We start from the raw sequence: 51832 nt of genomic DNA on the forward strand, positions 1-51832 counted from the left end.
TTTTCCCGGGAAATAACAGAACACTGCGCTCCAAGTTGCGAGTTCTGGGCTTTTTCCTCCCTGTTGAATCCACTGGGTCTTCAATCAGCTCACTAGGAGCCAGGCATCTGGCTGGGTTCCAGGAGCGCCCGTCCGAGGAACACCTCTGCTAGACTTGAGTTGCCGTAATACACACAGCAGAACTCTGCCCAGGGATGACATCCTGGAGCTGAGGGGATTCAAATACACAGGCCTCCCTTCCTCCGGAGGGCAGGCACGGTGGCGAGCTCAAAGAGGCAGGCGTCTGAGAATATGTTTGAAAAGATGAAAATAACTGTCATAACATTTTCACTACCATCAAGGATTAGATTACACCTATCTAAACAAAAGACAAAGCAGGTGAGAAAGGTACCACACACTGACCAGATTTCATTTTACCTCCAATTTGTTTTGTGCTATCCTTAGTAATTCATCAAATCACAGCATGCCAATCCTGCTCTATTATGACCTGTGTATCTACGTCTAGCTTAAAAAACAAAAAACAAAAGGGAAAAAGTAAGTGCACACAAAGTCTTGAGTTGTGGAGATAACAGCAGAAGACAAGCAAAGTCTGTGAGATCCGCAATACAAGCACACAGATATTCTCCTCCCCTTGAATTCTTAAACCGGCACTTCAAACAGGCATGCATAAAAACAGACAATTACTCTTTTGTTTATCCAAGACAATCAAGAGATAAATGTTCTTTGGTTTTTGATGATTTTGTGAGAAAAGTTAAGCTTCTTAGCTCACGTAAAATGTACGAGTTTGGCTTTTCCTGTCAGTCACAGTAACTGAGGACTCACAGTATCACATACACAAACCCAGAAGACACGCTCTTACCAAGTAAACACGCTATGAACAGATCCCTAACATAGTTACATACCCAAATAACTTCTTACTAATATTTCACAAGGAATAGCATTTTATTATCATAATCACAAAATCATAATTTCTGTACAGGAATGTATAAGTGAACAGTAATCAATGCATTGATAATTCACTTCAGAAAGAGGGTAAACTTGCTACAGAACATACTGTAAAGAAAAAATATTGTAAAATGTTCTTGCCTTGCAGGGCACTTTTCAGTGCAAGTATTTAAGACACAATAGTGTTCAATTCAGCAAAGTATTGCGGAATGTCATGCCACAGTCCACTTCACTCAGAGGGTCAGGACATGCAGCTTGTAGTAAAATGTCAGAGTATATATATAAAAAACCACATGTCATTAATAAAATATAGAGTGGCTTATTTAGATGGTTTTAAATGATTTCGGTCACTGGAGCGCACGTCCAAGCTGGTCTCAGCAGGCAGCGGCTTCCTGCTAGGCAATGGCTTTGGCTTCAGGCAGGAATGCCTCCCAGTATTTTATCAGCTGTGAATGGCAAGAAAAAGACAACACGTTCTGATGATATTTTCTGTCATATGTATACATATTTCTTATATACCATTTAGAACAATCTAGTGTTAAGTGACAATGATTAAAACTTAGTCTGTTTTCTAAAACACTTTGTATTAGCACAGAATAATCATTCAAGGTGAGCACCAGGTTCTAAAAAAGATTTTAACCTCCTTATCGGAAACCTGTCATATTCATACACTATTCTTTTTGGTAAACATTTGCTTTATTTATTTGAAAGGCAGAGTTAGCGAGAGCAAGCAAGTGGCAGACATGGAGAGCTCCGTGGTCTGCTAGCTCAGACCCACCAGCTGCGCTGTTTCCAGCTGGGCCAGGCTGAGTCCTCAGCCCCCCCCCGAAGCCTGCCGCGTGGCTGCAGCACTCAGGCCGTCCTCCAGCTGGGCCAGGCTGAGTCCTCAGCGCCCCCGAAGCCTGCCACGTGGGTGCAGCACTCAGGCCGTCCTCCAGCTGGGCCAGGCTGAGTCCTCAGCTCCCCCGAAGCCTGCCACGTGGGTGCAGCACTCAGGCCGTCCTCCAGCTGCATTCCAAGGCGCATTAGCAGGGAGCTGAACTGGAAGCAGCGGGACTTGAACTTGCACTCCCATATAAGATACTGAGTGGTAGTTGCCAAACCCGTCCTCAAACAAGATTCCCCATCTCTGTCACTCTGCTTTGAAGTAGATGAAAAACACCCACTAGAAATAGATAATTCTACACTAAAAATATTAACTTAAATAATGTTCCTCCAACATAAAGTGATATTCATCTCCTATTTAAGAGGAATTCAGCCTTTATGGCATGGCTAGCCAAGGACAGGATATACGCAGAAAGGAAAGAAAACGCTGGGGCAGCACTGTGCTGCCACGGGTTAAGCTGCCTCTTGAGCCACGAGGTCCCCCGGCAAGCACAGACCTGAGGGGCAGCTGTCCTGCTTGCTGTCCACCTCCTGCGATGTGCCTGGGAAAGCAGGGGAGGGTGACCCAAGCACCCGGGCCCGCACCGGCACCTGAGAGACCCGGCTGACGTCCAGGACCCTGACTCCAGCCTGTCCTAGCGCTGGCAGGCACAGGCTGTTAGGCAGCAAACCAACAGATGGACCTCTTTGTGTCTCCCCTTTTTATGGCCCTTTGCCTTACAAATAAATCTTTAAATATAACTTGAACATAATATGAACACATCTAAAAAGCAAAACCTACCATATTTTACATGGACAAGGTTCTACACTCACATATTTACAATTGGAGGGAAAAATTATCCTATTGTAGAAATTAAATGATTTGATCTGTCACTCAAATTCCCATAAAAAAGTAGTAGAAATGGGGCCCAGTGTCAAAGCCAAGCAGCTAAAGTTCTCGCCTTGCATGTGCCGGGATCCAGATCCCATAAGGGAATCTGTTCTAATCCTGGATGCTCCACTTCCCATCCAGCTCCCTGCTTGTGGCCTGGGAAAGCAGTTGAGGAAGGCTTGAAGCTTTGGGACCCTGCACCTGCGTGGGAGAATCGAAGGAGGCTCCTGGCTTCTGTTTCGGATCGGCTCAGCTCCGGCCGCTGCAGCTATTTGGGGAGTGAATCATCGGACGGATCTTCTCTGTCTCTCCTCCTGTCTGTATAGGTGACTTTCCAATAAAAAAAAAAAAATCTCAAAAAAAGAAAGGTTTAAAAAAAAACAGAAAAGAAACATTCTACTTCATTGATGTTTATGATTGGATCATTAAAAGATTTTTCTCTAGTTAGGAACACAAATACCATTTGGAATAATCAACCACCAACAACCTCAAACAAAATAAAAACAGTGACTTAAAAAAATTAAACTGTGCTTTTCATTTGAGCACTAATACAGAAGAGAACAACTCTCTTAGAAAATCTACTCAAATATGTGATCAACCAGGAAGCAACACAGAAAAAGAGAAAAGTTGTCTGAGATTTCACATGACCTAAAACTGCAATGGTTAAAGCTGAAAAAAGGCAAAAAGGATTTGAAACCATTTCCAAACACTTCAACTCGTATTTTGTCCTCTGCCTTCACTAGTTTCCCTAAATTTTTTATTCTTCACTGAGTTTAAAAGCTCATTTGTCACTGTATTTAAAGTAGAATAGAACACCAAAACCGATTTCTCACAATTTGTGACTTATGATAAAAACTTAGCTTTACCTGCTGCTGTGTTTGTACTAATGATTCTAAGTACTTGATGATAACAGCTTTAAAATCCTTTACTCGTTCTTTCTGTTGGAGTGCAAAATATGACAAAACACTTCATTAGCAAAAAACCTCAATTTTATCACAAAATTACAACAAAATATCATGTTAAGAAAACAGCAAAATTGTAATACATGCCTCAAATCTTCCTACTTCTTTTCGAATTGTTTTAGAGATCTGTTCAAAATCTCTTTCTCCTTGTTGAACTTTTGCTTCCCACTAATGCAAACAAAAGGAAGAAACATTTTAATCTTGGTTCTAGAAAAGCTCAATACAAAGTCTAATTAGAATCATTCAGACTTGTAGCTCACTTTCCAGTACTAGAAATTCATGATGGCCTAATTTTCATTAGTATTTCAAACAGAATTACTGCAAATCCCAGTACTTGCTGAAACACAACAATTATGAGGAAAGACTTTGAGTATAAAGTTCACCAAAACAAATCAGTGTAGTTTTCTTTTTTATATAGTTCATTATTTTAGAATGTAGCAACATTACTAAGAACACATGTTCATCACAATTTATATGGAAATAAACGTATTTTTAAAAATTATATGACATATATTTTAAAAAATACTTCTGCAATGGTAAAATGAATGACTAAGGTAAAAACAAAGCTAATTGTGGCCTGTTGAGGAAAAAACACAAGTTTTGTGGCTAAGTTCAGTACCAACGGAATAAAATATTTTAATCAGTGGCCAAAATAACTGAAGGTTTGACGGTTTAAGCAAAGAGGTGATATTTTTCCCACTGTAGAACCAAAACACTGGGTAAATACTCCTCCCAGAGCAGCTACAGTTATTTTTAGTAATGTAAAGATTGTCCTACCTCTTCAATTTCCTTATTGAAGCATGGCAAAAAAAGTGTATAAATTATAATAAACTTACACCGATGTACCACAGTACTATATACAGTATGTATCTACGGGGAAATGTGACCCAGCCAGCTGAGCTTAGGTTAAGTCTAGTTCTAAGACTCTTTCAGATATAAATATATACTCATTTGCAACCAAATCCGCCATCTAAGTACAACGAGCACTGATGACCACGGGGTTAATTTTAGATTTGTTCCTCGGATGCTTCTTCTATCCCTGTCAGGGTCATGGGGAGGTAACAGAAGGGTTTGCACATTTCAATGAGGATTAAAATGTTAAGATAAGTCTAATACAGTTCATTAAAGCATGGAAAAGAAGCTAAATACTGAATGGCTCAGAAAAAAACTTATGAAAAATTTGATAAAGCATTTAGTAATCACCTCTCTTATTTCATTTTTAGCTTGTTGTATTTTATCAGGTTTGTTAGCAACCATCATTTTGGCCTCAGTTTCACGTTTTTTGAGCAAAGTAATCTGAGCATCTTCCCATTTTTGCCAGCACTTCATTCGATGGTCAAACACACCCTACAAGTGAATGATAAAATGTCATCACATACAAGTGACTGTAAAACACTTGCATTACTCTAAGAATCCTGTAATGCTGGAAACAACAAAAGTGAATATTGAAATACCATTTTAACATACTGAATAGTGAAAATAAGCATGTTGATATTAAGTAAAATGAATTTTCATTTTAGCTAGCTTAAAACAAACAACCCTGACAATGCAAATGAGAGCTAAGAATAAAAAATCTCGCACAAGGCAGTTTTCACTATGTCTTAGGGTTAAATGTGGTCCTAATAAGGCAATGCTTTGTAAAAAACATCTTTAATGCGAAAATACGTTTCTTATGTGAACTTTCGAGGTTTTCCTACTAAACAATATCAAAAAACAAACAAAACCAGGAAAAAAAACTCACATTAGGAACCAAAGTAACAATCTGGTGGGAGAGAGTTAAGGTTAAAAAAGGTAAAACAGGGCCCGGCGGCGTGGCCTAGCGGCTAAAGTCCTCGCCTTGAACACCCCGGGATCCCATATGGGCGCCGGTTCTAATCCCGGCAGCTCCACTTCCCATCCAGCTCTCTGCTTGTGGCCTGGGAAAGCAGCTGAGGACGGCCCAAAGCTTTGGGACCCTGCACCCATATGGGAGACCTGGAGGAGGTTCCAGGTTCCCAGCTTCGGATCGGCGCAGCACTGGCCGTTGCGGCTCACTTGGGGAGTGAGATGGAAGATCTTCCTCTCTGTCTCTCCTCCCCTCTGTATATCTGGCTTTCCAATAAAAATGAATAAATCTTTGAAAAAAAAAAAAAAAAGGTAAAACAACTGAAAAGCAAAGGTGGGGCCAGCGCCGCCCACAGCACAGCAAGTTGAGCTTCCACCTGTGGTGCCGGTGTCCCATACAGGTGCGGGTTCAAGCTCTGGCCACTTCACTTCCAGCCCAGCTCCCTGTTAGTGACCTGGGAAACAAGCAGCGGGTCCCTGAACTCAGGGGAAGATCCAGAAGAAGCTCCTGGCCCATAGCCTGGGGTCAGCCCAAAGCTGGCCATCAAGGAAATTCTGCACTTCAAGTAAAAATGGAAACGAAAGAAGGACGGAAGGAGGAAAGAGAGAGACAGAGAAATAAAATGACAAGAAGGAAGGAAGGAAGGATGGATGGATGGAAGGGCGGGGGAAGGGAGAGGGAAAAAAAAGAGAAAGGAGAGAGAAAGGAAAAAGGAAAGAAAGAAAAGGCAACATGATACAAAATGAAAAAAATACCAGCATTAGAAAAGATAAAGGTCAAGTACCTATGACCGTGTTGTCTAGTGTGGAATCGCAAAAGAAGAAACAGATAGAAAGAAACAAGCAGAACAAACCACTAAATCCACAGCTTCTGTCTGAGACCAACAAGAAGAAAAGACCCATGCAGAGATCTCTAACAACGGCGTCCTGAAGTCCACTCAGCCCTTCCCTAAGCATGTCAAGACACTGAGCTCATTCTGCAGACACTTAAACATCTTAACAGTTGTCTATGACTGAGGCCAGAGGGACAAAGCACTTCTTTCTACAGAAGCAAAATTTACATTTGGAGGCTATCTGAACTTTTCACATAAAGGTATGACCTTTTAAACTACAAGTGAATTTGTTTAAAACAAAGAACCAAAGAAAACTAAAATCCACAACAAGCCCAGCCATCATCCTCTCCGCAATTCCACAGCTCCTTTGGGCAGCTGACCTAGTCTGGGTCTCAGCAGAAAACCAACCCAAAGAGCCTCCTTCACGGCAAGGTATAATCTGACCAGGCCTCGCGGATGCTTGTAATAAACAATCATTAATTTACTACTTCCCAAAGTGGCTTCAACAATACATGTAAATTGACATTAACTGTTTCTGTGAATGTAGGAGACTCTGAACTACTACAGGCTTTACTTCTTCTTACCCCTCAACAGTTCTGAGCTTTTAGAATGACCTCTGAATTTCCAAAACAAGAATGCTGTATCTAACATCTGTTAAACTTAGTGGTACATCTTTTTTGTACCACTACTCTGGGGAAAATATTCTGGGGAACATGAACAGAACTGTAATTTCATAGAACATAAGATACAGGAAATGGTTTACACAGTAGGAGGGAAACTTTTCAAAGGATCAACACAGGCAATCCATCCCTTCCTGATCTCTTTCCCAGGTAAGTACTTCTCACCAGGTACACAGCCCAACACATCCTTTTACCGGGCTATCCTTTCAAACATGTACTTATGTACTTCAAAGCAGACCTACGGAAAGGGGGAGACATGCTGGTTTACTCCCCCAAATGGCCACAACAGCCAGGAGCTTCAATCACATGGATACGAGCCCCAGGTACTTGGGCCATTCTCTGCTGCTTTCCCAGGGACCTCAGCAGGAAGCTGACTTGGAAGTGGAGCACTAGGACATGAACTGGTGTCTATATTGGATGCCAGCACTGCAGGCAGCAGTATAACGTGTCACGCACAATGTAGGCTCTTGAGCTACACTTTTTTAGATGTTTCCCTTTTCTTCTTTAAAAGATTTATTTATTTTACTTGAAAGGTGGAGTAAGAGAAGAGGCAGCGGAACAGAAAAAGACAGAGACCTATTTGCTGGTTCACCCCCCAAACTGCTACAGTGGCTGGAGCTGAGCTGGTCTGAATCCATGAGCCAGGAGCTGCTTCTGAGTCTCCCACATGTGTGCAGGGCCCAAGGCTCTGCGCCACCCTCCACTTTCCCAGGCCACTAGCAGGAAGTTGGGATTACAAGTGCAGCATCCAAGACGCCAACCAGCACCCATTTGGGATCAGCACCCACATGGCATGTCTTCAGTGCAGGTGGAGCTGTAACGTGCCCCACCACAACCTCAGCCCCGAAATTAAGTTTCTTGTATCAGCTCTTGAAATTAAACCCATGTAATATAAAAGCAGGACCCAGCCTCCTGTCTGACTTCCTTAGCTGTTGGTGTCCTCGTCTGCCACTTATCAAAGAATTCACTAACTTACGGGAGTGATCTGCCTAGCCCTACAAGGTTCTAATTACTGGGCTCAAGGAATCATTTGCTTCTTTAATAGACAAGATTCTTGACAGCCAGTGTTGTCCTGCAGTGATCTGGGCGAGATGTTACCCGTAACCCCCAGACCAACTGCAGCCCACATGGTCAACACAAACAGCAGGGCCTCACTGACCAAGCAAAGGCAGTCATGCGTTCCACTCACCAACTAGGAATTTGGACACATGCTGATCAAATCTCTCAGTCTCAAGCTCAACCTACAAGAACCCTTACCCCTAACTCCTTGGGGAGCCTAGGAATTAAGTGATGGTTGTCCAGCTCCTGGCTCTGTGACAAATCCCTAGGTTCTTCCACCACCCTGATGTCAGTGACTGGCTCTCTGTGGGTCAGGCAAGCAGAGCCAGTTTCGGGGTTATACCACAAAGCCTTCAACCACCTTGGAGTGTTGTTCAGCAGCATTCTTCTGCTAGCAAGGCAGCTGAGAGTAGTGGGGAAAGAGTAGGGATCTTTCAATGTAAACTGATTTCTGGAGATCATAAATTGCCGATAGGTAAGAAAGCATACAGTGATGACTGCTACCTGTATTAACATGTCTAACTGGGGAAAAAACAACCGAAAAACAGTAATCACCACAGGTAGAGGAAGTGTCAGTAAAGAGAGGCAAATGTGCATCTGACTTAATCAAATCTAAGGAGACACCTTTAGCAAGTGTTAACCACTCTGTCGTCACTGTTCTCCTGAGGACAGAATCATCATTAGATACGCAATGTATCAAAGTTTTCAGTGCAGATAAAAACTACTGATCACAGACATTAGCTGAAAGAAACTGCATAGGAAAGCAAGGAACAAAAACCTATTAGTGTTGCAGTGTTTGAATTCAATGTAAACAGTAAACAGTTCTCCCTTCTCTGAGTAACACTCAATTCAGTTTACCTGTGTGAATTTTGGAGGCATTTGTAGATTCTAGTTTTCATTTGGATTATCCTCCCAATTACGCATAAGTTAGACTATTTAGACACTACCCTGAGATAGCACGCTTTATGGTCTGTCTCTGCCAGTGACTGCACACTGAGTACACACAGGTCTGATCACAACCCAGACACACTCAGGCACCAAAACACACATCCCTGGCAACATCGCTGCTGCTTCCCACACAGTTCTACTGTGTCTGGTAGTTTGTGACAGGGCCAGAATAAGCCAACAAATGTCCTCAGTTTATTGAAAATCTGTATATAGAAATCCACTAAAATTCTTACTGCTTTCTATCTTAGTTTTCCTCAGATTTCAAGATCAAAACATGAATTCTGTATGTAATAGCAACGAATGTCACAGTGGAAGAAAATGTTAAGACAAGAAAATGCTTGTCTTGAAGCTATTTGATATGTGTTAGTACAGGACTTACACACTTCTATGCATTTAAATACATGCCTAATAGGAAAGCAGACTGCTGAAAGCCAAGCACTCCAGGGAGAAGCATGCAAAGGGGGCTTGCCTTCACCGCGGCCACCAGGCGGATGTAGTCGCTGAGCAGTTCTGAGAGCATGTAGAAGTCGGCGCACGCCTGCTCCTGGTGTAACTGGTCGATCTTCTCCTCCACCTCGGCCAGCTGGGACAGAGCCCTCGACAAAGCGGTGTGATCCTCAGAATTACCCAACATGGCGGCACTTTTAGCAAACGCAGCTGTGTTGGCCGAAAGTTCTGAAATAGCAAAGCATTCACTTTCAGTATTCACTAGCCAAATTTTAAAATGCCCCACTCATTTTTCAACTTTCTCTTAAAATGTTATCTATTCATAATAAATATGAGACAATTAATCGCGAAAATGCCTGGGGGCATAAATGCCACAAGCTCTACTGGAAACTAGAAGAACCACTGTATTCCCAGGGGATGAACCATACCTAGAGGACTAACGTAATACTCTGGGCCTTTCTCTCCAACAAAGAGATTCCTCCTTTCTCTATACATTTCTTAAAAAGACAACATGTTTTTCATAGGAGACGTGCTCTGGACACTCAGAGCTGATTTAGACACTATGTTCTTGGGCCTTAAATGTTTGGCAGGGAAAGCCATGGGACTGCTAATGAAAACACTGTCAGCCGAAGAAAAGCAAAGTACACAGATCTCAGCCTGGTTTTCTCTGTTCTGCAACAAGGCTTAGTAGGACAGCAGAATTTGTCACATTTTGCGCATGACCGTTTTAGATATTTCACAGAGAAAGCAGCTGGCCAGAGGCTGATACTGCATATAGCCCAGAATCTGCTCTGTTGTTCTCATTAGATTATAAAGCTCTACAAAACACCCAGAGTTCACTCCCTCCTTAAGACATGCAGAATACCAGTGGCACAAGCTGCTCCAAACCACTTTCAGGGTAAATGCATTAGCAGGCTTCTGTTAATAACCTTAATGAAACTTATTGCCAGTAATGCCACATACTAACTTGTCAAATATTTTGGAAAACTGATACTAAATGTTTTTGCTTCTTTAGAAATAAAGCATTCATCTTTTTTGGATGAATTTTTACCAACACCATGATTTTGAAACACCATGGTTTGAAAACAAAGAAAATGCCTTAAACGGCTTTCCAAGAAATAGCGTTACAAGACAACTACATTTAAGAAAATATTTAAGTATCACCTTTTGAATCCGCTGGTTTTTTAAAAATCATAGTTGCTTACAAATAAGACATCTTTATCCAGAGCAGCCAGGCAACAACAGATTAATTCCAAATTCAAAAATCGTATTAGCTTAGGGCTTTCTACCTCTGAAGTAGATGTCAGATCAAAATCAAACAAAACTTTAAACAATGAAGTTGAAACAGAAAATAGTCTCTTAACTATGCTACTACTGCTGCTCTCTCTCTTCTGCAATAACTTCAGAGTAACTTGTCCAGTAAAATTTAAACAAAATCACGAGCTTTAATGGAGCCAATTCATGGAAGAAACGTGGCACACAACCTTTTCTGTGACAGACCAAGGCTTCAACACTGGCGTGAAGCTTCCTAAGTTGCTGATCCAGATTCTCAAACTGCTGCTGCTTTTCTTCAAACCACTAAGAGAGAAAAAAAAGAAAAGAAAAGAAAAGAAAAAGAAAAATGGAGCTAATTTAGGAAGAACAAACCATTGTAAATTAGGTCACCAAAGAAAGCTATACTCTTTATTTCAAAGCAACAAAGTAACCATGTATAACCACAGTGGTCAGCTGATGTGCCTGAGAACTACACACTCAATAAGCAAATTAATATCCTATTTTCTACTTGTACAGCTTTAAAATGCAATTGTTGGGCTCATTATTCAAGTCGAGAAACCAGCCCTTACTGCATCCGATTCGTTCATCTTGATGGTCATCTTGTTGACAGCGTCGGCGGCCTTGGTCACCATCCTCAATATTCCTGCCCCACTCAGAGCCTGGGTATTAACTGCTCGCGGCAGCTGGAATTGAATGACAAATAAGGGCAAACAAACCGGTTAAAACCCTGGAGGTTTAACTGGGCACAAAAGAGACTCCCACTTCCCCCAAAATAAAAGAAAAAAAGAAAAAAAAAGGAGGCTTTATTTTCTTCACTCTCATACATTTCAATAGTGAGATCTAATTTCTCACATACACTACTTGTACATTCTCAAAGGAAAACTTAAAAAATAGACTTTCCATTTGCTTTTCTTCTGCACGTTTACATTTAGATGGAACAAACGCCATTTGTCACAGTATATTAAGAAATTGCCTAGCACTCTAACAGTGGCCACCTGTTTGGTAGCAGAAATAAACCATTTATAAGGAAAGAAAGTCCCAAGAAAAATCTTACACCCAGTTAACAACTATGTGGCTTCGAGTTTTTAAGAAATTCTGGCACTCTAATACAGTTTTAAAATTTGTAACTCATTTTAGAAGGAGAGAGAGCGCAAGTGAGTGAGTGGATTCCTGGATGCTGGTCACTCCGCAGACAGCGGTCACAGCTAGGACTGGAGGGACGATGCCAGGAAGGGGAACTCAGTGCAGCGCCCCCCTGGCCTCGGCCCGCTTACGGGAGCCAGCAGGGCTGCCTCTCCAGGTCTAGAAGCCGCCGTCTGGAGCCAGAGGCGAGTTGTGAAACCAACCACTCCTACGTGGGATGTGTTCATCTTGTTCAGCTTTTTAAAGAGTTTAAGCAATAACAATTAAAACTTTTCTTAGGACCTCAAAATGTCCTGAGTATCTCAAATACGAAGAGAGCTGTAATTTAGCCCTTGTTAAGTCACAGGTTTGTGTTTCAGAACCTTAACTGATCATGCACACATCTTTCTGTTCCTTGTTTGATCTGAAAGGGGGGAAGACACTCTCTTCCTCCCATCCACCGGTTTTTGAAGCTCTGTGAGCCCAAATGCCACCTTATGGCTGTCATCTATTCTCTGCCCTTCCCTGAGCTCCAGTCTACCACTGGATTCTAAAACAGAAACAAATATACATTTATATGCAACTATAAATACAGAAACATACATATATTCCACATACTTACATATGTAATCTATGCTTTATAGAGCATAGGTGTATATAAATTTATACAGATATAAATCTATATTGGATATATGTGTAACATACATGTAAAATATGTATATATGAATATGTGTGTATATACACATATAAATTCATTTGAAACGTAGAACATTATGGTGAGAGAGAGCGGAGAAAAAAAAAAGAGACTGTGCATGCTTGCATTCTCAGGTTCACTCCCCAAATGGCCACAATTGCTAAAGCTTAAAAGTTCAGGAGCCAGGAGCTTCTGTGGAGCCCCCCGTGAGTGCGGGTGCCGCCCTCTGCTGCCTTCCCAGCACACGAGTGGGGAGCTGGATCAGAAGCGTCAAGTGGTACCTTAACTACTCTTCCAAATGTCCTCTCCGTACTCCCGTCCTCTGAAAGGAAGTCTGAGTAGACTTATTTAAATACGACGTCCAAGCAACAAGTAAAGGGTGTTCAAAATGCAGCAATAAACCATACATTTCATCAGATGCTAAAGTTTTAGGAACAAATGGATTATTCTGCAAATATCAACATGAAAAAGGCAATCTGCTAGTAATTTAGTGAAGGAATCAAAATAAAAGGCCAAAAACACATCTTAAAATCCCTGCTAAATTCCATGTATTAATGTAACTACTCACTGAATAATCATTCTCATAGGAAGTATTGCAATGATAAACATAAAATAATAAAAACATTTACATACAAAAATTAAATTGAAAATAATACCTCTGAACTTTCCAAGAATTGTCTTAAATCAGGATCCTGCAGCAATGTCGGGTGTTTCACTGTTCTCTGAAGATACCTATTTAAGAGTAAAACTAGTTATTAGTTTATGTTAAACTGTATTTCAACAGATTAAAAACAAAAATACACACTATAGTTTAAAAAATCATAAAATAGACTTCCAAAGTGCTTTATGCACGATATTCATCTAACAGTATATTAAAAAAAGAAAACCTGATTCATATTCAAGAGTTCATGCAGTTCCACAAGAAACAAGCTTGCTTTAATATGACCGAACCCTTTGTTTACGAAATTCAGCTTACTATAGGCCTCTTCTATCACTCTATAGTATACTAATTTTGACAAATGCTATTTTAGAAATAGCAACACCCATTGGTTCGCGTGGAAGACAGGGCTGGAAACAGAACTGACCCAGCAATTGCTACCACCAGCATATGCATAAGCTGATTGGGGTAAGACTGTGCTGGACCCTGTCCTGGCATGCACACCCAAGAATCAGGTCTGGGATCACTTCAGACGAAGTTCCTTTGGGGATTCCCCCCCAATCGAACTGCTGGAGTCAGAACCCCAACCATGAAGAGAAGTGCAGGTTCCGTGCTCTGACCATGAAGTGCATGTGTCAAAGCTGAGCCTCCTCGAGGCTCAGATGGAGCAGTGGACAGCACATCCAGGTGCACATGGAGGATAGGGCAGACCATAGGAACCAGCAGAGGACATCTGGTACCTCAACAGAGGACAGAGAACAGAACAAACCAATCAACTACCCCAGCCAAGTGCTGGCAGTGAAAATCTGGGAAAATGGACTCTAAGGTGGACCATGTCAGCCAGTGGATTCTGGAGAGATTTCATCGTGCCTGGAATGGTGAGACTGGTGGCAATTCAGAACTGTTGAACTATCAAAACCACTGGAGCAGGACCCTTGAGCATGCCCCACATCAGGGACCCTGGAACGGGGTGGGAGGTTGGGTGGGGCTTCTCCCTTTATCTCCTCCCTTACCCCAGATACAAAAAAAAAAGACAGAGAGAGAGAGAGAGAGAGAGAGAGAGAGAGAATGAATGAATGAATGAATGAATGAATGAATGGGGGAAACAATGGTCTTGCTACTTTCCTTTAGCCCTTGACCCTTTATGCCCAAATCAACTATGTAGAGATTATCAAAACAAGATAATAACAATAAAATATTAAGAATTATATGAAAAAAAGAAAAAGTAAGTTTCCTTCATTCTTATGAGTTACAGGAATCAAAGATAAAGTGCCTGTGTACACACACATGCAAACAAAAATGCACAAATGAAAGCAGTCTTCAAACAATTCCTGGAAAACACATTTTATGAGCAACAACACATGAATTTCATAATCATTTTTCCAGTGAAATCAAGTTTTTGTTTTTAAATTTCTAAAAAAGGTGTAAATAATTTGTTTCTTTGAAAGGCAGAGTTGCCATGACAAAGCAAAATAAAGAGATCTTCCATGTGCTGGTTCACTCCCCAAATGGCCACAACAGCCTGGGCTGGGCCAGGCTTCCCACAACAGTGCAGGGCCCAGATCTCACGGACATTAGCAGGAAGCCAGGACAGAAGTGGAACGGCCTGGCCTGAACTGCTGCTCACATGGAATGCTGGCATTACAGGTGGTGGCTTAGCATACAAAGCTACAGCACAGGCCTTCAATGTTTCTTTTAATTCAACTTTTCTATAAACTTATGGAAGTTCACTTGTTAAAATTAAGCTAGCAATGACAAAAATGATTTAAAAACAAAGACTATATTAATGCACAGCATATTACTATGTCAAAATATCTATATATATATGAGAGAGAGAAATTAAGATAAGAAGTTTGCAGGTAAAAAAAAAATAGAAAAAATAGTAAGATTGTATAAAAGAACGTGCGGAAAGAGGTACAAAGACCCCTGAGGGAACACACAAACGCAGTGACTAGACCCTGCAAGACGTGCTCAGGGCTGTTTTTCCGATTTGCTCCAAGTAAAGGCTTGTGATGACAAAAGAATCACGGAAGGCTTTCAAGCATCTAGGACTGACAGTAACACACATGCAAACAGTGTCGGCTTAGAACTCAGCTGTAAGTGCTGATAATGAGGGAATGCAAAAGCAGACTCTGGGTACCGAGCGACATCCAGCAATCATTACTGAGCACTGTCCACCTGTCAGGTACTGTGAACTGGAATACACGAGTGAGCCAAAGAGACCAAGACCCCCTTCGCTGGCACAGCTTGGGTCAATTATGCACAGCAAGTGCTACAGAAAACAAGGACAGAGCCACAGGGCAAAAAGCACCGAGTACCCAAGTGATGGTCAGTAGCAATTTTAAAGATTTAAATTTAATTTACTTGAAAGGCAAAGTTAGAGAAACACAGGGAAAGAGAGACAGACAGTTCTTCCATCTGCTGCTTCACTTGGCAAATGGGGTCAATGGTTGGGGCTGTGCCAGGCCAAAGCTGGAACCTGGAGCTTCTTCCAGGTCTCCCAAGTGGACACATGGGCTCAAATACTGAGGGCCTCTTCCGTCGCTTTTCTAGGTACATGAGCAGGGAGCTGGAATGGAAATAGAGCAGCCTAGTCTTGAACCAGTACCCATACAGGATGCTGGTATCACAAGTGACACCCAGTTGGTGACAATTTAAATACTGTAAGGCAGAATGGCACCAGTGCTTAGAACAGGCTGTCGTGTTAAGGTGACACACGAAGTCAACTTGGAAGAAACGAGGAGCTAGCCATGCAGGTACGTGGGGACAAGGTATTCTAGACAGAGGATGAGGCAGGGGATATTTTAAGGCTGGAACATGCCAGAGGAGTGTGAGAAGCAGGTCAGTGTGGCCTCAGAGCAGCAGCAGAAGCCATCCGGAAAAGGAGAGTCAACAGATAGGAATGATGCCATGCAGAGCATCATGCTAAGGACCTGACCTCTGTGAGTGAACTGAGCAGAAAGAACGACTGGATTGTTGTCCTACAAGGATAACTAGCTGATACTCAGAGGGAGGGAGCGCCAAGGAGAAAGGGAGAGGGCTGGCAGAGATAGAGTGAGGGCCGGCATACAGAGTGAGGGGAAGCAGTGTGCAAAGAGAGGGCTGGCACAGACAGTGAGGGGACCAGCATGGGAGGGCAGCACAGAGTGGAGACTGGCATAGAGACAGAGGGCTGGCGTGGTGGTGTAGAAGGTTAATCTGCTGGTAGCACTGGCATCCCACACGGGTGCTGGTCTGCATTCTGGCTGCTGTACTTTTGATCCAGCTCCCTGTTAATGGCCTGAAAGCAGTGGAGGAAGGCCCAGGTCTTTGGGACACTGCACTTGCTTGGGAGACCTGGAGGAAGCTCTTGGCTCTAAAGCTTTTGACGTGAACAGCTCTGGTCACTGAGGCCTTTTGGGGAGCAAACCAGCCGATGGAAGATCTTTCTCTCTGTAAAATCTATCAAAGAGAGAGAAAGAGACAGAGACACACAAAGAGAAAGGTGTTAACCATGAAGACAGGGAGGCCAATTAGGTTGCTGCTGCAGTAAAGAAGGGTCCTATGGACTAACTGGCATTCACGAGACTTAACGTAAGGCAAAAAGCTTGTTGGACAAATTAAATCACCTTCAACTGCTCCTTGTCTCCAAACTCCTTTTTCTTTTTTTGAAAGATTTATTTATTTTTATTGGAAAGTCAGATATACAGAGAGGAATAGAGACAGAGGAAGATCTGCCCAATGATGCACTCCCCAAGTGACCACAACTGCTGGAGCTGAGCTAATACGAAGCCAGGAGCCAGGAGCAATTTGGGTCTCCCACACGGGTGTAGGAACCCAAGGCTTTGGGTTGTCCTCAACTGCTTTCCCAGTCCACAAGCAGGGAGCTGGATGGGAAGCAGGGCCGCAGGGATTAGAACCTGCGCCCATATGGGAGCCCGGCATGTGCAAGGCGAGGACTTCAACCACTATGCTATCACACCGGGCCCTCTAAACTACTTAATGTGAAATCTAGCTTAAATATTTAGGCCTTGCCAACTGGATTTTTATGTCTGTCACGAGCCCAATCCTGACCCAATCACACCACAGAGATAAGAGTCATTTAAGTAGCCTGTCTACTGTCATACAACTTAAAGCACAGTGCACTGCAGTTTTCTACTTCAAAGAGATTCTAAATCTTTTTTTTTTAGGAATTTTATTTATTTTTATTGCAAAGTCAGATATACAGAGAGCAGGAGAGATAGAGAGGAAGATCCCAAGATCTGGGCTTGGGACCTACAGACAGGCCTGTCTTGATACTCAAATAGGCGCCAAATGCCATAGAAGAACTTTAGAAATGTTGGCTATATGAAAGGCAAGGAACACACAGTTTTAAATTTAAAAACACACACTTTTAAGAGTCCATTAAAAATATGCGCGGGGGCCCGGTGTGGTGGCCTTGTGGCTAAAGCCCTCGCCTTGAATGTTCCAGGATCCTATATGGGCACCTGTTCTAATCCCAGCAGCTCCACTTCCCATTCAGCTCCCTGCTTGTGGCCTGGGAAAGCAGTTGAGGACGGCACAAAGCCTTGAGACGCTGCACCCACGTGGGAGACCTGGAAGAGGCTCCTGGCTCCTGGTTTTGGATTGGTGCAGTACCGGCCGTTGCACTCACTTGGAGAGTGAATCATTGGGCAGAAGACCTTCCTCTCTGTCTCTCTTCCTCTCTGTGTATCTGACTTTCCAAGAAAAATAAAAATAAATCTAAAAAAAAATATGCACAGGAACTAAAACTAGTCAAAATTGGAGAAAAGGAATTATAGAAAAACTAAATAATTTATTGCAGCTCTTCTGTTTCTATACCTTTATGGCAACATTTTTAGTCATTTTTTTTCTAATTGAAAATGAACTTCTCCTTCATATTAGTTTTTTAGTACTGAAAATTCCACTAAGCTAGCATTTCACAAGTGACACCTATTAGTAAAAACAAAATTATTCACACATACATTGTAGATTAAGCTTCAAATATAGTCCCTTAACTCTTTTTCGCACTGTAACACGGTATAGGAAGTACTAGGCAATGCGGTCCGGGCAGAGCCTGAAGGCGGAATCAAACGATGTGTCCTTGGTACAATCAATCTTCATCAAGTTTCTTAGCAAGCATGTCTCTTGAAATACTTCAGACTTACTCAGAGAAAACGAAGATTTGAAAGCTCTGAAAGTTGTCCAGCCAGGAAGGACTAAGCGAAGCCAAGGCAGAGTAGTATCTATTTTTATCCTTAAAAATGTCCCGTGGCTGACTGCTCATGCAACAAGATCCAGTCTAACGCCTACCCTAAAATGGTCTTGATATAACTTACATCCTTTACTCGGTAACCTCTCAGTCTTACAGTCACAACAGTCTTACAGTCCAAGTCAATTTCTTCTAATGGGAGATTTCTTTTCAGCTGCAAATTATTTACTGCACTTGTGCAAATTTGACTTTACTGTTGACACTTCCTTAAAATACAAACAATTCAGTGGTAAAGGCCAGAAATAAGCTGTCTGAGTGTTAAAAAAAATATGTGCCCTTGAGACACACATAATTTCCCCAAGCCTTTTCTACCCAATGCAACTACTGATTTTAGGCCAGAAGAAAATAAAAGTTCAAGGCAAACTCTTCGCGTGTAGTGAAGTTTGGCGGGCAGCATTACCTTTCCAGAGCTGCTCTCCGCTTCTCAACAAACTCAGTGGATGACGAATCTTCTTTACCCACTTTGACCTTGGTCATACCTTTGAGAAATTGGATGACATTTTACATACCTGACATATGTAAACAGTCTTGAAGAACATTTTTTCGTAATTCAAAATACATTTTGAAATTGGTAAAAACAAACAAACCAAAAAAACTCCTAAATTTTGAGCTGGTATCTAACTAAAAAAACAGAACCTTTCGAGCAATTAAATCTCATGGCACGTTAGCATGTCAACCTGGTACATACTTAAAACATGAGAGTACAGATGAGGCAGAAACTCCAAGTATGTTTGGAATTTATTCCTTGCTTCTGTAAAAGTTTATTTGTTGTTGCTTACATTTCACATTCCTGATATATTCTGGTTACAGTTCAATGTGGATAGCTGAATTCCAGATTAGCAAATTTAGCTTCAATTAACATTTTCATCATCCTCCCATTTCTTTTCAGAATGTATTTTGTGAAAATGAAGTACTGACACACGCTACAGCAAGAAGTACTTTGAAAAACTGCTGCTAAGAAACCAGCCTCAAAGGGTCACACATGGTTCCTTAGTCATTAGCTGTCCAGAACACACAGTTCCAGGGAGAAAAGAGTGAGTGATGGCCTGCGGCTGGAAGGGATGGGTGACCTAAATGACAACCAGGGCTGAGGGCCAAGGGCACTGTGAGCCCTTTTTATTTTTCTTAAAAAAAAAAAAAAGAAAAGTCACTTATTTGAAAGAGTTGCAAAGAAATAGATCTTCCACCTGCAGGTTCAATACCCAGGTGGCTGCAAAGGCAACAGCGGACCCAGGCTGAAGCCAGGAGTTCCAGTGGGTCTCCCACACAGCTAACAGGGGTCCAAGTTATTGAGCCACTGTCCGCTGCTTTTCCCAGACCATTAGCAAGGAGTTGGACAGGAAGTGGAGCAGCTGAGATACAAACCAGGGGCAACATGGCATACAGGTATCTCAGGTTGTAGCTGTACCTGATAAGCCATCCCATTGTGTGCCTTTTTAGAGTAACAAGGATAATGTATATTGATTGTGGTAATGTATATTGAATTCTAAAGAGAAAAAAACTATTGAAGCTATGCTTCAAGCGAGTGCATTATATTCCAATAAAGCCTTTATAAGTGGATTATACAAATACGTAACAGCTACTAATACTTGATTTAACAAAATCCATCAAGACATTTCAGACACCTAAAACTGTCTAAACTGAATCACCAAATACTGCCGGTATGTCAATTATTACACATACAGTTTCCCAGGAGAAAAAAATCTGGAAACTTCAACCTTAATCCCTCCTACCATGCTGGGAAGGCAGGGCTTGGCCCCTGTCCCGGGGGAGAACCAGATGGAGCCTGGTCTTAGCTTTGGCCTGGACCTGTCTTGGCCACTGAGACCATTTGGGGAGCGAACCAGTGGATTAAAGCTCTCTCTCTCCCTCTAATTCTGCACTGCAAATAAATGCAGTCACAGATTAAAATACTGCCTGTGATGCCAACATCCCACACAGGTGCCACTTCCAGACGCAAACATTACACTGAGGTAGAAAATAAACTAAGGTGATTTCAAGCAGTTCTTTTAAGAGCAGAAAGAGACTAAATTTTCTTTTTGGACATTAAGCAGTAAGGGATCCTTTTCATCACATACTGGGGTGTCTGTTTTGAGTCTAAGCTCCACTTCGGATCACTTCCTGCTAACACACAGCCTGGAAAATAGCAGACGTTGGCACAAATCCTGGGATTCCTGACATCCCACCCCGACTAACTAGCTCCTAGCTTTTGCCTGTCCCAGCCATTACCTGGGGATCTGAGAAGTGAACCTGTACATCTGCTTCAAATAAAGTGAAATCAAAGAAAGAAAAAAAAAGTTGGTATCTTCTTAGTGTGATTCATTAAAAAGGTATTCCAATGATGCTAAAAGTTTAGGATTTCCAAAGGTTTTAGATTTGGTAAAGTTTCCACCATTACTTAACATTGTTGTATTATACAATCAAAATCCTTAGATGTCAAAAAAATCAACCTATTAACTACATATTCTTCAGCACACGATTATTATGAATGGAATATTTAAGTTCAGTGACTAGACATTAAGAGATGTCAACAGTGAAAGATTATGGAATCCACAAACCCACGTGGGTAAACAGGAGTAACAAAAACTCATTTTTAAATCCATGCTTACCTACTATACTCTTTTCTGGAGCTGGTGGCACAATGTAACCAACATGTAAATATTTGCTTGCTAATTTGCTGTGCAAACCAAGAAAGTCACTGAATCTTCTTTTAACTGAAAATTCACTCTTACTGAACATGGAAAGAGAAGTCTACAAATGAAAAAAAAGTATTTCAAATTCTGTACAGAAGCTATGATTCAGAAGCTACCATTAGATGAAACTGAACACAAAGCTTCCACACACACACAGCAGAGTCTACCCTGCAGACAGAACGGCAGCATCTAACACTATGTGCAAATATCCAACCATTAGCAAACTTTAAATCAAGAGTTTTTTAAAAATAGAAACTTAGGAAAATAGAAAGTGTTTGCTTTACATTCTTGATTTACACTCACTGATTGTCCTCTCTTGGCCTAATGCATGAGTCCTCACAGCAGGGCTGCTTCTCTGGACTCTGCAGAGCTGAGGGTCTACAAGCCTTCTGATCTCACAGTGGCATCTTAACTAGAAATCCTGACCTCCACTCTGCAATCTTCCTAAAATGAAATCTCAACTGTCTCACAGCCTTGTGTGAACCTACTGGCTCTCTACTGTAACTACAAACACCCAGGCCCTCAGTGTGGCTGCTCACGACACATTCCCACATCGCTGCCCAGCAGTTCCGTCCACACCACTTCTTAAGAGACCCCAGAAAGCAGGAGCTTTCTGACCAGTGACTTTACACAAGGGACCCCTATGGCTTCCCATTCTTCTCCAGACTTCCTGTCTTTTCCCAACCATATCCCCTTCGTGCTGACTCTACTGTTCCCCGGCAGTTCTTTCGGGCTCCTCAGGTCTAGGTGATGTCCCCTGCTGAGCACTCTCAGGATGACGTGGTGGCACCCTCCAGAGAGGCTGACTTCCACTGAAACGCCCCCATGGCCTCTATCACACAGAGTGCATGAGGGGAACAACACGCTCACCTTTGTTGTTACTCTGTAAGCCATGTAAGCATTCATGCCATCACCTACCAGAAAGGTGACACGTCATTAGAAATCACATGTTATATTTAATAAACAAAAACAGCACACAAACCAAACTGATTTTTAAAAAGTACAAAGCACAATAAACAGGACTCACCAACTTTCTCTGGGTCTGACACGCCAATTTCTATATCAAAAATATCCCCATTTGCTTCTTCTTCAATCTGGAAGAATGTAATTATTTTTATTTTAAGGAAGACTCCAATTTATATTACTAATCATAACACTAGTAATTCTGATACATTATCTCCTATCAATAACTTTCACAACATAATTTTTTTTTTAAGATTTATTTATTTATTTTTATTGCAAAGTCAGATACACAGAGAGGAGAGACAGGAAGATCTTCCGTCCAATGATTCACGCCCCAAGTGAGCGCAACGGCCGGTGCTGCACCGATCCAAAGCCGGGAACCAGGAACCTCTTCCAGGTCTCCCACGCGGGTGCAGGGTCCCAAAGCTTTAGGCCATCCTCAACTGCTTTCCCAGGCCACAAGAGGGAAGCTGGATGGGAAGTGGTGCTGCGGGGATTAGAACCGGTGCCCATATGGGATCCTGGAGCGTTCAAGGCGAGGACTTTAGCCGCTAGGCCATGCCGCAGGATCCTCACAACATAATTTTAAAAATTGGCATCTAGTTGTGAAAAAAACAGCAAAACCTCATATTTTCTGAGTATTACAAAAAAAAGTTACATAAAGACAACAGAATAATGATCTTCTTGCAAAGTAATAGAAAATTTTGTATTCTCACAGCTCTTCAGATCTATAAAAAAATGTTATGGGTGCTGAACGAATCTTAGCAATGTTCTCTAATATTTAATCTTAGGATTTAGATTAAAAAAACTCCATAGTAACTTTTAATATTAGTATTTTTATAGTCCTATCTACTTCAATAACAAGAAGTCATTATTTTCAGCAGGTTTTTTTTTTTTTTGATTCTTACAAACTTGCAGAAATTACTGCACTAGAAAGCAACCTTGGCATGACAAGTTCTCTAGTTACTAACAAGCATAAGTGTACAAAGGTCAGTTAAAAGATCAGTAAAGTAGGAGTTAACGCCACAAGAAACAAGACGTCTCCAGTATTAGCTGCATGTGAAAGCTGCTGTTATCCTGAGGTCACAAATGACAAACATCTTGGCTTAAGAAGGCAAAGGGTGGGCCTGGCACGGTGGCCTAGTGGCTAAAGTCCTTGCCTTGAATGCACCGGGATTCCATACGGGCGCCGGTTCTAACCCTGGTTGTCCAGCTTCCCATCCAGCTCCCTGCTTGTGGCCTGGGAAAGCAGTCCAGGACGGCCCAAAGCCTTGGGTTCCTGAACCCACGTGGGAGAACTGGAGGAAGTTCCTGGCTCCCGGCTTCATATCGGCACAGCACTGGCTGTTGCGGTCACTTGGTGAGTGAATCATCGGATGCAAGATCTTCCTCTCTGTCTCTCCTCCTCTCTGTATACCTGACTTTCCAATAAAAATAAATAAATTAAAATAAATAAAATAAATAAATAAATAAAAAGAAGGCAGCAAAGGGTTAAGAAGTGGTCCCAGCACCTAACTTTTTCAGTCCAACACTCTTCACCCAAAATGTCTGAGAGGTGTTGATTAGCAAGGACAAATAAGAAAGTAACCAGACACTAGCTGCACTTGAATTTGGAATGCGAATGTCTCCCTACCTCCTCCCTGGACCTGTCGAAGATCACAGGAGCAGATATACTCTTGGATTCAATCCTCGGAGCCATGAGTGCAGTGGGCGTGACGGGGGTGACTGCAGGAGAAGGCTCGGAGGAGAGGACAGGCTCCCGCTCTGGGCTGTCCAAAGACACTTCTTCTGTGGCTTCTAGATACAAAATCAACAAGTTAGCTACACATACTGGCAGCATTTCCAACTGTTCCGAACAATAATGAATCACAAAAAATATCTTCATATTACTCACATACAGCAAAACAGCATATAAAGTAATCATTACAAAAGGAAACTATGAATTGTACCTCTAGTTATTTATCATAACTTCTAAACCAACAAAACTCTGGTCGGTTTTATTAAGAATTCTTTTAATCCGGGACCTGGGGTGGGTGGGAGACTGGGTGGGGCTTCTCCTCAATATTCCCTTTAGCCCTTGTAAGTTTTTTACCCTAATCAACAATGTAAAGATTGCCAAAATAAAATTAAAAAAAAGAGTTCTTTTAAAAGTTTAATTATCTATACAAAAGGAAGGAATCTATTCTGAGAGAAAAGGAAAGATGAAGATAATTTCATACATCAATTGTGCTGGAATTTGTAATATATCCTACACTTTCAGTAACTTCCCTTCCAAATATTTTTTAGGCTAACATTACAATCATTTTTATCTACCAAACACAAATCTGACAGTGGAAGGCTGCCACAACTATTCCAAGTGGGATTGTAACCGGTTGTGAAAAAGCCAGGAAGTTAGTAATCTAAAGCAACTAGTTGCCGAAGATTACTGGGCATTAGTTGAAGACACAAATATGACACAAAGCAAACAGGTGTTTAGGTTTTAATCTAAAATGCTCAATCACTTGAATAATACAAAATCAAGTACATTTAAGCCAAATCAATAAACCAGATTTGCTACAGGCCATTTAACACTGTACTAAGCGCAAGGGAGAAACACAAAGAAATGTAAAATATCATACCTGCCCTCAGGGAGCTTATAATCTAGTTGAGAAAACAAGACATGTGGAATGTTAAATGAGAATACAGACTTCAGAGAATAAAAAAGAATGCTGCAAGACATTTAATTACTATACAAAGCACAGAACACACACTATAATTTGAGTTGAAATGGAAGATAATACTTTGGCCTTGAAAAATTAAGGAACAGATCACAATACTCATTTGAAAAGATGCATACAGGCAGAAAAGACACAGAGGCTTCCATGAGAATGGAATAACAGCAGAGAAAAAGCCAGAGTCAGGGAAGTGAACATGACAGTGACTACGATGGACAGCAGAGTGCTGCTGGCTGGCAGGAACAGCACCAGGAAAAGGCAGGCAGCACTGAGGGGGAAGCCAGGATCTGAGATGGCACATCCCTAGGTGTCTGCAAAGGTAGACAGCAAGTACACCACCTTCACTTCACTGTCTCCAAAAGGCACAGCAGGACTGCCACAAGGCACCTCAAGTACTACTCGCTGTTGCCAGGCTGGCTCGCTGCTGAGCAGCTCACCTGGTGCAGCTCTCTTCACAGTAAAGTAAAAGCAACAATGAATACCTTTCCACCTCTGGTACAGAGGAAGGAAAACGAGCCACAGATGTTGAAATGGGCTGTGAGACCCAAATACAACAACCTACAGGTTCATGGGCAACTTCAGGCTGGCAGGATTAATGTTATTTACTATTCTTAAAGAAATTAAACCAATGAGAAATATGAGAAAGTAAGAAAGTGGAATAGCAAAGCTAACATTATGATCTCTGATCTACAAAGCAGCAGAACGCCAACACACTCCTGAAGATGCAGTTAAGAGCAACAGACTCAAAGACCAACAAAGAAAACACAGCAACTTGACTAACAGACAGCATAAAATCACTTAAACTTTTTAATCACATTTAATTTCAATAATATCAGGTTCTGTGTTGTTGGTGCAAATTCCTTCATTTATCGAAGAACTCAAAATCATAACAAATTGATATTGAAACAAACTGAAAATAGGACAGAAATTTACAATCAATACATTAATACTAATTTCTTAAATTCTTTCAGGTCTTCTTTGAGCTTAATTAAACTAACATAGTACAAATTTACAAAATTTGTGTTTTTACAATTTATTTAAAACCAGAGGGAGAGAGAGAGAGGATATCTTCACCTGCTGGTTCCCTGCCAAATGACCTGCACCAGGGCACAGCCAGGAGCCCCGAGCCCAGCACCGTCTCCCGGCACAGTGCCCAGAGCCCGGTGCTCAGTCCAGTCACTGCTGCCTCTGGCGCTTCGTCACAAAGTCAGAAAGCAGAGTCGTCAGGACGCAAACCAGCACTCTGACATGACAGACAGCATGCCAAGCAGCAGTTTAATGGCGACAGGGTAACACTCATTCTTGCAAGTTTTACTTTAAACGAGACCTAAGGGTTTGGGAAGATGCCCCATAGCTAGTAACTATAAACTTTTCCTTGAAGATAAATGTCTAGGACAAATATAAATTGATTATGTAAGTGTCGCACAAGCAACATTTTATTCATCCAGGACCAAGCAATGCTTTAAACAAGGGAATACTCTTTTATATTTGGTACTACATGCTGGATGCCACAAACTAAGTAAAAGCTTAGTAACTGGTAAAAGCCAGTTCATCGTCATCTACTCCCCGAGACAGTTTTCCGATGTGTGTTCGGTGAAGCATCAGAGCAGACTAAGCAACAGGGAAGGGGGGTGCATGGCAGCTGCACTTCTCATCCAGCTCCCCGTTGACGATCTTGGAAAGCCGCAGGAGGGCCCAAGTCCTTGGGCCTCTGCACCCACAGCGGAGACCCAGAAGAAGTTTCTTCTTCCTGGCTTCAGCCCTGTCCAGCTCTGGCCATTGTGGTCATTTGTGAAGTGAACCAGCAGATAGAATATCTCCTACTGTCTCTCTTTCTTTCTCTCTATATGACTCTGCCTTTCAAATTAAAATAGCCTAAGTATTAAAAAAAAAACCCCAAACAGTGGAAAAGGACTGCATAGGTAACAATTGCTGAACATTTTCTAAGTAAGCCAATGCTAACTATACCTTACGTCACAGCTGAAGCTGTTCTGCAGCCGTTTATGATATCCATGACTGGAAAGCACACCAGCACACACACACACTCTAATCTCGTCAGTTTTAAAGTTGAACTCACTAGTTTACTAAAGTGATATCTACATGCTATCTGCTTTTACGGAAGAATCAAGTGCATGTTCTCATTACCAGACAATGATTTTCACAGTCCTGGTAGCGTACGTGTCTGGACGAATTTCAAGAATCATACTTTTCTATACAAGGAAGGACCACTGCAATAAAGAATCAAGTGTGGTATCCATCCATTCACACAAAACATGCACGTTATGTCTAAGGTCACTAATACATTATCAAATGCAGCTGTGTGGAAGAGAGAAGCCTAGGCATGAAAAGGCAAGATTTGTAGTTTATCAAAGGAAACAGATGACTATGTTTAATGTTCTTTAATGCTCACTTAACAAAAACAAAACACTGACATTGACCTATTTGCATCAGTCAAACACTATTTTTTGATTTTGCCAACCAGGCAAATAACGGATGGTCTTCGTTTTGCCAATGCTTCATTAGCTGTATAAGCCATAAAAAGCACCTTTTACTCTTGGCTGCTGCATCACACACAATTCTTTGGCCACAGCAAGGTCTGTTTCAGATTCACACTTGCTTTTATTAAGGAGAAGGCCCCTGGTCATCTTTCAGCTTAAAACAAATGGCAGGGTGGACACTGGCACAGAGGGCTAAGCCACTGCTTAGGAAGATGGTATCCTCTAGCAGAGTGCCAGTCTGGATAATGGCACAGGACACCCATGTGGGTGGCAAAAATGCCATTACTCGAGCCATCCCTCCGGCCCAGTAGGCCCTGCCTGCGCAGGAGAGGAGAACCAGAAGCGAAGAATGGACCCCCACTACGCCAGTGCCGGATGCAGGCACCCTAACAGCTAGGCCAGTCGGCCCCAACATTATAACCTTCAGGCAGATAATTCTTTTGAGGGAGTTCAATTTTAAGAGCGATTATAGCCCCCCTCCCCAACAGCAAAAGTTACTTCCTCAAGTACCTAAAGTCATCAAACTGAACCAGGTGGTAAATGACAATTCAATAAAGCATATTCAAATAAAAAAGACAGCTTTAAAATCCACAGTTTAATTTTGCTTTGTGACAACTTGTAAGTAATTTTAAATATAACAATCATTGTTTCTCAAAAATTTTAATAACACCACTTTTGTTTTTTCAATCTTAAGACTTAGTTCCAAGTGCTTAAAATCAGAAAGGACCACACTTTTGCTTCAATCAGGGCTGTATTTTTCATGGAATGCTCTTTTTGGAAACTCTCCATCTTTCAGCTTGCTATAAGAAGAGTTATCACCTAATACTTAACACACAATTTCAAAGAATTTCAATTCTGCTTTAGAGAATATTTTCTAACAAACTAAACACTATAACTGCATATTACTTAAAAACAGAAGCATGACAGTTACCTGCAAAGAGATCCTCTCTGTCATCATCAAGCACAGCTTCAGCGGGTTTGGGACCATTGGAGTTTGTACTAATATCTTCCGCTGGAAGACTAGCTGGTTCTGGAGATGATGGACTTGACTGTTTTAAAGAACAACAATAATTAATGAAGCGGCATGTTTTTCTCTTGAAATTATGTCTCTATATCCTACAGGAAGGGAACATTCTTTTGGTAAGAAAGGAAGAAAGAAAAAACTATCTCCACTTCCTCCTCTGGGAGTAAGAATGAGCCTCAAACACATTTTTATTCTTCTCCTTTCTTTAACAAGGCACTTGAACTTCACAAAAGAAAACCTTTTCCAGCCATCCCTTCAGAGATAAAATAATTCATCTGCTATGCTGAAATATACTTAACCAAAAACAAGTCCAATGCTTCACACAGCCACGTAACAATACAATCAGAATCAGATCAAGTCCTTGGATGAATGGGAACTCATGACTTTGTCTTTGTTGTTGTCCCATTTTTGCACTCCTCAAAAGATTATCGGCCTAGTGTTGTGGGCCTAGAATAATGCTGCTACTTGCAATGCCCACATTTCATTCAGGCTCTGGTTTCAGTTCTACCTACTGTATTTTTTTTTTAAAGATTCGATCATTTATTTATTTCTGTTGGAAAGGCAGATCTTACAGAGAGAAGGAGAGACAGCAAGACCTTCCATCCGCTGGTTCACACCCCAAACGACCACAAAAGCCAGAGCTGAGCTGATTCAAAGCCAGGAGCCAGGAGCTTCTCCCAGGTCTCCCATGTGGGTGCAGGGTCCCAGGGCTTTGGGTTGTCCTCCACTGCTTTCCTAGGCCACAAGCAGGGAGCTGGATGGGAAGTGGAGCAGGTGGGACACAAACCTGCGTCCACATGGAATGCCGCACTTGGAGTTGGAGCATTAGCCAGTTGAGTCAATGTGTTGGCCCCTATACTTACTATCCAGCTCCCTGGTAATGGTTTGAGAAAGGTAACTTAAGGGCTGCCTTAAGTATTGGGGCACTGAAAATATGAAGGGAGACCTGGATGAAGCTTCTGGCTCCTGGCTTCAGTACAGCCCTACTCTGAAGCCATCTGGAGACTGAACCAGTGTATAAGAAACCTCAAAGAAATCAACCAATCTAAAAACAAACAAACAAACAAAACTCCCACACTTTATTTGAAAGCATGACAGAGAAAGAAAAAAGGAGGAAAGAAAGCAAAGTGAGACATCTTTCACCTACTGGTCCACCTCCTAAACGCCCCTAACAGCGTGGGCTGTCCCAGGCCAAGGCCCGAGTCAGGATCTCCACGCTGTGCTCACATGAGTGGGCAGGTGCCAAGGAGCTGAGCCATTTTCCACTTTCCAGGGGCATCCGTGTGAGCAGCTGGCGATAGTACCAGCACTCTGCAATGGGATGCCGGTTTTGTAAGCAATGGCCTACCTCACCATAAGGCAACAATAGCCCTCCATGTTTTTTATAATTTTAACCTTAAAATATATTTTAACATAACAGACCTACATTGTGCAGCTTTTAGTTATATTAATTATCTTTTAATACTCAAAACTAGTAGACATTAAAAACAAAATACCTTCTCATTGAAGTATAACATGAAAAAGAAACTATCTGTCAAACTGTTGAGCTTCTTATTTCCAAAACTGTGCAACCAGCATGCAGATCAGGAAAGACCATTACCCTCAAGCTCACAAGTTCCACACTGCAGGCTTGTGCATGGTACAGCCCCATAAGAACGTTGCAGCGGGACAGGCGCACAGCAGAGGGACAGGTGCACAGCACAGAGGGACAGGCGCACAGCATAGACAGAAGGCGCACAGCAGAGGGACAGGCACACAGCACAGAGGGACAGGCACACAGCACAGAGGGACAGGCGCACAGCAGAGGGACAGGCGCACAGCACAGAGACAGGCGCACAGCACAGAGGGACAGGCGCACAGCAGAGGGACAGGTGCACAGCACAGAGGGACAGGCACACAGCACAGAGGGACAGGCGCACAGCAGAGGGACAGGCGCACAGCAGAGGGACAGGCGCACAGCACAGAGGGACAGGCGCACAGCAGAGGGACAGGCGCACAGCACAGAGGGACAGGCTCACAGCAGAGGGACAGGCGCACAGCACAGAGGGACAGGCGCACAGCAGAGGGACAGGCGCACAGCACAGAGGGACAGGCGCACAGCAGAGGGACAGGCGCACAGCACAGAGGGACAGGCGCACAGCAGAGGGACAGGCGCACAGCACAGAGGGACAGGCGCACAGCAGAGGGACAGGCGCACAGCAGAGGGACAGGCGCACAGCACAGAGGGACAGGCGCACAGCAGAGGGACAGGCGCACAGCACAGAGGGACAGGCTCACAGCAGAGGGACAGGCGCACAGCACAGAGGGACAGGCGCACAGCACAGAGGGACAGGCGCACAGCAGAGGGACAGGCGCACAGCACAGAGGGACAGGCGCACAGCAGAGGGACAGGCGCACAGCACAGAGGGACAGGCGCACAGCAGAGGGACAGGCGCACAGCACAGAGGGACAGGCGCACAGCAGAGGGACAGGCGCACAGCACAGAGGGACAGGCGCACAGCAGAGGGACAGGCGCACAGCACAGAGGGACAGGCGCACAGCAGAGGGACAGGCGCATAGCACACGTTCTCTCTGTAAAGCTGACTTTCTAATAAAAACAAATAAATGAAAAAGACTATTACTACAGAGTTCACAAAGTTGTACATGTATCTATAAATTTGTAGTTAAAAAGTTTGCAGTTAAATTTGTAGTTAAAAGTTTTCTTTCAAACAAAATTACTGTTTAGATGACTTTATTAGTGTATTTTACCAGCATTTTAGAAACACATAAGAGTAACTTTGTATAATTTCTTTCAGAATGTAGAAGAGGAGGAAATCTGCCCAATTCACTTATTGAGGCCAGCGTATCTAATGCCCAAACCAGAGACAAGCCTCTACAGAATGACCTGTCACAGACACAACAGCCTCCACAAAGTGCCACACAGACACAAGGGATAATGTCGTTAGGACCACACGGGGCGTATTTCAGGAATACAAGCTCCATTCAATGTTTGGGAGGAAAAAAAAATCAATATTATAATCTATCTTTATCAATAAACAAAAGAAAACTATGACCATTACAATGAATTAGGATATAGCATTTGTCACAATTAACATATATTCACTTGGTTTAACCTCTGACAAATCTATGACTAGAAAAACTTCAATCTGTTTTAACCACAGACACACACACACACACACACACACACACACAGAGTTAAGATGGGCAAAAGGATAGGCAACACACACAAAGGAACAAATAAGAACAAATATCATACATCGTGTCTTAAAATTCAAAACTGTATTTTTTCATTTGATTTTATTTGAAAGCAGAGATGAGCTAGGCACTGACTGGAATGCCAAGGCGGCCAGGGCTGGGCCAGAACCAAGCCCAAAGACCAACTACGCCAGGGTTGCCAAGTGGACGTGAGGGGTCCAGCTACCGGAGCATCTTCTCCCGCCCCCAGGATGCAATGAGAAGGAAGCCAGTCCAAGGCAAGGCAGCTGGCACTGGCTTGGCACTCTCACACGGCAGGCAGCTGTCCCAACTGGTGCCTTAACCGCTGTGCCAAACATTCAGATCGACAAAGATGCAAAGACAGCCCACTGCAGGAGAGGTAGCCCTTCAACAAAGAGGGCAAACACCAACTGCTCACTCACATACAAACTGCAATCCCCTCAGGACAATCTATTGCATACAAAAATCACTTAAAACGATTCTAAGTTTGGATAGAAGACCTAAAACTACGTAACTTAACAGAAGAAAATATAATTTACCAGAGATTTCATATGAGACATACACACTATTATCAGTTAAAAAGGAAGGGAAAGCTTTCCTTAACTGAAACACATAGCTGCTCACAGAACAAGGCAAACTATGGGCTGGAAAACCTACCTACCAAAGGATTTATATTAAGAACACAGGAAGAATTCTCAATGCTCAGAAAGGAAACCTTATCTTTACAAAGGACAAAGATATAAAAGGACACATTTATCAAAAAAAGATAACACTGAGTTGAACACACATATGAAGAGATAGGTATCATGTAGGGAAGCACGTGGCACTCTACCACAGTGCCAGCTCCCCACACACGTGGCTGCTAACGTGCGAGGCGGCAGAAGACGGCCCACGTGCCTATGCCCTGCCAGCGCGGGAGATCTGGGAGAAACTCCTGGCTCCCGGCTTCTGCCCAACACAGCTGTGGCCCACTGTGGCCAACTGAGGAATGAGCCACAGTGGAATCTCTCTCTCTCTGGCTCTCCCTCTCAAATAATCCTTTAAAAACAAATATTACGTGTTTGCTAATTTATAAAATCATGAAAATAAGTTTTATACTTTAAGAAAAATTTTCTGGTAAGTTTTTTTAGATTTATTTATTTTTATTGGAAAGGTGGATATATAGAGAGGAGGAGAGACAGAGAGGAAGATCTTCTGTTCAATGATTCACTCCCCAAGTGATCACAATGACCGGTGCTGCACTGATCCAAAGCCAGGAGCCAGGAGCTCTTCCGGGTCTCCCACACAGGTGCAGGGTCCCAAGGCTTTGGGCCGTCCTCCACTGCTTTCCCAGGCCACAAGCAGAGAGCTGGATGGGAAGCAGGGCAGCTGGGATTAGAACTGGCAACCATATGGGATCCTGGAGCGTACCAGGCGAGGACTTTAACCACTGAGCTATCGCGCCGGGCACTGTAGTAAGTTTCTTTTAAAGATTTTATTGATTCTTATTAGAAAGGCAGATTTACAGAGAAAAAGAAACAGAAAGATCTTCTGTCCACTGGTTCATTCCCCAAGTGGCTGCCTCAGAAGGGAAATGGAACAGCTATGACACGAACCATCACCCATACGGGATCCCGGCATGTGCAAGGCAAGGATTTGTCTCCTAGGCCATCACACTTGGCCTTGGGAGAAATCTGTGTTCTTCTGCTAGGCAACTTGATAGGGTGACACATCTCTAACAGCCTTAACTGTAATGGTTCCAGGGTAGAGTGACCAATAATATGCCTATTGCCTTTATTAATACTTACAAAGTATTTTTTCCTTTGGAAGCAATTCACAACGAAATTTTCCCATTGGTACATTTAAAGCCAGGAGGTCTACCCTAAGTTTAGGAACACCACGTGTACACTGGTGTGGTGGAACCATTCAGCCTGCGTTCAGCTCCTCTTTGAACTAAGTCTATGTCACTTAGTCTCCTTTGCAGACGTCTACCTTCAGGGTCTCAACGATCACTTACAACAGAATCACTCCCGAACTCCACACCGTTTCTGATGTGCACATTACAATCACACACAGACCACCTGGTACTGCCATTATCTGTACACATGATTTTACTGATTACAGACTATTGGCTGGGTCATACCCTCCCCGAGGGCAGAAGCTAGCAGATTTCCATCCAGTATGGTTCAGTGTTATTAACCATAAATTCATGAAACACTCCTAAATCTATACTTTAACCCCATCTGGCATTTCTCTTTGATTAACTGATGCATAGGAAATACCAAGTGACAGAGGAGGACAGAGCAGAAAGATTTTTTCTATCTGCTGGTTCACTTCCCAAATGGCCGTAAGAAGCCAAGCTGAAGCCCCGAGCTCCAAAATCTCTCCAAGAGTGGAAGGGAGTTGGCCATCATCCACTGACTTTCCTGGCAAGCCAACAGGGATCTGGATTAGCTAATACGGCATGTTTATATCTTCACTTCTTCTAACAACTCCAAATAAAATGAGCTTACACTTCCTTCTTACAAGAACCACTTGAGGGGCCCATTGTGGCACAGCGCACTAAGCCACCGCCTGCAGCTCTGGCATCCTATATGTACACTGGTTGATCGAGTCCTTACTGCTCTGCTTCTCATCCAGCTCGCTGCTAATGCACCCAGAAAAGCAGAAGCAGCCAGCCAAAGTGCTAGGTATCCTGAACCCACTCAAGAGACTCCTGGCTCTGGCCTAGTCCATTGCTGGCGGTTGTGGCCATCTGGAGAGTAAACCAGAGGATGAGGCCCAGCAAGGTAGCCTGGTGGCTAAAGTCCTTGCCTTGCATGTGCCGGGATCCCACATGGGTGCCGGTTATCATCCAGCTCCCTTCCTGTGGCCTTGGAAAGCAGTTGAGGACAGCCCAGGACCTTGGGACCCTGAATCTGCGTGGGAGACCTGGAGGAGGTTCCTGGCTCCTGGTTTCAGAATGGCTCAGCTCCAGCTGTTGCGGGGAGTGAATCATAGGACGGAAGATCTTCCTCCTCCTCTCTGTATATCTGACTTTGCAATAAAAATAAATAAATCTTTATTTAAAAAAAAACAGAGTCTCTCCCTCTCCTTTTCTTTCTGTTCACTCCACAATTCAAATATATTTAAAAAAACAAAAAGGCAAGAAGAATCAAGAGGTTTGCCCACAGCAGCCGGAGCAGTGGCTGGCAGCCCACACTGCAGGGCCTCCTATGCTTCAGAGCCGGCTTCCTGCTCAGGTGCATGCTACGAAGCAATAGGCGGAGGCCGAAAGGACGGGCTGGGCTCCTGGCTTCAGCCTGGCCCCACCCTGGCTGTCGCAGGCATTGTTAGGGAGTGAATTAGCAAGCGGAAGTACCTCTCTCCTATAAATTGCAAATAAATTAAAAAAAAATTACCTGAAGGGAAGAAATCTTACAGATGTTATCTTTAATATTATTGTAACAAATTCTCTTTTATCATTTGGATTTTTTCTTTCTGGAGGGTATTAACCTTAAACTGTTAAACCAGCCTCCCACTTAGTACCACTCAACAGCATTTCACATTCAGGGGGCTACCCTTCTACCCAGGCCATAGCCTTATTGAATGCACCCTGGCTAGGTTCCCGAGACAGCAGACCTATAGCACCTGCTCCTCAGAGCCTCAGAATCAGTCCTGGAGGGCTCCCTAGACCGCAGACTAAGGAATCAGTGACCCCTGCCACGCCTCCGCTGTGCGATTTCACCCCACCCTTCGAGGCCGGCCTACACGCCACCTCCGCACTGGGCTTTCCCAGGTACTGACAAGTTACTGCTGAGCCACTCTGTTCCACCTGTTCAGAACCACCTGTTCCACCGTAGTTTTTGAGTTTTCAGATCATACAATCGCTGTAGCAGAGTTTACTATACAGCACTTTTTTCCCTTCTACTGGAGATTTCCCATCCTCAAAGACTTGCAATATTTGTTGATATCTGCACACCCATAATCATGTAAACTGTAGGGCAGAGAGCAAACAGTCAAGAATTTGCTGCAGCCAACTAAATTTGCTATCTTGCATGAACACTACAGCCTAGGGTGAAGTGATGGGAAAGAAATAGATTTTTTAAAAACTATTTATCTGGGGCCTGGCATGATAGCGTAGCAGTTAGCGTCCTCACCTTGGACACGCCAGTTCTAATCCCGGCAGCTCCACTTCCCATCCAGCTCCCTGCTTGTGGCCTGGGAAAGCAGTGGAGGGCGGCCCAGGACTTTGGGACCCTGCACCTTTTTGGGAGGCCCGGGGGAGGCTCCTGGCTTCAAATTGGCTCAGTTTCAGCTGTTGCAGCCGCTTGGGGAGTGAACCATCAGACGGAAGATCTTCCTCTCTGTCTCTCCTCCTCTCTGTGTATTTGCCTTTCCAATAAAGATAAAATAAATCTTAAAAAAAAAAAAAAACCTCTTTATCTGAAGGGCAAAGACACACAAGAAGAAAGATGGGGGGAAAGAGGAACAGAAAAAGAAAGAGGTAAGAGTTTTCCTGCCCATGGTTTATTTCCATTTGAAATAGCCAAGTTGGACCAGACAGAAGCTAGGAGCCTAAATCCTAATCTAGGATGTAAGCACTTAAAAAAAAAAAAAACCACAGTTTATTTATTTTTTATTGGAATGACAGATTTACAGAGAGGAGGAGAGACAGAAAGATCTTCCATACACTCTTGTTCATTCCCCAAGTGGTCACAGCACCAGTGCTGAGCCAAGAAAAAGCTAGGAGCCAGGAGTCTGGAGCTTGCAGCCTCTTCTGGGTCTTCCACAAGGGTGTAGGGTCCCAAGGATTTGAGCCGTCCTCCACTACTTTTCCAAGCCATAAGCAGGGAGTTGGACGGACTGTGGAGTGGTCGGAACACAAACTGGTACCCAAATGGGATCCCGGCTCTTGAAGGAGGGGGGGGAGAGATGAGCTAACTGAGCCACTGAACGGGGCCTGGACCAAAGTACTTATTCCAGAATATGCACTGCAGGAACACCAAGTCAGAAGCAAAGCAGGTCTCAAAACCAACACGGGAAGATGTTGCCATGGGCATCTTGATTACCATGTCAAACAGCAGCCTCGGGAAAGTACTGCGAGGACCCGTGACATTCTAGTTGAAATGGTCTATATAAACCGTTTCATAAACACTACCACATGAAAACGCTGGGCAGACTGTGGCCTTCTGCTTTACCTAAGGTGACTCTGAGGCTGGAGTTTTGTCAAGAACCAACTACAATCATGAACACATGATCATCTGATTTTCAAGTCTGTTCAGCAAATGGTACTATAACAGAATGGCCACACACCAAAGATCAAAGCTAGATTCTTACTTGATACCACACACAAAAACTAAACTAAATTAATCAGAACTCTTGGGGCTGGCATTGTGGCACAGCAGGTACAGCTACCGCCTGCAACAGCAACATCCCAAATGGATGCCAAGTTGAAGTTCTGCAGGCTGCTTACTCCTGATTCAGCTTTCTAAAAGAATGGGAAAAGCAGTGGAATATGGCCCAAGTGTTTGGGTCCCCGCCAACCACATGGGAATCCTAGAAGAAGCTGCTGGCTCTTGGCTTTAGACTGGCTCAGCCTTGGCCACTGCAGTCATATGGGATATGAACCAACACACAGAAGATGTCAGTACATCGCCTTCTCTGTAACGCTGCCTTTCAAATAAATAAATAATTAAAAAAAGAATTAGATCTTAATGAAAGGCTAAAATTACCAGACTCTCAGACGAAAACACAAGGGTGAATGTTCATAACCTTGTATCCAGATGATCCTCAGTTACAACAATGAAGGAATGAACACCAGGAAAAAACAGATACGCTGGACTTCATCAAAATCGCAAAAGCATGCACTTCTGAGACTCCTACTAAGACCACGAAACAACAAAACACAGAACCAGAGAAAATGTTCGACAACCAGAAACTTACATGTAGAATATGCAAAGAACAACCTAATAAGTAAAAGCAACTTTAAAATGAGCAAATTATCAGTACATTTTTCTAAAGATACACAAATGACAAGGCAGCAAACAAAAAGTTAGATGATACCACTAATCACTGAGAAGAACTAGGGGCTGGCCTTGTGGTGTAGCTATTTAAGCTGACGCCTGAAATGTCTGTACCCCATTTGGGTACCGCTTCAAGTCATGGCTGCTCCACTTCCAATTCAGTTCCCTGCTAATGTACCTGGGAAAGCAGCAGAGGACGGCTGAAGGGCTTCAACCCCAGCCATCCAAATGGACGGCCTCAAGAAAACCCCGGCTCTGGCCTGACCAGACCTAGTCACTGCACCCAGCCAGGGAGTGAGCAAGCACACCCAGGTTCCTCTCCAACTCTTCCAAATGAATAAATACATCTTCAATAAGAAAATGAAAGCCAGCCAAACCACAGTGAGGAAATACTTCACACACCACAGAATGGGCTGAACCAATCTAACATTAAGTGACGAGGACATAAAGAAATCAGTATCCCCACAAAGAAGCGGGGACCCTGTAAAAATGATGCAGTCAGACTGAGAAACCACTGTCAAGTCTTCCAAAAATTAATACAGTTAGCAAAGGACACAGCAATTCCACTCACACATGTGTGTTGTAACAGTATTATTCCTAATAACCCAATGGAGAGGGGCCCAGTCTTGAGGCCTAACAGCTAAAGTCCTCGCCTTGAACATGCCGGGATCCCATATGAGGCACAGATTCTAATCCCAGCAGCTCTACTTCCCATCCAGCTCCCTGCTTGTGGTCTGGGAAAGCAGTCGAGGACGGCCCAAAGCCTTGGGAGACCTGGAAGCGGCTCCTGGCTTCTGGCTTTGGATCGGCACAACACCAGCTGTTGCAGTCACTTGGGCAGTGAATCATCAGACAGAAGATCTTCCTCTCTGTATATCTGACTTTCCAATAAAAACAAATAAATCTTAAAAAAAAATAATAATAATAACCCAACAGGGAAAACAACAAATGCCCATCAACTGATAGCTGGGTAATAGCAATGTAGTATAGGCACACCACAGAATATTATTTGGTCATTGAAATGAAGTACATGTTAGAGACCTTAAAATTATCATGCTAGGCCAACATCACAAAAGATAGCGTATTATATGACTCCATTCACGTAAAGCCCATTCTAGGGAATTTTCAGACATGGCAATTAGATTAGTGGCTGCTCTGGGTTGAGAGCAAAGATGGGTGAGTAAGGGGAATGACAGTTACACAATAAATTTCTTTTTAAGGTGATGAGACCATTCTAAAATTGATTGTGAATGGTTGCACATGTATGTGCATGCACTAAAACTATTCAACTGCACATAAGAAATGCATGAATTACGTATGTGAATTATGCCTCAACACTACTTTTTACTAAATTAAAGAAAAGTGCTGTGGCACAGTAGGCTAAGCCTCTTACTGTGGTGCTAGCATCCCATATAGGTGCTGATTTGAGTCCAAGCTGCTCCACTTCCTATCCAGCTCCCTGCTAATATGTCTGCGTAAGCAGCATAAGATGGCCTATGTAGCCCCTGCACCCATGTAGGAGACCCGGAAGAAGTTCCTGGCTCCTGGCTCTGGCCTGACTCAGCCCCGGCCACTGTGGTCATTTGAGAAGTGACCCAACAGATAGATGTTGCCCTGTACTCGCCTCTCTGTAACTCTGCCTTTCAAATAAATGTACATAAATATATATACTTAAAGCCAAATACAGTCTCTTCAAGAAAAAAAAATTTCACTTAATTACTTGAAAGGCAGAGTTAGAGAAGGAAAGAAAGAGTTCTTCCATCCACTGGTTCACTCCCAAAATGGTCACACTGGCCAGGGCTCAGTTAGGTTTCTAAAGCCAGAGAGCCGGGAGCCAGGAGCTTCACCTGGGTCTCTTACTGAAGTAAGTGGCCCAAGCACTTGCGCCATCCTCTGCTTTCTCAGGCCATCAGCAGGGAGCTGGGTCAGAAGTGGAGCAGCAGGGACCTGAACCAGCGCACATATGGGATGCCAACATCACAAAGTGCCACCTTTACTGCTTCCCTGCCCTCTTCTTCTTTTTTGGAGACAGCACAGAACACGTTCCCATCCTGTGACTCACTCCCACTAGAGGAACCAGGCGCTGCACTCACGCCAGGTCTCTCACCGACAGCAGGGCCCTCGGGCATCACCTGCTCCCGAGGGGCTGCACTGGCAGGAAGCTGCAGCCAGAAACCAGAGCTGAGAACGAAACCCAGGAACTCTGCTGCAAGACGTGGGAATCCACTGCCAGATCAAACGTCTTTTCTTTTTAAAGTTGCCATCTCCACCTCCAAAATAGGTGCTTAATGGTTGAAAACTTTCACGTTTGGAGTTTCATCACTATAGGAAAAAGCAGCACTTGTACACAATTCCAAGAGGGCGGAGATGGAAGCCTTGCCTCTTAAGCGCCAAAAGAGCAAGTTTCCCCAGCTTCTCTTCTCATGCTCCTCCTGTCCCACCTCAGCCCCTTCACACCTGATGGCACAGTCAACAGACACACACAGCAAGGGTTTCATTAACTGCTTCATGTGCAGAATATAGCTTTATCTGAAAACTTTTCATTTGAAAAGCTTAATACTGACTTAAACATTATATACACAATGCACACAAGCATACAGACCTAACGTGTAGCCACTGCAAAGCGAATAACTGAAGCTGTTTACAGTTTGACTTTAACTTGTATGGGTTTCCATTGACCTTCTTCCCCTCCCAAATGAAAAAATTTCTCTATGATTAATATTAAGAACTTAATTGTCTTTAATTAAAACATAGATCTTTATGTGTCACTTTTTTAAAAAGAGATTTTGATTTATTTCTATTTGAGAGGTAGATTTTACAGGGAAAGAGGTCTTCCATCCACTGGTTCATTTCCCAAATGTCTTCAGTTGCCAGAGCTGAGCTGGCCTGAGGCCAGGAGCTTCTTCCTAGTGTCCCACATGGGTGCAGGGTCCCAGGTCCTTGGGCCATGTTCCGTTGCCTTCCCAGGCCACAAGCAGAGTTGGGTAGGAGGTGCAGCAGTCGAGACATGAACCAGTGTCCACAACGGATGCTGGCACTAGCAGGTGGAGGATTAACTTGATAAGCCACTGTATCAGCCCCTAAATGTGTTACTTTTAACTTCTAGCACAAGTATTACATATTTCCTTAATATCTATTCAAGACAGGTGATCCTATCAGTATCACTTAGGGTGTCACCTTTGGACCAGGAGTAATGTCATAAGGAAAGTTTGTTAAACATGAGATTTCTTTGAGCTGTATGCTAGTGCCGCTCAAGACTGCTAAGTCACTCGCTATCAACGCTTGAGGGCCCTGACCCAGAGAACTCTAGCAGCATGCGGACTCTGGTGAGGAGCCGGACGTGAACTCTGCGGCTGCTTCTGCTCCCTGAGGTTCAAGGGGCATCACTGAGAGTGCGGTCGGTGTGGGCATTCGTGCCGCTCCAAGCCCCAGCTCCCACAGGAGAGCGCCCGGGCTTGGGTCTCAGCACTGCTCCAACCCCAGGCAGCAGGTGAAGAAGGCTCAAGCCCCTGGATCCCTGCCTGCCACATGCAGATGGGGACTGAATTCTGGGCCCCTGGTTTTGCTTTGCCCTAGACGCGGCTGTTGGAGGCATTGTGGGGAGGAAACCAGCAAATGGGAGATTTGTCTCTGACTCTCTGCCTTTCAAGATAATAAATAAAACAGATCCAAAGCTGACAAATTTTTAAAAAGTACTGAAAGAGCATTCCTATTAAATTACTTGATATACCAGAAATATATACATATACACACGCATACACCCAAACACTGCTAACATACTTTCCCAGTTTAAAAAGGAACAAAAACTTGAATTTACATATCTCACAGCCATATATCATCCTCTTAAAATTAATAATCTTGGGAGGGTGGAGGGTTTGGCACTACGGCTCAATTGGCTAATCCTCCCCTTCCACGCACTAGCATCCTACATGGGTGCCAATTCATGTTTCAGTTGCTCCACTTCCCATCCAGCTCCCTGCTTGTGGCCTGGGAAAGCAGTTGAGGATGGCCCACAAAGCCTTGGGACCCTGTGCCTGCATGGGAGATCAGAAAGAAGCTCCTGGCTTCAGACTGGCTCAACTCTGGCCTTGGTGGCCATCTGGGAAGTGAACCAGCAGATGGAAGATCCTTTTCTCTGTCTCTCCTTCCCTGTAAATCTGCCTTTCCAATTAAAGCTAATTTTAAAAATAAATAACGCAGGAGAGGGCACTGGGGCACAGCAGGTTGAGCCACCACTTGGGATCTTGGGATGGCTCTGCTTCAACTCGGCTTTCTGCTAAGGAACCTGGTAAGGCAGCACACGGAGGGAGACCCGGAAGGAGACCTTGGCCTGACCCAGCCCCACATATTGGAGATCACTGGGATGTGAACCAGCTGATGGATGCTTCTCTCCACTAGGGTCCAGTATGATACTAGGTCATACCAGTTAAATCAAGTTTGTTCTTGCTGGAAAACCTTTGCATTCCAAAGCGAACATAGGTCTTGGAATGGTGCAGACACTAACCTGGTGACATGTGATCAGGCAGCTGCATCCCTACACGCTGGGTAAAGCTACCCAAAACCACATGCTGCAAAACAGCTTTTCCTAATTCTTAGCAGACGCTGATTCTGACAACTGACCCAGCAAACGCTGACCAAATAAATGCTCACGATTCTGCAGTGAACACCAAGCTGCCTGAGGCATCTACCTACCCACTGGCCCAGGAAAGCAAACATCTGAGGGAGACCGAGTCTGGCTGAGACACCCACAAAACAATGAGCAGAATGTGGTCAGGGCTGTAAGCTCTTCGGAAATCCCTAGTTTCAAGTAACTAAACTTCAAATCGTGGATATGCTACAATAATTTCCAATGGATCTGGTGCAGAGCCGAGCAAGCCAAGGCGGCATCCCAAGTACTGTAGGAGGCAGGAGGGTCCACACACACGCCTACAATGAAGCTCTGAGGTGTGGGCGCGCTCATCAAGCGCAGGGCCAACGGACCGGGGCGGGCCCAACACGGTCAAGCACAGGGAGGGTGTTTCCTGACAAAAACAGGAACACTCAGCTTCAGAGATCGCTGACCATGCGAGAAAAGAGGAAAAAAGCAGTGCAGGTCTGTTCCTATTTCTTCCTTGTTGAGTTTAAAAAAAAAAAAAAAGAAAGAAAAAGCAGTTTCCTGCCTTCAACTTTATCTTGACGCCATGGCTCCTTGCCAGGGCGGACGAGCAGGGGCCGAGGGGGCGCACAGCACCCACCTCCAAGGAGCGCCCTCGCCGGGCTCCGCACCGAGCAGCCCACACCCCCTCCCCCGGCAAGGGGACAGGCCAGCCCCGGGGGATTCAGGGCAAGCCCTGTGCCGGCCTGCAGGAGGCGGCCAGCGGGCAGCGCGAGGGCCCGGCCACTGACAGGCCCGCGTCACAGGTGTCACCCCGACCGGGTCCTCGCCAACCCAGGGGCTCGGGAGGAGACAAGTCCGGGCAGGGGAGAAGCACCCTGCAGAGGAGACGCGCGGCAGCGGCGCGCACGGCACCCACGGCCACAGGGTCTCACCTCCAGAGTGGAGACAGTACTGGTGAACAGGTCCTCCCCGTCCTCCACCTCCTCAAAGTCGGTGGGCTTCCCGTCCCCCAGCGGAGGAGGTTCCCTCTCGGCCGCCATCTTCGCTCACCCAGACGACTGCGCGCACGGAGCCTCGCGGGTCTATCACGTGAGCACGCACGGCCGGGCGGGCGCGCCGGGCCCGGTAGCCCCGCCCCCGAGGCCCCGCCCCACCGCGCTCAGCCCCGCCCCAGCCCCAGTGACGGGCTCCCTCCCCGCCGCGCTTGGCCCCGCCCCACCGCGGCAGGTCCCGCCCCGCCCTCCATGACCGGCCCTTGCCCGGCTCTAGGCCCCGCCCCGCCGCGCTAGGCCCCGCCCCTAGGCTGCCAGCCCTCCTACACAGGTCTGGGTTACCCAAGCGGAAGAATCCTAGACTTTGATTCCCAAATCACGTTCTTAGCAGCAATAGGCTGAATGATTCTGTTGTCATTAGCGGCTTTAAAATCTGCTTTATCCAGTGGAAGAGCATAGACTGGGAGATGGGTAGGAAGAACTCTGGAATGACGGGAATGTGCTGCAAAGTGCCAAAGCCACTAGCCACGTGTGACCTCCAAGCACTTGAAATATGCTTAGTATGAGGAAATGATGTTTAAATTTTATTTTAGTTAAGGCTGAATAGCCTGCTGTGGCCCACAGCTACTCTGGAGTGCCACCTGGGAGGGGAACAGAAAGGACTCTGGGTAATTTGCAGCTTATGCTTGCCTCCATTTTCAGCAGGAGTCACACAACATCTTCTTCAAGGTAGAACAGCTGGAAGAACAGCAGGAGCCCCGAGGCAGCACGCTCCTCATCCGTCCGCCGCCACCTGAGAACAACCTGGACTGGGCCCCAGGTCAGGGAGGTGACTTCTCTGTGGGTCCTCCACTAAGACATGGGGTCTCTGCTCCTCACTGACTGTACTCCGTCTTCTGCTCTGGCCATGCATAGTCCCTATTCATGTGCTGAAGTACACCTCGAAACTAGCTGAACTTTGGGTCCTGCTCCTTGTAGTACAGACCCAACCCTTATGTGCGCTGGTTCGTGTCCCAGCTCCTCTACTTCCCATTCAGATCCCCGTTTGTAGCTTCCAAAAGCAGTAGAGGACAGCCCAAAGCCTTAGGGCCCTGCACCCATGTGGGAGACTTTGAAGAGGCTCCTGGCTTCAGATTGGCTCAGCTCTGGCTGTTGCAGTTGCTTGGGGAGTGAACCAGAAGATGAAAGATCTTCCTCTCTGTGTATCTTCTTCTCTCTGTATATCTGCCTTTCCAATAAAAATAAATTTAAAAAATATTTTAAAAAAAATGTAGCCGGGGAACTGTACTAGTTTTATCACTCCTCATGGAAGGCCAGGGTGTGTAGGCTCCTGCTGTTACTGCAGCCTCTCTCCTCCACCCCTCCAGAGGTGATCACCTCCTGAGGTTAAGAGTGGCTCAGCACCCAGACTCCACTCCATCCGCACAGTAGAAGGGGAAGCAGAAATGCTGCCTCCTTCCCTCTGAGGGCACAGTCCAGAACGTGCACACACTTCAGTTCACTTCCCTCCAAGGAACTCATTAGCTATGGGACCATCCCCAGCTATTGAAAAGACTGCAGTGCTACTATGTTTTCTTTAATGAGAATAGGGGCTCACTTACCCTGGAAGAATGGGAGCCCATGGAAGGAACCAGCCATGGAAGCCTGGGTACCTTAGATTGCCAGCGTACCTGAGGAGCTGGCAACCACTTCTTTCAACCCTCCAACCCCGCAGGTGGTCAGGGGTCAGCTGGGCTGTTGGGACACCTTTCTCTCCCTATTCAGTCAGCGCTGTGAGAACTGTCCACTTGCTGCTTTGCCCAGCTCCTCGTGGTCCTTTGCCTTTCTGTTTCGTCTTTCCTGACCCTAAATCATCCATGTTTCTGTTAAATTCAGTGGGCTTGAAGTATTTGAAAAATTAATCCCAACTCAGATCAAAGATCCCATCAACCTGTGGTCTCCAACCCCAACTTCAAACAGCTAGTTCCCATGAGTCTTCTGCTTGTTCTTCCCCGCAGAAGTTCTACCCATTTTCTTCTCAAATATCCTGCATTTTCTCCCTCATTTTCACCAAATGGCTTAGTCTCTTCATTCAATGATAAAACAAGCCTTTGTGCTCCCACCAAGCCTTTGTGCTCCCACCAATCCTTTTATTTTCTATTTAGTCATTTTCAGGTTTTTGAAAGGCAGCAAGACAGATCTTCCTCTTACTGGTTCACTGTGCAGAAACCCACAACAGCCAGGCTGTAGACAGGAGCTCCTAACTCCTTCCAGGGCTCCCATGTGTGGGGCAGGCACCCGAGTACTTGAACCTCTGACTGCTGCAGGCATTTATAGTGAAAACCAGTGCATGGCAATTCTCTTCTCACTGTCTGTGCCTTTCAAATATATGAACATAAACATTAAAAGAGAGAGAGAGCAAATGGGAACAGAGAATGGCACCCACAGTATCAGATGCCTTGAGCAGATGAATAAGAAGAAAAATGAAAAGGGTGAGTGATTAATGAACGCCAAAAATGACAGCAGGAAATTATGATTGAGTTTTATGTGTCCACTTTGTCAGGCCATGGTATCCGGATATTTAGTCTGATTTAATAGTGGATAGTTTTAAAAGATGGCTTTTGGATGAGGTTGCCCATGAAGTCTGAGTTTCAAGTGAAGCGGATTACCCTGCACAGTGTGGGTGGGCTTCATCTAATTAACCGAAGGGCATATTGGAACAATAGTCGATTTGTGAGCAAGAAGAAATTCCTCCAGCTGAATGAATTTGGACTGCATTGTTCAAATCTTCCCCCAGTCGCTCGCCTACCCATCTTCACCCTGAGATTATGGCCTTGCTAACCTCCCACAATAGTGTAAACAAATTCCTGAAAGTAAATCTCTCTCCCTCTTTGTATACATCTGTCTATATATACATATACATCTTGTTGGTTTTCTTTCCCTGGAGAACCCTAATACCCAAATGTGGACAATCCTTTCAACAAATAAAAATGAAGAGAGTGACAGAATAGGTCAATAACTTGGTGAAGACACAGGTTTATTTTTCTCTGTGTGCTTGTTTTATTTTAAAGGAGGACGATTTGAACACATTTATGTATGAGGGAAAGGGGTCAAAAGAGGGCAGGGATAGGGAGAGAGGTATCATCTGAGGGATGAGGGTGAAGTGCAGGAATGGAATAAAGGACGAGTAGAGGGATTGGCCTTTTAAGAGAGGAATCCATCCCCTGAGAGTGGAAAGATGAGGGTGAGAGCTTATGTTAGCCTGATGACATAACAAACTGAATGTCTGAAAACGATTATCCCTTATGACTCCTTGTGAGCCTGCCGGTTAGCCAGACAGTTCTCCCAGGCCAGCTTGGGCCAGTCTCGTTTTGGGGCTTGTTCATGTACTGCAGTCTTGTGACAGATTGGCTGGCAGCTGTCTGGCCTAGCTGATAGTCTCGGCTAGGCTAGCTCAGCTGTGTCCAGGGAGCTGTGACCCTTCAGCAGGAGAGCTTGGGTGTTCTGCTTTTTTGTTCTTTTTCAAGATGCTGATAGGGTTCCAAGTAAAAAGTGGAAACACAGCATGTTTTAAGCCTTCACATAAAGAAGTTACATGACCAAGCCCAGGGTTACAACAGGAAAGCAACACAGAATTGCAAAGAAGAGGTGTGGAAAAGGGAGGCCTTTAAGTGGAGCCATTAGTGCAACCAGACTACTATAAAGTGTACTTATTCCTAGGCTTGTTTGTTGATACAGAGGCAGGAAATGAAAAAGGTCCACACCTAAGAACAGAACTTGGCTTCCCTACGGGGAAGAGTAGTTAATTGCTAAGGAAAAAAGAAGCCAACATCAGCATAGATGACATGAGCAAACGGAAGAGTGCGGAGTGCTGTGTAGAGTGTAGGCTTTGCAGGATTGTGTGGAATTCGATAGAACATTGACCTGAAGCATACAAGTTTAAGGGATTGGCAGGTAGAATGGAAAACCATGTGTGTGGTTGTTATTTAAAATTTTTTTTTTAATCTGAAAGTTAGTAATAAAAGGAGTTACAGAGATGGGGAGAAGAAAAGAGAGAGAGAGAGAGCTTTTCCATCATCTGGTTCGCTCCCTAATGGCCACAAAGGCCAGCCTGAAGCCAGGAGCACAGAGCTCCCTCCAGGTCTCCAAAGTGGGTCCATGGGCTCATGCACTACAGCCATCCTCCACTGCTTTCTCAGGCACATTAGCAGGGAGCTGGACTGGGACTCAAACCCGTGCCCATATGGGATGCTGACACTCCAGAACTCACCTTTTTTTTGTGTACTGGGCCTTGAAAATTACGTGGCCCTTCTCACTCCATTCTTCCACTGTAACAGTGGCAAACACCGCAGAAAGTTGGGGTGACTCACCTCCCTCCTGGTCTTCCAGGTTAGGGGAGCCAGCCTGTGTCCCCTTGTCACTGCTTTCCTTAGAGAATTGATTGGGAGGCTTTGGCCTTCTTCACTCACAGCTGTCACGTCTCTGCTTCTGGGAGGAGGGTGGGTTTTGCAGACACATTAATAATTCTGTTCCATCCTTTTTAGGATAATAAGTCATATTTACATGCAAATTAAGATGTGTATAAGGTTAACTTTAGAAGCACTGGCGCAGGTGTCTCTCTCTCCCCTTTCGAGAGGCACCCACCTCCCGGCTTTCCCTTCCCTGCTCGCTGGTCCCTTCGCAAATAAAGTTTTCTGTCTAGAAAAAAGAAAGGAAGAAGAAGAAGAAGAAGAAGAAGAAGTACTTGTGCATTAAAAAAAAAAAGCTACCTATCTTTCAGTGACTGGTGCCATGGTACAGTAGGTTATGCCTCTCTGCAGTACTGACACCCCACAGGGGCACCTGCTCACAGCCCAGCTGCTCTACTTCTGATTCAGCTTCCTGCTGTGTGGGAAAGCAGCTGAGGATGGCTCCAGTCCTTCAGCCCCTCCACCCACAAAGCAGACCCGGAAGAAGTTCCTGGCTGCTGGCTGTTGTGGCCTTTTGGGGAATGAACCACTGTTGGAAGATCTCTCTCTCCCCCTCTCTCTGTAAATCTGCCTTCTAAATAAAAATAAATGAATCCTTAAAAAGATCAGAATAGAGCATCATCAATCAATGAATAGGATATCTATTTAGTATTTTGGAGACACATGTTTTGTGGGAACACAATTTTATTATTATTAGAATAAAGAGAACTTTCTTCTTCCCTTATAACCAGACTATTTAGTGTAAACAGTGTTTTGTTAAATACAAACCAACAAGTCCACTCTTCTGGACTACACGCTTGCCTTCGGCTCTAACAGATCTGGTATAGAACCAAAATAACATCACTTGGGTTGAAGCTCCGTATCACCAGGAAGAACTAAGCTGTCTGGCCTTCCCAAAAGGAGATAACAGATAACCAATTCCATCAAACTGGCCAGTTACAACAGGCATGAGAACCAAGCTTCCTCTGCTTTTAAGCCTTTCACAACAAAAATTAACCTTAAGTAACATGTTAACTAGTTATTTTCCCACTGTTCTCCCTATTCCTGCTTTATAAGAAAAATAACTTTGGAAATCATCAATTTGCTTCTCTTGGTTTTCTCGGCACTCGCCCTAACTATCTGCCACTCTGCAACTATTTTCTGTCTATAAACTTGAGTCCTGCTGCTTAGCCCGCTGGAATATTTACTCTATGGACAGGAGTTTTGTCAGATTCTGGAATGAAAATAAAGCCAGTCAAGAAGCTTACATCGCTGTCATTTTTGTACTGAGCCCTATGGCCTGTCTTTCCTATCTATGTGTCTTACCTATTGCAAATGGCATTCTATCACAACACTGTACAGTTTATTTATTTATTTATTTTTACAAAGAATGTGAACATTTTGGAGCCCGGCACGATAGCCTAGAAGCTAAAGTCCTTGCTTGAATACGCCAGGATCCCATATGGGTGCCGATTCTAACCCTGGCGGCCCTGCTTCCCATCTAGCCCCGTACTTGTGGCTTGGGAATGCAGTTGAGGATGTCCCAACACCTTGGGACCCTGCACTTGCGTGGGAGACTTGGAAGAAGCTCCTGGCTCCTGGCTTCGGATTGGCTCAGCTTTGGCCATTGTGATCACTTGGGGAGTGAATCATCGTACAGAAGATCTCCCTCTCTGTCTCTCCTCCTCTCTGTATATCTGACTTTCCAATAAAAATATTTTTTAAAAAAAGAAAATGAACATTTTATCAAATGTCCTACCAAGACTACATATCACCCATAGAATTTCCCTTTCGAAGGACTTCTCCGTTAACTTTTAGTAAAGTCTGCACTTGTGGAAGGGGTGGGTGCCCAGCACACAGGTAAGAAATCCACTTTGTATGGGAGAAGCATCTCTCCCATTCTGTAGTGTGACAAGAAGAAAGCAGCAGTGCAGAAGATGGTAAACTGAAAACACATGCATGTTTACAAATACATGTGTATGTTCTGTTCCTTTGTTTGGACTACAAACTAAGAGGACAAATGAGGATGGCAAAAGATATCTTCTGAAGTGCCAGGATCCCATGTGGATGCTGATTTGTGTCTGGCTGCCCTACTTCCCATCCAGCTCTCTGCTTGTGGCCTAGGAAAGCAGTGGTGGATGGCACAAAGCCTTGGGACTCCACACCCGCGTCGCAGACCCAGAAGAAGCTCCTGGCTCCTGGCTTTGGATCAGCTCAGCTCTGGCTCTTGCAGCCACCTGGGGAATGAACCAGTGGATGGAAGGTATTTCTCTTTGTATCTCCTCCTCTCTCTAAATCTGCCTTTCAATAAAAATAAATAAATCGTCAAAAAAAAAAAAAAACCTAAACTAAAATAAAAGATCTCTGGAGGCTGGAGAGCAGGAATTAGTCAGATCTTTATATATAGCATGTTCAAAGGAGAAAAATGGCAGCAGCTTCCATGGAAGTATGTGGATAAACCTAATGAATGAAAGTTACCTTACACACCAAACTACTCACCTCCCGTCCTATGTCCCATTCAAGCCTTAAGGTCCAATCAAATTTTATAATTAATTAATTACAACACAGAGATACACAGTTAACGATGAGGGACTCGGGAGCTAAGAACTTAGTCCCGAGCTCCCACACTGATGGTGGGGACTTAACGCTTGCAACAGCGCCTTCTGCCTCCCAGGCTGTACATTACCAGGAGTGTGGAATTGACACTGGAGTTGGCACTCAAATCCAGTGACGTGTGTAGGCATCCTAACAGGTAAACTGCCAGCTCTCCACTGGACTTCATGTGAGCACAGACTTATTTAGGACACTTAAACACTCAGATGAACCATTTAAATGGTTCCCGGGAGTGGGCTCTCACTTACCTCCTCCCACTTGAGTTATTTTTCCACGGACTTCCCTGTCCCTCTACGACCTTCAGCTGTCACCTGTGCAAGCTCCTGAAGCTCAACCTCTTATCTGATCCTAAAGCTGATACTCCTGCTTACAAAGCTTCCAGCAGCTTCCTGGGTGCCTCCCTGCCTCTGCCTCCCTCCAACCACTCCCCAAACAGCCCCAGGACATTTGGTTAAAAGGATCATGAGACTGCCTAAGTGGCAGGCCAAATACCCATTAGGAAAAACGTCTGGAGAAAAAACTGAGAAACTCAGATTTGCAAACAACAAAAGGACAAGACACACGGGAACAGAGCAGTGTCACACAGCAGGAGAAAAGCACTGTGTTACTGCGACCAGGGTGACTTCAACAACACTGAGAATGGTGAAGTGACCGTGAGGCAGCAGGGTTTGACTTGCATCAGGGATGAAGATTAAGATGTTTATAGTCTGTACAATTCAGTCTGTCCAAGCTAATGTTTGGATGACAAAGCTAATGTTTGAATGACAAAATTTCCAACTAACAGGGGAAAGCCTACAGGAATATCCCATCCTCATCTTCTGTTTGTATGACGTCCTGTGTCCCAGGAGGCGAGTTCTTCCTGTAGATAACATCCACAGAGCCTGTTTATTTAACTTTGCAGTTATTAGTGGGCAAGTGTAAACATGGAACAATCAGTCACATGACTAAAAGGGCAGAACAAGGTCGTTCGATAATGACATTTTTTTAACGTAATCATCAAAAAATCCAAATCAACTGACAGACACTGAAGCAAAAGTTAGAACTGGTTTTTATTCTTCTCTATCAGTCTTAATTTGGATTTGCTTATTTTGTAACAAAAATTTTGATACATAGAACTGTAGAAAGCAGCATAAACCATGCTATTTACATATCACCAATTAAAAAATACCGAGATACAATTAGGTATAACAGGACACTGCAAGTAGTAGGAGCTTGAGGGTAAAACACTAAATAGACTAATGGATTATGCCATCAAGGAATTTACGATATAAAATTTATGACACGTGAAGACTTAACCAGAAGCATGGAAATGTTTAAAGTCAGTTTAGTCAGATACAGTCTTGTCCAGGAAGGGAGTTTTGGAGAAGCAATGATGGTGATGTTGGGAGCAGAGTCGGCAAAGGCCGTAAGGGTGACAGACAGAGATGATTGACATAAACTCTCAGCAGGCAGAAGTGAGTTGATATATATTCATCTGAGAGCCATAAGGCCCAGGGGTTTACATCGCGGCAAGAGAAGGAATTTTGAAGGAAGTCAAGGTCAAGTTACAAAGCCATAAAAGGGAATTAACCTTTCCATGGTATTTTTCATTGCCAACAGTGGCAGTAAGTTCTACAGCCAGTTAGACCTTAGAAGGGCGACTAGGACTGCTACACTG

The 51832-nt window shown here is 44.1% G+C and overlaps 1 protein-coding gene across 1 annotated transcript; it reads right to left on the reverse strand.

Moving 5' to 3' along the window:
• Positions 1-1297: 1297 nt before the first annotated feature.
• Positions 1298-43231, reverse strand: SNX2 (sorting nexin 2). Its single transcript, XM_004586362.4, has 15 exons — positions 43076-43231; positions 28254-28371; positions 23744-23907; positions 22175-22241; positions 22018-22061; positions 21064-21205; positions 18855-18933; positions 13202-13277; positions 11299-11412; positions 10939-11032; positions 9477-9682; positions 4867-5010; positions 3751-3831; positions 3568-3639; positions 1298-1391 (listed from the first exon to the last, which is right to left on the reverse strand). Exons 1-15 carry the CDS (start codon positions 43181-43183, stop codon positions 1341-1343), a joined length of 1560 nt encoding a protein of 519 aa, XP_004586419.1. The 5' UTR covers positions 43184-43231; the 3' UTR covers positions 1298-1340.
• Positions 43232-51832: the final 8601 nt, after the last annotated feature.

Source organism: Ochotona princeps, chromosome 19 (assembly GCF_030435755.1).
Source record: "Ochotona princeps isolate mOchPri1 chromosome 19, mOchPri1.hap1, whole genome shotgun sequence".
Lineage (NCBI taxonomy): Eukaryota > Metazoa > Chordata > Mammalia > Lagomorpha > Ochotonidae > Ochotona > Ochotona princeps.

Bases quoted from the DNA above. Each gene is read 5' to 3' on its own strand.
- SNX2 (XM_004586362.4), bottom strand. From the start codon at position 43,183: ATGGCGGCCGAGAGGGAACCTCCTCCGCTGGGGGACGGGAAGCCCACC. The intron at 21,206-22,017 runs GTGAGCGTGTTG...TTTCATTTGTAG, and splicing joins CTTACAGAGTAACAACAAAG to ACTTCTCTTTCCATGTTCAG. The intron at 13,278-18,854 runs GTAATGCTGCCC...ACTCTTAAATAG, and splicing joins CGGAGAGCAGCTCTGGAAAG to GTATCTTCAGAGAACAGTGA.